The sequence below is a fragment of the Triticum urartu genome, chromosome 5A (genome assembly GCF_056163025.1).
Source record: "Triticum urartu cultivar PI428250 chromosome 5A, HENAU_Tu73, whole genome shotgun sequence".
Classification (NCBI taxonomy): domain Eukaryota; kingdom Viridiplantae; phylum Streptophyta; class Magnoliopsida; order Poales; family Poaceae; genus Triticum; species Triticum urartu.
The window spans coordinates 307,670,122-307,742,210 of NC_141877.1; the positions used below are offsets into that span (position 1 = coordinate 307,670,122).

The 72,089-nt window shown below is 46.0% G+C and overlaps 1 protein-coding gene and 1 long non-coding RNA gene across 2 annotated transcripts; both read left to right on the forward strand.

The window, feature by feature from the left end:
• The first annotated feature begins 28,596 nt into the window (after positions 1-28,596).
• On the forward strand, positions 28,597-31,091 carry LOC125508674 (cytochrome b5). The gene is made up of 3 exons (XM_048673440.2): positions 28,597-28,946; positions 30,472-30,538; positions 30,629-31,091. The coding sequence occupies exons 1-3, from the start codon at positions 28,866-28,868 to the stop codon at positions 30,883-30,885; spliced, it is 405 nt and encodes a 134-aa protein (XP_048529397.1). The 5' UTR covers positions 28,597-28,865; the 3' UTR covers positions 30,886-31,091.
• Positions 31,092-31,672: 581 nt separating this feature from the next.
• Positions 31,673-35,621, forward strand: LOC147971170 (uncharacterized). The gene is made up of 2 exons (XR_015604568.1): positions 31,673-31,946; positions 32,025-35,621. It is a non-coding gene; the product is annotated as an uncharacterized LOC147971170 (long non-coding RNA).
• The last annotated feature ends 36,468 nt before the right edge of the window (positions 35,622-72,089 follow it).

A 72,089-nucleotide genomic window follows, 5' to 3' on the forward strand; every position in this document is an offset into this window, starting at 1 on the left:
GGTTTGCTAGGACAAGGTGGGTTAGAGGTTTGACATGGCAATATGGGAGGCATGATATAGCAAGTGGTAGGTATCACGGCATAGGCATAGAAATAGAGCGAGCAACTAGCAAGCAAAGATAGAAGTGATTTTGAGGGTATGGTCATCTTGCCTGCAAAGTTCTCCGAGTTGACGTAAGCTTGATCCTCGTAAGCATACTCAACGGGTTCCTCGATCACGTACTCGTATCCCAGCTCTACCCAAAGCAAGAACACAAGCAAGGGAAACACAATCAACCACGGTGCAATGCACAAGCAACATGATGCAAAACATGGCATGATATGCGGGATGTAAAATGCAATGCATATGCGTGCTCCGGAACGAAAAGACTGAACCAGGCCTCAACTTGGCAAACCAAGTGCGCCGCTGGAAATATGAGTTGATTTCGGTCGAAATCGATATAAAGATCACCGGAATCGGATGCACGATTTGCAAATGGCAAGCAAAACAATAATGGCACGATTCTGCGATTAACAGCACGATGCCATCTAAAATGCAACAAGAAACTAAGCTACTGCACTCTAACATAGCAACAAAGCACGTGGAAGTGATCCACTCAAGATGCTTGACAAAATATGAACACTGAGCTACGGCTAAATCACACAATAGCAGGTTCAAACAAGCATGGCAAATGTGCAAAAGATATCAGGTTCACAGACTTAGTGAAAATAACATGTCAGGATTTAACATCAGGAAGCAATGTTTAGAGCAAGATAACAACATGCTACATGAACATATCATGGCAAAGCAAGGCATGGAATGAAACTACTCAGAGCATATAATAAAAGTCCCTTACTGACCATAAGCCAAAAAGGGTCAGAAGATATGATGGCACCCATGTAAACATAGCAAGATTCGTTAACAGATTCTGACTTAGCAGAAAACTGGACATGGCATAAACAGAGTTACGTAGGCATGTTTGCGAGCTCGATGCACTCACCACAAGGCATTTCATGATAAACTAAGAATAAACCCAGCAAGAAGACATGTTCAAGAAGCTAACCATGGCAAGAACCAACTCATAGCATGCATGGATCAACTACAACAACCTTGGCAAAATTGATTAACATGTAAACAATCTGCCAGGAATATTTTATAGCAAAAGTAGAGCAAGATTGAGTCATGCTAGGGTACTCCATAATTGCAAACAAAGACATGGATGGATAGAACATAACAATATCTCAAAATCATCCTTACTAAACATGCTCAAAAGAGGCATGGAACACTCTGTAGCAACATGAATACATGGCATAAAAATAACATCAGGGAAATGACTTAGAAGAATTCTAAGTCCCTGAAATCAGCTACTTTGCATGCTTGTGCTATTCACCACATTGATCACAAAAATACATGGCATACACCCCTGTAAAGATGGCATAGCATAGCCCAAAACACATATAGGTCTCAAGTTCATAGGAGGCACACAATAATCATGGAAAAAAATGACAAATGCTCATAATCTGATAAGAAACAGAAACTAACATTTTATAGCACTCTTGCAACAGCATTTTAGGCATCAAGATGGACTCAAACAAGCATGGTGCAATGGAACAAAATGAAGAGCACATCCTAACGAACATTTCGGTATATCACACGTGCAAAACGGAGCTACGATGATGAGATATGGCATGGTGAAATGTGCTAGAAAATAATGCAGACTTAGGTAAAAAAACGAGGTCAACCCCTAGGTTTCTTCTCAGATCCAGATCCAGCGCGCACGGTTCCTGAGGTTGACCGGGGTCTCACCGGAGACGATGGGGATGGCGGCCGGAGGGGTCGAGGACGGCGGGGCCGGTTCGGCGGAGGGCGGATCCGGCCACGGCGCGGCAGGGCAGCGAGGTTTGGCCGGCGATGACCGGCGGCGGGCGGCGCGGCGGAGTGGCGCCCGCGGGAGGCGGCGGCGGTAACCGGCGAGTTGGGCGGCGGAGCGGCGACCGCAGGACGCGGCGATGGAGCTTGCAGGCGCGCGGGGGCCGAGCGGGCGGGCGGTGGAGGCGACGGGCCTCGGGGGCCCGCCTCGGGCCTGGCGGGCCGGTGCGGGAGGGCGGCGAAGTGGGCGCGGGCGGAGCGACGTGGCGGAGCGGGGCGGGCGGCGGTGCGGACACGTCCGGCTGTCTCTGACGTGTCCGGCGGCGGGGGGGAGAATTCTAGGGTTTGGACCCGGAATTTTTGGAGGGGGGCATATATTTATAGGTTCTGAGAGCTAGGAGAGTCCAAATGAGGTGCGGTTTTCGGCCACGCGGTCGTGATCGAACGGCCGAGAGGATGGAGGGGGTTTAGATGGGTTTTGGGCCACTTTGGAGGGGTGTTGGGCTGCAACACACACGAGGCCTTTACGGTTCCCCGGTTAACCGTTGGGGTATCAAACGAACTCCAAATGACACTAAACTTGACAGGCGGTCTACCGGTAGTACACCAAGGCCGCTTGGCAAATCTCGGTCCAATCTGAGAACGTTTAACACCCGCACACGAAAAGAGGCAAAAGGAGATGCCAGAGGACATAGGAGTGCCGGAATGCAAAACGGACAAAGGGGAAAATGCTCGGATGCATGAGACGAACACGTATGCAAATGCGATGCATATGATGACATGATATGAGATGCATGACATGGACAAAATGCAAAATGAAGACAAAACCCAACCACGAGGGAATATCATAACTTAGTGCCGAAAATGGCAAGAGTTGGAATACAAATATGGCAAGTTGCATATGGGGCGTTACAACACTCCACCACTACGAAAGGATCTCGTCCCGAGATCTAGGACTGGAAAAACTCCGGATATTCGGAACGGAGGTGGTCCTCGCGTTCCCAGGTGGCTTCACGGTCAGAATGATGTGACCACTTCACTTTCAGGAATTTGATAGACTTGTTGCGAGTCTTGCGCTCGGTTTCCTCAAGAATAGGAACGGGATGCTCATGATAAGACAGGTCTTCTTGGAGATCAATCTCTTCGAAGTTGATGGTGCGGTCAGGAGTCTTGAAACACTTGCAAAGCTGAGACACGTGAAACACGTCATGAACGTTTGCAAAGTTGGATGGAAGCTCAAGTTGATAGGCGAGATCGCCTCTTTTGCCAATGATCTTGAAAGGACCCACGTATCTAGGGGCAAGCTTCCCTTTGATACCGAAGTGACGAGTACCTTTCATTGGAGAGACGCGGAGATAGACATGGTCTCCGATCTCGAAAGCCAACTCACGATGCTTGCTATCATAGTAACCCTTTTGGCGCGATTGCACGGCTTTGAGATTTTCACGAATGACTTTGCACATTTCTTCAGCCTCTGTGATCAAGTCATTGCCAAGAAGTTGGCATTCACCAGTCTCTGACCAATTAAGAGGAGTACGGCACTTTCTGCCATAGAGAATCTCGAATGGGGCCTTGCCCGAACTCGCTTGGAAGTTGTTGTTGTAGGAGAACTCGGCATATGGAATACAATCTTCCCACTTCATACCGAAAGAAATGACACATGCCCTGAGCATATCTTCAAGAATTTGATTTACTCGCTCGACTTGTCCACTGGTTTGAGGATGAAAGGCTGTGCTGAAGCGAATGCTGGTGCCCATGGCCTTCTGAAAAGAATCCCAGAACTTAGAGGTAAAGATGCTTCCACGATCTGAAGATATCAACTCCGGAATGCCGTGCAAAGATACAACCCTGGAGGTATATAGCTCTGCCAACTGAGCTGTTGTGATAGATTCTTTGATAGGAATAAAATGAGCCACTTTAGTGAGCTTGTCGATGACAACGAAGATAGCATCATTGCCACGCTTGGACTTGGGAAATCCAGTCACGAAGTCCATCTCAATATGATCAAACTTCCATTCTTGAATGGCAAGAGGTTGGAGGAGACTAGCTGGCCGTTGGTGTTCTGCTTTCACTCTTCTGCAGACATCACATTCATTCACGAACTGAGCAATCTCGCGCTTCATTTGAGTCCACCAATACGACTGTTTGAGGTCATGGTACATCTTTGTACTTCCAGGATGAATAGAAAGGAGAGAATTGTGAGCCTCGTTCATAATGACTTTACGAAGGTCACCCTTAGGAACAACAATGCGATCCTCGAAGAATGGAGTATCTTTGTCATCAAGACGATAGCACTTGTACTTGGGTTGGCTCTTGGCAATTCCAATCTTCACCTTCTTCACCATAGCATCAAGAAGTTGAGCCTCACGAATCTGATCTTCCAAAGTAGGAGAGACTTGGAGGTTGGCAAGGAATCCTTGAGGAACAACTTGGAGATTAAGTTTGCGGAAAGCTTCACAAAGATCCGGTTGGAAGGGCTTAAGAATCAAACTGTTGCAGTAAGCCTTCATGCTCAAGGTGTCAGCAATGACATTGGCCTTGCCTGGAGTATATTCAATACTCGGATTATACTCTTGAATCATTTCGACCCAACGAGTCTGCCTGAGGTTGAGGTTGGGCTGAGTGAAGATGTACTTGAGACTCTTATGATCAGTGAAGATGTCCACTTTTCTTCCCAACAAGAGATGTCTCCATGTTAAAAGAGCATGGACAACTGCCGCTAACTCGAGGTCATGAGTGGGGTAGTTCTTTTCGTTGGGCTTCAACTGGCGAGAGGTATAGGCCACAACTTTCTTCTCTTGCATTAACACAGCACCGAGACCTTGCAGGGAAGCATCACAAAAAACCTCGAATGGTTTGGATTCATCATGAGGAGTCACAACTGGAGCTGTGACTAACTTCTCTTTGAGGGTGTTGAAAGCCACGTCACATTCAGGCGTCCAGACATACTTCACATGCTTCTGGAGGAGGTTGGAAAGAGGCTTCGTGATCTTAGAGAAATTCTCAACGAATCTTCGACAATAGCTTGCGAGCCCAAGGAAGCTGCGGAGCTGCTTCACATTCTGAGGCGGTTCCCAATTCACAATTGTAGACAGCTTCTCGGGATTAATAGCTATGCCCTTGGCGGAGATGATATGCCCAAGGTAGAGAACCTCATCGAGCCAAAACTCGCACTTTGAGAACTTCGCATAGAACTGATGTTCTCCAAGTTTCTCAGGCACCAATCTCAAATGCTTGGCATGATCCTCCTTGTTCTTGGAAAAGACCAAAATGTCATCGAGATAGACCAAGACGAATTCATTTGTGTAGGTGTTGAAGATGAAGTTCATCATGTGAGAGAACGTTGGAGGAGCGTTGACAAGGCCGAAAGACATGACAGTGTATTCATAGGAACCATAGCTTGTTCTGAATGTTGTCTTGAGGATATCTTGTTCACGAATGCGAATCTGATGATAGCCCATACGGAGGTCAAGATTGGAGAATACTTGAGCACCCTTGAGTTGTTCGAATAGCTCATTGATGTTGGGAAGTGGGTACTTGTTCTTTATGGTCTTCTTGTTCAATGGACGGTAGTCGACACAAAGTCGGTCCATGCCATCCTTCTTCTTGACGAAAAGAACACCACAACCCCAAGGAGAAGAAATCGGTCGGATGAGACCCATACGCTCTTGTTCATCGAGTTGTTTCTTCAGCTCCTTCAACTCTTTCGGTCCAAGCTTGTAAGGATGTTTGCAAACAGGTTCCGTGCCAGGCTCAAGATCAATGACGAATTCAACTGGCCAGTGAGGAGGCATTCCTGGAAGCTCTTCTGGAAAGACGTCTTGATATTCACAAACGACTGGAATCTGAGAGATGGCATCCAACTCGCCCTTCTCATTGAGAGAAAATAGTCGAATGGTATCATCACGAGCGGCAAAGACGATCACATCCTCAGACGAGTGTGTCAATTGAATCTGCCTGGCAGCACAATCAAGCTGAGCCTTGTGCTTAGAAAGCCAGTCCATGCCGAGAATTAGATCAATATCCGAGTCACCAAGAACAATAGGAGAAGCTAGAAATTTGTAGTCGCCCATCTCGATAGAAACATCTGGGACGCAGATATTAGCTGACATTTGCTTGCCCAGGGACATAATTGATAAAGTTCTTGGCAAATGTTGATAATCACACTCATACTTTGATGCAAAAGGTTTAGAAATGAAACAATGCGAGGCACCAGTATCAAAAAGAACTTTTGCTGGAATAGAGTTAACTGGAAGGTTACCCATGATCACTTCTAATGAGTCCTCTGCCTGAGCTGCGTTCATCATGTTAACCTTGACATGCTTGGGATTATGCTTGACCACTGCATTGCTGGCAGATCTCACAGGAGGAGGAGGCGGAAGACGCCTCTCGTTGAAGCATTTGTTTGCATAGTGACCCTTCTGCTGACACTTGTTGCACGTAACCTCTGAGAGCGGCCAGTGATACGGAGCACTTGACCTTGGAGCATGAGATGAAGCTTTGTTCTGAAAGCCTGGGTTGGGTGGGTGGGAAGATCCATTGCCACCTTTGCTCTTCTGATGATAAGGACGGAACGGAGGAGGAGGAGGCAACCAATACTTTTGCTGCTTAGCTGCCACTTGAGTTGAAGAAGAAGGATTTGCATCCCTGACTCTCTTCTTAGAAGCATCGCACTTGAGCTGAGCGGCCTCTTGCTTTAATGCCATGTTGTAGAACTTATCATACTTTTTCGGCTCAAAAAGCACAAGAGCTAGTTGTAGATCTTCTCTGAGGCCACCTCTAAACTGATAAATCATGCTCTTCTCGTCAGGGATGTCTTGCTTGGCGAAGCGATCAAGCCTCTGGAACAGGATGTTGTATTGGTAAACAGACAAGCTGCCTTGCTTCAGATTGCGGAACTCCTCACGCTTACTCTCAACAACACTCTGAGGAATGTGGTGAGCTTTGAAGTCTTGGCGGAAATCATCCTAGGTAATCACACGACCTCCTCTGGAATCTTTGTGTTGTTGATACCACTCAGCAGCTTGGTCTTTGAGTTGGAACGAAGCAAACTTGACAAAGTCCTCAGGCCTGACGTTGGTACACTCAAAATGTTTGCAGATATCCACGAGCCAATCGTCAGCGTCTGTGTCCTTGACACAGTTACTGAAAGACTTCGGCTGGTTTGCGAGGAACTGGTTGAGGGTAGCAAACTGAGTTTGATTGTTGCCATTGCCTTGATTTCCTTGGTTGCGCTCTTGCAAGAATTGCATAATCAACTGTGTGTTGGCGTTGGTAGCGGCCATCACAGCTTGCCATGCCTCCGGAGGTGGAGGTGGTGGCGGTGGTTCCAGATTCTGACGTGTTGGAGGAGCCATCCTGAAGAGGGTGACATCCGTTAGCATCTTGACAGACATATATTCAAGCTAAATCAAATGGATCGAAATTGCAACATATAGCCTTAACATTCGAACAAGAATGAACGAATGAATTCCAAATTAAATGATCACACTACCATAAATTGAGAAGCCACTTAGATAGAGATAGATGAATAAAACAACAAGGTACAGATATGAACAAATAATTGGTAAGGATTACCCAATCACAAACCAACTATCTGCGAAAAGAAATACTAGAGCTACATGAATTCCCACCTATGAAACTCCCGAAACTTTCTGGTTATGCAATCAGGTGTTGGGGATACAGGGGAAGCATAATATCTCACCCAAAACTAGCAAATCCTACATCCAACCGTATCCATCCTTCAACACATAACCAAGAAACCTTCGGAAATCATTTACCTCAACCTTCGAAAAGCATCCGTTATACGAGTTATGGCAATACTCCCGAACTCCCGCCCCAATACTGGGTGGCGTTGAGGTTATCTCACCAACAACTGCATAAAAGAGATTTTCAATGTCGGTGAAACTCAGGTATTCCAAAACTGCAACGATAAAATTGTGACGACAACACCTCGGGGCTCAACTCCCCGAGACACGGCCACAACCCCTAAATGTCAGGAGACACCAAGAACAATGTTCTCGTCACAAAACCATCAGAACGATTCCAAGATACCCGCGTGATCATAAATTTTTTTTAGTGAAATTTGAGAAGAGAAGAGTCAAAACTCTACGTCAGGATGCCTCACCAGAGCGACGAAGGGACTGAGCAGTAAAAAGAATCCTACTCTCCGATATATATAATCCTAAAAGACTCAAAACATTTTTCTAGACTCAACAACGCCAGCGATTCGATCAAGCAGGGGGCTCCTAAGTCGGGGAAGGCTCTCATTACCAACTTGTAACACCCACGATGCGGCTATATCTCCCATGTGTCAGAGCACGACTTAGAGGCATAACCGCATTGTAGGCATGTCGCAAGAGGGGTAATCTTTACACATCCCATGTACTGAATAAAAAAGAGGTATAGAGTTGGCTTACACTCGCCACTTCACATAATACATGAATATAGCATTACATCATCCAGATACAATCAAGGTCCGATTATGGAACCAAAATAAAGACAACCCCAAATGCATAAGATCCCCGATCGCCCCAACTGGGCTCCACTACTCATCGTCTGGAAAAGAAACGTAGTAACGTCCTGAGTCCTCATCGAACTCCCACTTGAGTTCAGTCGCATCCCCTGGAATGACATCATCGGCACCTGCATCTGGTTTTGGAAGTGATCTGTGAGTCACGGGGACTCAGCAATCTCACACCCTCGCGATCAAGACTATTTAAGATTATGGGTAGGCAAAGGTAGTGAGGTGGAGCTGCAGCAAGCACTAGCATATATGGTGGCTAACTTACGCAAATGAGAGTGAGAAGAGAAGGCAAAGCACGTTCGAGAATTTATGATCAAGAAGTGATCCTAGAACTACTTACGTTCAAGCATAACACGAGACCGTGTTCTCTTCCCAGACTCCGCCGAAAAGAGACCATCACGGCTACACACACTGTTGATTCATTTTAAATAAGTTAAGTGTCAAGTTCTCTACAACCGGATATTAACAAATTCCCATCTGCCCATAACCACGGGCACGGCTTTCGAAAGTTCAAATCCCTGCAGGGGTGTCCCAACTTAGCCCATCACCAGCTCTCATGGTCAACGAAGGATATTCCTTCTCCCAGGACGGCCCGATCAGACTCGGAATCCCGGTTACAAGACATCTCAACAATGGCAAAACAAGACCAGCAAAGCTACCCGAATGTGCCGACAAATACCGATAGGAGCTGCACATATCTCGTTCTCAGGGCACACCGGATGAGCGCTCCGTAGAACTAAAACCAAACCTCGAGTTTCCCCGAGGGGGCGCTGCAAAGGACTCTAGTTTGGACCAACACTCAGAGGAGCACTGACCCGGGGGTTTAAAATAAAGATGACCCTTGAGTCCGCGGAACCCAAGGGAAAAAGGCTTAGGTGGCAAATGGTAAAACCAAGGTTGGCCCTTGCTGGAGGAGTTTTATTCAAGGCGAACTGTCAAGGGGTTCCCATTATAACCCAACCGCGTAAGGAACGCAAAATCAAGGAACATAACACCGATATGACGTAAACTAGGGCGGCAAGAGTGGAACAAAACACCAGGCATAAGGCCGAGCCTTCCACCCTTTACCAAGTATATAGGTGCATTAAAGTAAACAAGATATAATAATGCTATCCCAACAATAACCATGTTTCAATAAGGAACAAACTCCAATCTTCACCTGCAGCTAGCAACGCTATAAGAGGGGCTGAGCAAAGCGGTAACATAGCCAAACAACGTTTTGTTAGGACAAGGTGGGTTAGAGGTTTGACATGGCAATATGGGAGGCATGATATAGCAAGTGGTAGGTATCGCGGCATAGGCATAGCAATAGAGCGAGCAACTAGCAAGCAAAGATAGAAGTGATTTCGAGGGTATGGTCTTCTTGCCTGCAAAGTTCTCCGAGTTGACGTAAGCTTGATCCTCGTAAGCGTACTCAACGGGTTCCTCGATCACATACTCGTCTCCCAGCTCTACCCAAAGCAAGAACACAAGCAAGGGAAACACAATCAACCATGGTGCAATGCACAAGCAACATGATGCAAAACATGGCATGATATGCGGGATGTAAAATGCAATGCATATGCGTGCTCCGGAAGGAAAAGATTGAACCAGGCCTCAACTTGGAAAAACAAGTGCGCCGATGGAAATATGAGTTGATTTCGGTCGAAATCGATATAAAGATCACCGGAATCGGATGCACGATTTGCAAATGGCAAGCAAAACAATAATGGCATGATTCTGCGATTAACAGCACGATGCCATCTAAAATGCAACAAGAAACTAAGCTACTGAACTCTAACATAGCAACAAAGCACATGGCAGTGATCCACTCAAGATGCTTGACAAAAGATGAACACTGAGCTACGGCTAAATCACACAATAGCAGGTTCAAACAAGCATGACAAAAGTGCAAAAGATATGAGGTTCACAGACTTAGTGAAAACAACATGTCAGGATTTAACATCACGAAGCAATGTTTAGAGCAAGATAACAACATGCTACATGAACATATCATGGCAAAGCAAGGCATGTCATGAAACTAATAAAAGCATATAACAAAAGTCCCTCACTGACCATAAGCGAAAAAGGATCAGAAGATATGATGGCACCCATGTAAACATAGCAAGATTCGTTAACAGGTTCAGACTTAGCAGAAAACTAGACATGGCATAAACAGAGTTACGTAGGCATGTTTGCGAGCTCGATGCACTCACCACAAGGCATTGCATGACAAACTAAGCATACACCCAGCAAGAAGACATGTTCAAGAAGCTAACCATGGCAAGAACCAACTCATAGCATGCATGGATCAACTACAACAACCTTGGCAAAATTGATTAACACGTAAACAATCTGCCGGGAATATTTTATAGCAAAAGTAGAGCAAGATTGTGTCATGCTAGGGTACTCCATAATTGCAAACAAAGACATGGATGGATAGAACCTAACAATATCTCAAAATCATCCTTACTAACATGCTCAAAAGAGGCATGGAACACTCTGTAGCAACATGAATACATGGCATAAAAATAACATCAGGGAAATGACTTAGAAGAATTCTAAGTCCCTGAAATCAGCAACATCACGAGAGCTACTTTGCATGCTTGTGCTATTCACCACATTAATCACAAAAATACATGGCATACACCCCTATAAAAATGGCATAGCATAGCCCAAAACACATGTAGGGCTCAAGTTCATAGGAGGCACACAATAATCATGGCAAAAATGACAAATGCTCATAATCTGATAAGAAACAGAAACTAACATTTTATAGCACTCTTGCAACAGAATTTTAGGCATCAAGATGGACTCAAACAAGCATGGTGCAATGGAACAAAATGAAGAGCACATCCTAACGAACATTTCGGTATATCACACGTGCAAAACGGAGCTACGATGATGAGATATGGCATGGTGAAATGTGCTAGAAAATAATGCAGACTTAGGTAAAAAAACGAGGTCAACCCCTAGGTTTCTTCTCAGATCCAGATCCAGCATGCACGGTTCCTGAGGTTGACCGGGTTCTCGCTGGAGACGATGGGGACGGCGGCCGGAGGGGTCGAGGACGGTGGGGCCGGGTCGGCGGAGGGTGGATCCGGCCACAGCGCGGCGAGGTTTGGCCGGTGGCGACCGGCGCCGGGCCGCGCGGCGGAGTGGAGCTTGCGGGAGGCGGCGGCGGTGACTGGCGAGTTGGGCAGAGGAGCGGCGACCGCGGGAGGAGGCGATGGACCTTGCAGGCGCGTGGGGGCCGAGCGGGCGGCCGTGGAGGCGACGGGCCTTGGGGGCCTGCCTCGGGCCTGGCGTGCCGGTGCGGGAGGGCGCGAAGTGGGCGCAGGCGGAGCGACATGGCGTTGCGGGGTTGGTCGGGCGGCGGTGCAGACACGTCCGGCCGTCTCGGACGTGTCCGGCGGCGGCGGGGAAAGAATTCTAGGGTTTGGAACTGGAATTTTTGGAGGGGGGCATATATTTATAGGTTCTGAGAGCTAGGAGAGTCCAAATGAGGTGCGGTTTTCGGCCACGTGATCGTGATCGAACGGACAAGAGGATGGAGGGGGTTTAGATGGGTTTTGGGCCACTTTGGAGGGGTGTTGGGCTGCAACACACACGAAGCCTTTACGGTTCCCCGGCTAACCGTTGGGGTATCAAACGAACTCCAAATGACACGAAACTTGACAGGCGGTCTACCGGTAGTACACCAAGGCCGCTTGGCAAATCTCGGTACAATCCGAGAACGTTTAACACCCGCACATGAAAAGAGGCAAAAGGAGACGCCGGAGGACATAGGAGTGCCGGAATGCAAAACGGACAACGGGGAAAATGCTCGGATGCATGAGACGAACACGTATGCAAATGCGATGCATAAGATGACATGATATGAGATGCATGACATGGAAAAAATGCAAAACGAAACAAAACCCAACCACGAGGGAATATCATAACTTAGTGCCGAAAATGGCAAGAGTTGGAATACAAATATGGCAAGTTACATACGGGCGTTACAAGTAATGAGCTCACATAGAAAGATTATGATGAACAAAAGTTGTTGAGAGTTAACAAACATAGTTCTGGTCATCGTTGCAATTAATAGGAAGTAATAAAGAAAGAGAGGTCTTCACATATAAATACACTATCTTGGACATCTTTTATGATTGTGAGCACTCATTAAAATATGACATGCTAAAGAGTTGACGTTGGACAAGGAAGACAACGTAATGGGTTATGTTTTATTACATCTGAGATAAATTATATTGTCATGTATCATCCAACATGTTTGAGCTTGCCTTTCCCCCTCATGCTAGCCAAATTCTTTGCACTAAGTAGAGATACTACTTGTTCTTCCAAACACCCTTAAACCAGTTTTGCCATGAGAGTCCACCATACCTGCCTATGGATTGAATAAGATCCTCCAAGTAAGTTGTCATCAGTGCAAGCAATAAAAATTGCCCCCTAAATATGTATGAATTATTAGTGTGGGAGAAAATAAGCTTTATACGATCGTGTGATATGGAAGAAATAAAAGCGACGGACTGCATAATAAAGGTCCATATCACAAGTGGCAATATAAAGTGACATTCTTTCGCATTAAGATTTTGTGCATCCAACCATAAAAGCGTATGACAACCTCTGCTTCCCTCTGCGAAGGGCCTATCTTTTACCTTTACCTCCTACCTTACATAAGAGTCATGGTGATCTTCACCCTTCCTTTTTACATTTTATCTTTTGGCAAGCACAACATGTTGGAAAGATCCTGGTATATATGGTTAATTGGATGTGAGTTTTCATGAACTATTATTGTTGACATCACCCTTGGGGTAAAACGTTGGGAGGCAAAATTATAAGCCCCTATCTTTCTCTGTGTCCGATTAAAACTCCATACCCATAAGTATTGCATGAGTGTTAGCAATTGTGAAAGACTATATGATAGTTGAGTATGTGGACATGCTGAAAAGCTCTTATATATTGACTCTTTCCTATGTTACGATAAATTGCAATTGCTCCAATGACTGAGATTATAGTTTGTTAGTTTTCAATGAAGTTTATGATTCATACTTGAAATTGTGATTTAATTGTTACTCTAGCATAAGAGATCATATGACAAGAATTATATAAGTTGCTGTTCTAAGAATGATCATGATGCCCTCATGTCCGTATTTTATTTTTATCGACACCTCTATCTCTAAACATGTGGACATATTTTTCGATTTCGGCTTTTGCTTGAGGACAAGCGAGGTCTAAGCTTGGGGGAGTTGATATGTCCATTTTGCGTCATGCTTTTATATCTATATTTATTGCATTATGGGCTATTATTACACATTATGTCACAATACTTATGCCTATTCTCTCTTATTTTACAAGGTTTACATAAAGAGGGAGAATGCCGGCAACTGGGATTCTGGGCTGGAAAAGGAGCAAATATTAGAGACCTATTCTGCACAGCTCCAAAAGTCCTGAGACTTCACAGAAGTCATTTTCAGAATATATATAAAATACTGAGCGCAAGAAGTTCACCAAGGGGGCCACACCCTGCCCACGAGGGTGGGGGCGCGCCCTACCCCCCTGGGTGCACCCCCCTACCTCGTGGGCCCCCTGGTGGCCCTCCGATGTCCATCTTCTGCTATATGGAGTCTTTCGATGAGGAAAAAAATCATAATCGATCTTTCCGGACAAGACTCCGGCGCCACGAGGCGGAACCTTGGCGGAACCAATCTAGGGCTCCGGCGGAGCTGTTCTGCCGGGAACACTTCCCTCCGGGAGGGGGAAATCATCGCCATCGTCATCACCAACGATCCTCTCATCGGGAGAGGGCAATCTCCATCAACATCTTCACCAGCACCATCTCCTCTCAAAGCCCTAGTTCATCTCTTGTATCCAATTCTTGTCTCCAAGTCCGGGATTGGTACCTGTAGGTTGCTAGTAGTGTTGATTACTCCTTGTAGTTGATGCTAGTTGGTTTATTTGGTGGAAGATCATATGTTCAGATCCTTTATGCATACTAATACCCCTCTGATTATGAACATGAATATGCTTTGTGAGTAGTTACGTTTATTCCTGAGGACATGGGAGAAGTCTTGCTATTAGTAGTCATGTGAATTTGGTATTCGTTCGATATTTTGATGAGATGTATGTTGTCTTTCCTCTAGTGGTGTTATGTGAACTTCGACTACATGCCACTTCACCATTATTTGGGCCTAGAGGAAGGCATTGGGAAGTAATAAGTAGATGATGGGTTGCTAGAGTGACAGAAGCTTAAACCCTAGTTTATGTGTTGCTTCGTAAGGGGCTGATTTGGATCCATATGTTTCATGCTATGGTTAGGTTTACCTTAATACTTTTGTTGTAGTTGTGGATGCTTGAAATAGAGGTTAATCATAAGTGGGATGCTTGTCCAAGTAAGGACAGTACCCAAGCACCGGTCCACCCACATACCAAATTATCAAAGTACCGAACGTGAATCATATGAACGTGATGAAAAATAGCTTGACGATATTCCCATGTGTCCTCGGGAGCGCTTTACATCATATAAGAGTTTGTCCAGGCTTGTCCTTTGCTACAAAAAGGATTGGGCCACCTTGCTGCACCTTATTTACTTTTGTTACTTGTTTCTCGTTACAAATTATCTTATCGCAAAACTATTTGTTACCTATAATTTCAGTGCTTGCAGAGAATACCTTGCTGAAAACCGCTCATCATTTCCTTCCGCTCCTTGTTGGGTTCGACACTCTTACTTATTGAAAGGACTACGATAGATCCCCTATACTTGTGGGTCATCAATAAGCTCGTTGGGAGATTGAAAGTGCAACTATCCCTGGGTGGTTTTGGTAATTCCTAACAACATATAGCTCATTGAGCTAATGCTATTTTAAGATAAATATTTCAGGAAAGCTCAATGATTGGCATGGCATGGATTAGAAAGTGGACCCCTCAAAATTCTAAGGACAAAAGATTGGCTCAAGCTCAAAGCGCAAGACTCCACATTTTACTTGTAGTGATCCAAGATCACATTGAGTCCATAGGAAAAGCCAATACTATTAAAAGGGGGTGAGGTGTTGCTTAATGAGTTACTTGCTCAAAATGCTTAGTGATATGCTCCAAAAAACCCTCAACTACTTTCACATATCCACATATGTCCCAAACCAAAAGTCAAACTCGGCCCCACCAAAATCTTCTATCCGGCGCCACCGAGTTCACTTGACATAGCCACTACCACAAACCCTAGTCACTTCGGTCTCACCGATAGGGATCTCGGTCTCACCGAGATGGGATTGCAACCTCTCCGTTTCCCTTCGTAACGTTTCGGTCCAGCCGAGATGAGCGATCGGTCCCACCGAGATTGCAATGCAAACTCTCTGTTTCCCCTTCGTAACATTTCGGTCTAACCGAGATGAGCGAATCGGTCCCACCGAGTTTGCCTGACCAACTCTTTGTTTGTCTGTTACCAAAATCAGTCCCACCGAGTTTGTGTAATCGGTCTCACCGAGATTACGTTATTCCCTAGCCCTAATGGAATCGGTCCCACTGAGTTGACATGTCGGTCCCACCGAAAATCCTAACGTTCAAATTTTGAACTAAATCGGTCTGACCGAGTTTTATTATTCGGTCCCACCGAGTTTGGAGATTTGTGTGTGATGGTTAGATTTTGTGTGGAGGCTATATATACCCCTCCACCCACTCTTCATTCATGGAGAGAGCCATCATAATATGCCTACACTTCCAACATACATTTTCTGAGAGAGAGAACCACCTACACTTGTGTTGAGGTCAAGATATTCCATTCCAACCACATAAATCTTGATCTCTAGCCTTCCCCAAGTTGCTTTCCACTCAAATCATCTTTCTACCAAATCCAATCCCATGAGAGAGAGTTGAGTGTTGGGGAGACTATCATTTGAAGCACAAGAGCAAGGAGTTCATCATCAACACACCATCTATTACCTTTTGGAGAGTGGTGTCTCCTAGATTGGTTAGGTGTCACTTGGGAGCCTCCGTCAAGATTGTGGAGTTGAACCAAGGAGTTTGTACGGACAAGGAGATCTCCTACTTCGTGAAGATCTACCCTAGTGAGGCAAGTCCTTCGTGGGCAATGGCCATGGTGGGATAGACAAGGTTGCTTCTTTGTGGACCCTTCATGGGTGGAGCCCTCCGTGGACTCGCGCAACCGTTACCCTTCGTGGGTTAAAGTCTCCATCAACGTGGATGCACGATAGCACCACCTATCGGAACCACGCCAAAAATCTCCGTGTCTACATTGCGTTTGCTCCCTCCAAACTCCTCCCTTTACCTTCATATGCAATTGTTTTACACTCCGCTGCTATACTCTTAGAATTGCATGTGTAGGTTGATTACTTGAATTGTGCTAAGTTGCTAAAATCTACCAAGAATTAAAATTGGGAAAAGGCTAGATTTTTATTTGGTCAAGTAGTCTAATCACCCCCCCTCTAGACATACTTTCGATCCTACAATATCTTAAAGAAGAGTTGTATATGATGCAACCAGAAGGTTTTGTCGATCCAAAAATGTGCTAACAAAGTGTGCAAGCTCTAGCGATCCATTTATGGACTGGTGCAAGCCTCTCAGAGTTGGAATATACGCTTTGATTGTGTGATCAAAGCATATGGTTTTATATAGACTTTTGGAGAAGCCTGTATTTACAAGAAAGTGAGTGGGAGCTCTATAGCATTTCTGATATTATATGTAGATGACATATTGTTGATCGGAAATGATACTGAATTTCTGAATAGCATAAAAGGATACTTGAATAAGAATTTTTCAATGAAAGACCTCAGTGAAGTTGCTTATATATTGGGCATCAAGATCTATAGAGATAGATCAAGACGCTTAATTGACTTTCACAAAGCACATACCTTGATAAAATTTTGAAGAAGTTCAAAATGGATCAAGCAAAGAAAGGGTTCTTGCCTGTGTTACAAGGTGTGAAGTTGAGTCAGACCCAATGCCCGACCACTGCAGAAGATAGAGAGAAAATGAAAGTGGTTCCCTATGCTTCAGCCATAGGCTCTATCATGTATGTAATGCTGTGTACCAGACCTGATGTGTACCTTGCTATCAGTTTAGCAGGGAGGTACCAAAGTAACCCAGGAGTGGATCACTGGACAACGGTCAAGAACATCCTGAAATACCTGAAAAGGACTAAGGATATGTTTCTCGTATATGGAGGTGACAAAGAGCTCATCGTAAACGGTTACGTTGATGCAAGCTTTGACACTGATCCAGATGACTCTAAGTCACAAACCGAATACGTGTTTTTATTAAATGGTGGAGCTATTAGTTGGTGCAGTTCCAAGCGGAGCGTCATGGCAGGATCTACGTGTGAAGCGGAATACATAGCTGCTTTGGAAGCAGCAAATGAAGGAGTCTGGATGATGGAGTTCATATCCGATCTAGGTGTCATACCTAGTGCATCGGGCCTAATGAAAATCTTTTGTGACAGTACTGGTGCAATTGCCTTTGCAAAGGAATCCAGATTTCACAAGAGAACTAAGCACATCAAGAGACACTTCAATTCCGTCCGCGAAAAAGTCAAGGAGGGAGACATAGAGATTTGCAAGATACATACAGATCTGAATGTTGTAGACCCATTGACTAAGCCTCTCTCACGAGCAAAACATGATCAGCACCAAGACTCCATGGGTGTTAGAATCATTACAATGTAATCTAGATTATTGACTCTAGTGCAAGTGGGAGACTAAAGGAAATATGCCCTAGAGGCAATAACAAAGTTGTTATTTATATTTCCTTATATCATGATAAATATTTATTATTCATGCTAGAACTGTATTAACCAGAAACTTAGTACATGTGTGAATACATAGACAAACAGAATGTCACTAGTATGCCTCTACTTGACTAGCTCGTTGAATCAATGATGGTTATGTTTCCTAACCATAGACATGAGTTGTCATTTGATTAACAGGATCACATCATTAGAGAATGATGTGATTGACTTGACCCATCCGTTAGCTTAGCATGATGATCGTTTAGTTTGTTGCTATTGCTTTCTCCATAACTTATACGTGTTCCTATGACTTTGAGATCATGCAACTCCCGAATACCGGAGGAACACTTCGTTTGCTACCAAATGTCACAACGCAACTGGGTGATTATAAAGGTGCTCTACAGGTGTCTCCGATGGTGTTTGTTGAGTTGGCATAGATCGAGATTAGGATTTGTCACTCCGAGTATCGGAGAGGTATCTCTAGGCCCTCTTGGTAATGCACATCACTATAAGACTTGCAAGCAATATAACTAATGAGTTAGTTATGGGATGTAGCATTATGGAACGAGTAAAGAGACTTGCCAGTAACGATATTGAACTAGGTATTGAGATACCGACGATCGAATCTCGAGCAAGTAACATACCGATGACAAAGGGAACAACGTATATCGTTATGCGTTTGACCAATAAAGATCTTCGTAGAATATGTGGGAGCCAATATGAACATCCAGGTTACGCTATTGGTTATTGACCGGAGACGTGTCTCGGTCATGTCTACATAGTTCTCAAACCCGTAGGGTCCGCACGCTTAGCGTTCGGTGACGATCAGTATTATGAGTTTATGTGTTTTGATGTACCAAAGGTAGTTCGGAGTCCTGGATATGATCACGGACATGACAAGGAGTCTCGAAATGGCCGAGACATAAAGATTGATATATTGGACGGCTATATTCGGACATCGGAAGTGTTCCGGGTGATTTCGGAGAAAACCGGAGTGCCGGAGGGTTACCGGAACCCCCCAGGGAAAGTTGGTCCTTCATGGGCCATAGGGAAGAGGGGAGACAGACCACAAGGGGTAGCCGCGCCCCCTCCCTATAGGGAGTCCGAATTGGACTAGGGAGGGGGCCCCCCCTTTCCTTCTCCTCTTCCTCTCCCTTCCTTCCTTCCACTTCTCCTCCTAGTAGGACTAGGAAAGGAGGAATCCTACTCCTACTAGGAGGAGGATTCCTCCTCCCTTGGTGCGCCACTAGGGCCGGCGGCCTCCCCCTTGCTCCTTTATATACGGGGCAGGGCGCACCCTAGAACACACAAGTTGATTGTTTCCAGCCGTGTGTGGTGCCCCCTCCACCATAATCCACCTCGATCATATCGTAGCGGTTCTTAGGCGAAGACCTGTTCTGATAGCATCATCATAACCGTCATCACGTCGTCGTGCTGACGAAGCTCTCCCTCGACACTCTGCTAGATCGTGAGTTCGTGGGACGTCATCGAGCCGAACATGTGCAGATCACGGAGGTGCCGTACTTTTGGTACTAGGATCAGTCGATCGTGAAGACGTACGGCTACATCAACCGCGTTGTCATAACGCTTCCGCTTACGGTCTACGAGGGTATGTAGACAACACTCTTCCCTCTTGTTGCTATGCATCACCATGATCTTGCGTGTGCGTAGGAATTTTTTTGAAATTACTGCATTCCCCAATAGTTCAATCTCGTTACCAGCAAGTCTCTTTACTCATTTCCATAATAGAAGATCCTGTGACTAAACTCATTAGTCACATGCTTGCAAGCTTCTTGTGATGTTATATTACCGAGACGGCCCAAAGATATCTCTCTATCATACGGAATGACAAAACCCAGTCTTGATCCATGCAACCCAACAAACACCTTTGGAAATACCTGCAGAGCACATTTATGATCACCCTGTTATGAAGTGACCTTTAATAGCACACAAAGTATTCCTCTAGTATCCAGGAGTGGCATGATCTCATCGTCTAATGAACAAATACTTGACATTGCAAAAGCTGTAGCAAATAACTAAGTGATACAGTCTTATGCTAAGCTTACGATTGGGTCTGTCCATCACATCATTCTCCTAATGATGTGATCCCCTTACCAAATGACAACTCATGTCTATGGTTAGGAAACCTTAACCATCAATGACAACTCATGTCTATGGTTAGGAAACCTTAACCATCTTTGATCAACGAGCTAGTCTAGTAGAGTCTTACTAGGGACACGGTGTTGTCTATGTATTCACACATGTATTTAAGTTTCCGGTCTATACAATTCTAGCATGCATAATAAACATTTATCATGAACAAGAAATATGATAATAACCATTTTATTATTGCCTCTAGGGCATATTTCCAACATGCACGAGGTAGGAGGGTCAATATACCATCATTGAAGGGCACAAGTAAACACGTGTAAAGGAAAAGATTCACCTTTGTATGTATGAACTAGACGTCACACGTGTCACTTGGCAAATGGACTCTTGACATGGTGATGTCTGTAGGATGCTCTGCATCATGTTGTCCATGTTATAGTTTTGGCAACATGAGAATGATTGGAACGAAAGATGACTTGAAATATCATTTGGTGCAGAGGGGTTTTATTTATGTTTATACACACTGGATATCGCACGATGAGGATACAGAAGACGGTGATGATATGAAAGATAACAGTGGCACATATTATGTTGAGGATGAGAGAGATTATGATGACACACATGTAATGGGTGAAGAGGAAGATGAATGAAATTCAAAAGATACCGATGAGGAAAGGGAAGATAGTGAGAATATGAGTGAGATGTTGGGTGACTTGCATGATCAAGTGGTGCAAGACGATAATGCAAAGGAGGCAGAAAAGTTTGAGCAATTATTGGTGGACTCACAAACCCCTCTGTATCACGGAAGCAAAGAAAAGCACACACTCCTTATGGTCACACTAAAAATTCTAAAGATGAGGGCACCCCATAATTGAGACAACAAAAGCATTTCCATGTTGAAATACCTTGCAAAGGAGCATCTTCTACTTGCTAAGCTTCACTCCAAAGCTAGCTACCCCGAGCCCACGCGTCCGCCGTGCGTCACTCTGACGCCGGCGTCCACCTTCTCGCCACCGGCCACTCCGGCAGCGGCGGCCACCGCTTCGTCCCCTACCTACTTCGTTCCCCCTCCCCCTTGTGCCATGGCGGCGAGCCCGTGCTCCATGACCTCGACCTTCCATGGGGAGAGGACGGTGGTCTCTGGGCTTGGCCTCTCGTCGGCCTCGGAGGGCTCTGCTGCGGCAGCGCCGGTGCCTGCCCCTGCGTGGTGGAGGGTGTGGTGGGGCCTAGCAGGTGCATCTCGCCATGGCAGGAGGCCCCTGCCTCTAAGAAGATCCTGTGGCGGCGTCGGCTGGAGGAGCGACCGGCGCCCCGCCGTCTGTCGCCTTCGTGCAAGGGGGTCTCGCCGGAGATGCGGGATAAGTGTTTCCGCTGTCTGAGCAAAGGTCACTTTCTGAAGGACTGCACCAACGACGTTGTTTGCCTCCAGTGTGGCCTCCCTGGCCATGTCGCGATGCAGTGCAAGAGGCCGTGCAGTCCGTCGCCGGTTGAGGATCGCAGGAGGGAGGCTGCGGCAAAGGTTGAGCGGCGGTCTTCATCGGGAGCGGCGCCGGTGGTCTCTGGTTTGCTGGGCGCTGCTTCCGGGCGCAGGCTCCCCCCACCCCCTCCCGCACTGTTGCAGCCGGCGGCGCCGGTGTGGCTGCGCCTCGCCCCGCCGCTTCTGATGGTGGAGTCAGATCTTGAGATTGGTCCTGGGAAGCTGTGCGTTGTCAGGAGGACGCATGCTATGGAGCATCTCGAGGGCAGATTGCAGCACGCCATGTTAGTTTATGCAGGTGGAGATACGTCGGCGGTCTCACCGGAGTTTGTGCTGACTGCACTTCAGAAGAGGATGGGCATCTCACCGGAGTTTGTATTGGTGCACGGGTTCAGGCCAGAGGACTTCCTGGTTGTGTTTTCTAGAAAGGAAGATCACACCAGGATGGGGCTGCGGCCGGTGTTGGAGTTCAGAGGCCAGCGGCTTTCTTTTAGGCAATGGATCCAGCAACCTCAGGCTGTGTTCACGGCCATGAAGTTCAAGGTGGGGCTGGAAATTGAAGGAATCCCTCCCCACGCCCGGGAGCTGGATGTGGTGGAGAGTTTGCTTAGGGGATCGTGCATCATTGAGGCCGTTGCTCCGGAGACCTCGTCGAGGGCTGATTTGTCGTCGTTCAAGTTGACGGCATGGACGACGGAGCCAGACCAGATTCCATCTCGTCGGTGGCTGGCGGTGCCGGAGCCGGAGGAGCAGCGTGGCTTGTTTGAGCCGAAGATGATGCAGTACAGAGTTCTGGTTCGTTTGGATTCAGTGAAGACTTTCGAAGACGGTGATGAGCCGTGGTTCTTGGGGGACTCGTCCGGCAGTGGGCAGAGTGGTCTTCCTGACCCGGAGTTGGATAGGTGTGGGGGACCGAACACACAGTGTCCTGCCTGGCAGTTTGGGGTGCGAGATCGTCGTGGCGATTCTGCGGACGCCAATGGCGGCACGGTGGCCGGCAGATGCCACGCCGTCAGGATGGATGGAGGCTCCACTACGGCAGGCTGGCAGATCCCACCTATGGCCCCCATGCAGCGTGTCACCAATCGGGGCCCAGGCGTGGGGGTCCAGGACAGACTAACATTGAGGCGCTCGGCTTTTGACCGGATGGATGACGATGCGGGTTGGGTGCGCGGGACGGAGCGGGGGCCGGTTCAAATTTTGTACTCGCAACGGTCTGGCTCCACCAATGCTTGGCCTCAGTCCGCATGCCAGGATGAGGACAGGGTGGATCCTCCTCGGGGCGCGTCTCAGCTAGGGGCCACACTGATCTCCTCCCAGGCGGCGCGGGCTCCACCCCAGGAGGCCGCCTCGCGACTGGCCTGTCGGATTATGGCACCAGAGGTGGGGGACAAGGTTGGGCCCAAGGAGCATGGGGATTGCGGCACCGCGTCACGCGGAGTGGATGGTCATATCATGGAGGAGGGTCGGATTGAGCCGCAGGGCAGACAACTTGTGGAAGGCAGCGATGACAGTGGGGACACGCCTGTTTCAGATGCGACTCGCGGGGCCACGGGCAGAGATGGAGTTGGGATCGTTTGCGCTGTCTCGGCTGGGGAGCCACCTCTGCTGCTGTGGGGGGGGGCCTAGCCACAGGGTTTCCACTCTGGTCCCTCCCGCATCGGATCCTGCGGTGGGGGCGTTTCAGCGAGATTGGAGGATTTTGTAGCGGGGCCCCGGATGGGTCTGTTCCGCAGTCCGTGCCGGATCTGGAGCCACCAATGATTTCTGAGATTCTGCCTCTAGGTGGTGATCCTTGCGATCTTGGACAAGTGGCGAGCGTGGAGGTGGGCTCTGGAGTTTGGGATGTTTCGCACGTTAAGTTGGCCATGCAAAGGGAGTTTCAGGCATGCACGAGCGGTATGAAACCCCATGAGGCAGCGGCGATTGGGAAGCTTAAGTGGTTTTGCAACACACTTGTGCGTAAGCTAGCGGCCCCACTCCTCTTGGAGGTTCAATCCACGTTGAGGCCGGAGGCGGAGCCTTTCACTCCACGGCGTACGATGAGGGGCTCCAAGCGCGCTCCAGCGAGCAAACCGTCCAAGGCAACCCAGGCAGAAAATGTGCTAATGAGAGCACTTGGGATTGTTCCGGAGGATTTGGAGGGTAATGAGGATAACATCGCGGAGCTGGCTGAGATCTTTGATTCGCCATTAAGGGAGCAACATATAAGGGTCATAGTTGCCCTGTTTGGCAAGGAAGTGCCACCAGAGTGCGAGATGACCACCGGGATGACGGTGGTGGTTGCTTGATCATCCTGTTTGGATGCGGTTGTGGGCGGTTCCTTTGGTTATGGATAGGAACCCACAAATTCTGTGTTGGAACGTGAGGGGGTTAAACAACCCTGCCAAAAGAAGCGCGGTTAGGGAGTTCGTTGTGTCGGCGAAGGTGAACCTTGTGTGCTTGCAAGAGACCAAGATTGATGTGTTTGATCCGTTTAATGTAATGTAATGCATTGGGCCATCTTTTGATGGCTTTGACTATGTCCCGGCGATTGATACGCGTGGTGGGATCCTTTTGGGGTGGGATACGACGGTCTTGGAGGTAGACAATATCATTAGGGATACCAATTCGCTCACCGGGCTGGTTCACAATAAGGATGGGTCGGAGTGGTGGATTACTGTGGTCTATGGTCCGCAAGGTGACGAAGCCAAGATGCAATTTATTCTGGATTTGCACAACACGAGGGCGGCGTGCCCGGGACCATGGGTGCTTCTTGGTGATTTCAACATGATCTTGCATGCTGATGAGAAGAGCAATAACAACCTCAACCGAAGGATCATGAGGAAGTTCAGGAAGTTTGTGGATAATTGTGAGCTCAAAGATGTCTACATGCATGGGAGGTGTTTCACGTGGACTAACGAGAGGGAACAACTGGTTCTAACCAAGATTGACAGAGTGCTCGTTTCAGTTGATTGGGAACTGAGTTTCCCGGATGTCCTTTTACAAGCCCTCTCCTCCATTATTTCTGATCATGCCCCCCTACATCTCACCATGTTGGCCCCGTTCTGCTCTAAGAAAAGATTTCGCTTTGAGATGTACTAGACGAGACTAGAGGGCTTCGAGGAGGCAGTTAGGGAGGCTTGGGTGTGTGAGGATAGTATTGTTGACCCCTATAAGAGGCTGGACTCCCTCCTTCGCAACACCGCCGCAGCTCTACAAGCTTGGGTGCAAAGGAAGACAGGGCACATCAAGACCCAGATGGCGGTGGCTAATTACATCATCTTGAGGCTAGATCGGGCATGGAAGATAGGGTGCTCACGCCCAAGGAACGATGGCTAAGGGGAACTCTAAAGCATGCGTTGTTAGGACTGTCCTCCTTGCAACGCACCATTGACCGACAGCGATCGAGACTACGCTGGATCCGAAAAGGAGACACCAACACCAAGCTTTTTCAAGCGGTGGCTAATGGACGAAGATCAAAAAACTTTATCCCTCACATTAGACATAACAACGAGCTGATCACGGATCAACAAAGGAAGGAGGAGGTGTTTACGGATGCTTTCCAACAACTTCTGGGTTGCGCTTCCACCAAAGAGGCTGACCTAAACCTGGACTTCCTAGAGCTTGACAGACACGACCTTTCCGAACTGGACGAAATTTTTACGGAGGAGGAAGTGTGGGATACGATAAAGGAGCTGCTGCCTAATCGTGCGCCCGGGCCTGATGGGTTTATTGCTGCCTTTTATCAGAGGGCTTGGCCCATTATCAAGAACGACCTGATGGCAGTGTTCATGAAGCTATATGTGGAGGATGGTAGGGGTTTTGGCAAGTTGAATCGTGCTCATATCGTCCTGATCCCGAAAAAACCAGATGCGGAGGTCGTGGGGGACTTCCGCCCTATAAGCTTGACCCACGGTGCTGCAAAATTATTTGCGAAGATGCTGGCGAATCGAGTTAGGCGCAGGATGCCAGAGACCGTGGCTGTAAATCAATCTGCCTTCATAAGTGGCCGACACCTGCATGATAACTTTCTTCTGGTTCGGCAAGTTGCAAGGAAACTTCATGCTCGCAAGGAAGCTGCTGTCTTTCTGAAACTTGATATCTCAAAAGCTTTCGACTCGATCGCTTGGCCTTTCCTCTTTGAGGTGATGAAGCAGAAAGGTTTTGGGACCAAATGGTTGTCCTGGATCTCCATCTTGTTAAGGACGGCATCTACTAAAGTGATTGTCAACGGGATCCCGGGAAAAAGCTTCTAGCACTTGAAAGGGCTACGGCAAGGAGACCCGGTCTCCCCCTCCTTTTTGTCATTGCTATGGACGTCCTCTCTAAGATCATGAGTAAAGCTGCTGATTTGGGTGTGTCTAGTAGGATTGCTGGGGTCTTTGCTACCTAGACGATCTCGATTTATGTGAACGATGTGGCTATGTTTGTCAAGCCTTCTGAGGTGGATCTGAGATTTGTTAAAGAAGCTCTCAAGATGTTCGATGATGCGTCGGGCCTTCGAGTGAACTATCTCAAGTCATCTGCAGTGATGATCCATGGTGATGCTTCTGACAGGGATAGGGTGGCTGCTTTGCTGCAATGCAATATGGGAACTTTTCCTTGCAAGTATCTAGGTTTGCAGCTCGCAATTCACCAACTTAGCCGTGCGGACTGGCAACCGATGGTAGATCAAGCTAAGCGTTGCGCCCCGGCCTGGCAACGTGGGCTGCTCCAGAGATCAGGCCGTCTTGTGCTCGTTAAGTCTGTGGTGGCCGCTAAACCCATACATCATTTCATGATTGCTGAGGCGCCAGCCTGGGTGTTGGAGGAAATCGACCAATGGATGCGTGCGTTTTTCTGGGCTGGGAAGGACAAGGTGAACGGTGGGCAGTGCTTGGTGGCCTGGAACACGATCTGTAGGCCCATGTTCCTTGGGGGTCTGGGAGTCAGAAATCTGGAGCTGCAGGGGATCGCACTAAGAGTCAGATGGGAGTGGCTGAAACGGACGGATCCGCAAAGACCATGGCAAGGCTTAGCTATGACTGAGGACAGACAAGCCCGCACAGTGTTTGATAGCCTAGTCAAGATTGAGGTTGGAGATGGCACCAAGGTGTTGTTCTGGAGAGACAGATGGATTCACGGTTTTGCGGCCGCGGACATTGCTCCGCTTATCCATGCCATGGTGGCTACTCGCACGAGGAACAGACGCACAGTCAGTGAGGGTCTGGACAATGGCAGATGGTTGCAGGATGTGACTGGTGATCTCACATTCGTTGGGCATATGCAGCTTGTGCACCTCAACTTGGCTATTAGCACGATCAAGCGTGATCCGAACAGACCGGACTGCTTCTCTTGGCCGCCAGACCCCTCGGGTAGTTACACTGCGAGATCCACATATCATCGCCTTTGCCTCGAAACCCGGAGGGTGCCTTTCGCTTCTTGCATCTGGAAGAGTTGGGCACTTCTTAAGTGCAAGATTTTTGCTTGGCTGGCCGTGCAACATCGCATTTGGACCTCGGATCGACGTGCTAAGCATGGGCTTCAGGATAGACCCTTAGCTTGTTACACGTGCCTGCAGGAAGAGGACAACACTGAGCATATTTTGATCCAGTGTGTGTACGCTAGGGAAGTTTGGCATGAGGGTCTCCAAGCCCTCAACTTGCAGGTCACGAGGCCGACTGAGAATGATAATATGCTGGATTGGTGGCTATTAGCAAGGAAGGGGAGTGTCAAGGCTAACAAACGGGCTTTTGACACATTTGTGATTGTGGTGGCTTGGGCCCTCTGGAAACAAAGGAATAATCGCGTATTCAATAGAAGAAGTTAACAGAGTTCCTTGATTGAATTGATAGACGCGATTCTTCGTGAGCTGCACGAGTGGATTAAGGCCGGAGTTGGAGGTGTTGGGTTGTCACGTTTCGTGAGAGAGTAGGCTTAGGATCTTGGGTGTGGTTTGTTTCCGGGTGTTGCCTGAGAATGGATGTGTGCATCCATTCGTAAGGCATCTCTTGTAAATCTTATTCTCTCTTCTATAAAAATATGTTACGCTATTGGCGTACTCTCAAAAAAAACCTTGCAAAGGTTTTGCCAAAGGACAATGAATTGCCTAAGACTACTTACGAAGCCAAGAAGGTTGTCTGTCCTCTTGCATTAGACATGGTGAAATACCATGCATGCCTTAATGACTATTTGGGGCACGTGATTGATTCAAGGGTTCAATGACGACGCCTGCGACTTTGGGGCACTGTTCCTTGGGGGCACTTGCATGGAGACTTCTCGGCTATTATCAACAAGGGCAAGCCGACTCTGATAGGTACATGGCAACATCGACGCCTCGGCGACTCGTTCAGGGCGGTAATGTTCGTTCGTGGCACAAGGTCCTTAATGTAATTTTTTTATTATGTCTATGGTGCTTTGTATTTCTTATAAACCTTTATAATATACAATAAATCTAGTTTTTTTACGAAAAAAGTCTACTCCTCCCTCACTTCGACTAGACAGGTAGGTCCCACACAAATAGTTTGGTTCGGCTAGATAGGTGCAAACTTGGCCAGATGGGCTGACACGATACGCGTCGACCTGGGTTATATGGGTTAGGCACGCTAACTACACAGACCATGCCGGACCGGCAGGCGTGTTGCACTCCGTGGCCCAAGCACGTCATAGCAAGGAAACGGGTCGGCCCACCAGCACATTTAGCCCACCGGGGCGTCTGATTTTGGGTTGTTTGGGCCTATTGTGCTGATTTGAGGCTAATGTACAAAAAAAGTCTGAAAAAAATAAAAAAAGTAAACAGGCCGTGTTGTACCGGCACACACATGCCCAGCCTCACGGCCCTAGTGGGCCACGTGCCGTGCCAGGCCGACCATGGGCCGGGCACGCGGGCTAACGTGCCGGCCTGCCTGGCCCAGCCCAGATGGCCACTTTGGGTAGGTGGAGTCGGAACGGGACGCCAAGAACAACGCGAGGAAGAAACGCAATTCGGGTGGAGTTGGACTTGTGGTTGTTGCCGAGCGCTTCCTCCCGTCTCCTCGCGATTTTTTATAAAAAGGAGAGAAGCGCAATCGTATCCCCAGCCAGATTCACATCGTATCGCATCGCCACCCACCTTTCCCTGCCGGATTCTTCTCAGGTAGCAGCAGCAGCTTGAGTTCTTGCGGATCTGCGGCTGCGAATCCCAGTCTCGTATCAACTCGACCAGGCGGAGGAGAAGCAGGGGGAAGATGTCCAAGGCGGCGCTGACACTGGAGGAGGTGTCCAAGCACAACACCAAGGACGACTGCTGGCTCATCATCGCCGGCAAGGTATACGCACGCATCTTCTCCCCGCTGCCCCTCCTGATTGTTTCCTTGCGATTATTGTTACGCCAAGATTCAGTCTTTCTTTCTTTCTCTCGGAGGGTCGTGATACTGGTAGCTTGCAGCACAACATGCCCTAATCGATTTGCCAAAGCAATTGATACGTGTTACGTGCTGGCCTGGTACGATTAGAGTTATCCGCCGGCAGATCTGCACAGTACCGTCGGACTATTACTTGAGTTATTGGTTATGTTGAAGAAGAATCAGTTTGGTTTAGTACATGTCGAGCGATTCCTGGGGTAAATAGTTGGTACCTCTTTGAATTGTGAATTGGCCTGAGAGATTACACACTCTGGTTTACTTCCAGAATTTTCACCTGTCGGAACCGATAAATTACTGAGTACCCCGCTATATACAAGGTCCGAACACTTTTAGCGAGTGTGTATAATTTTCTGATGGTGGTCAGAAGAAACTAGGCTCTCACCCCGCTTTTATATACATAAAGCCAGAGTACCGATACAACCACGGTCCAGACCAGCAGACAAGGTCGGAACCGATGAATTGCGTTTATATTGCCGTGCAACCTTCTTCTAGTTGATCCTGCTCGACCTGGTTTGCAAAAAGGTTTGCCCTTTTGGTTACCGTAGATTCACTAGTTAATTACCTTTTGCTATGTAAAAATAGTTGCATGTTTGGTTCTTGAGTGTTATGTTGCCCTTTCTAGGAAAAAACAAGAGGTTACTTACCGGTGATTAGATGATATTTTGACCCATGTTTGTTGCTCAAGCTTGTTCCATAGTTGCCACGAGAACATAACTACATGACCAACTATAAAGTTGTCCACAATTTCAGTCTTTCAGACGAGAACTAAACTCTCAGGTCCCAGACCAATTGAGATTCATTCTCCATCCTCTAGACTATATTTTACCCCCGTAAGAATCACATTTGTTAACCTTTTCCAATTCTCCATCTGAGTTCTGGACATAACTCTGAATCTTTTGTCATAGTTTATTTTTCATGTTTTATGCATCCAAAAAATCTGCCTTACAGTAACAACACTTAGGTCTTGGCTTAAGATAAAGATTTTAAATTATATTCATCAGTACCCTTTATCCCATGTGTACCAATGAAAAGCAAGTCTTTAACATTTATTTTAGCCCAAAAAAACTCATTTTATTTTTGTTTAAGCCTTGCAAAGTGGCGTAGTTTAAGGTGAATTTTTCATATTTTGTACAAACCTTGCAGAGTAGTTATGTTTATCTTTCTTCGGAACCTGAAAGTTCTCTATAAGCAGGCTTATATTGCATAAAGACAGATTTGATTAGCCTTTATTCACGTTGAAAGGGCTGCTTTCTTCTTGTACTTGTTTTATATGGCAGGAGCAATGTGGCAATGCTCTTTAATTAACACCGTTACTTTTATGTCAGTAGTGAGGCTTAGAATTGTTATAAATTTAGTTTAGAGGAGAATGGTTATAAATTTTGTTCCTTCTTGAGAAAAACAATCACTGACACTGTGTTCTAATGTTCAGGTATATGATGTGACCAAGTTTTTGGAGGATCACCCTGGAGGTGATGATGTACTGTTGTCCTCGACTGGTAACGCCTTCTTGCCATGCCATGCTTGCAGAAGTTGTGAACTTGTGATTTAGCCTAATAACTTGCATTAACACATGGGCCCTTTTACAGCCAAGGACGCAACTGATGACTTTGAGGATGTCGGGCACAGCACCACCGCCCGTGCGATGCTGGACGAGTACTATGTCGGCGACGTGGATACGGCTACGATACCTGCCCGGACAAAGTACACTCCGCCGAAGCAACCACACTACAACCAAGACAAGACCCCTGAGTTCATCATCAAGATCCTCCAGTTCCTGGTCCCCTTGGCCATACTTGGTCTGGCTGTCGCCATTAGGATGTACACCAAGTCGGAATCGGCTTAACCGGTGGCGGCATTGTTCTCTGGGTTATGGGGAAAAAATAGCTTTAAGGTGTTGGAATAAGTTGGTAGTTTGTCGCGTGATGTATCCATTCCAATGTACCGTGTGGTGAGTTGTTTGAATGTTGCAACGGTTTTGTCGTGAAACTGAAATTGATGGGACCAAGTTTTGTTGTGCAACTTAAATTGATGGGACTGAAATTGCTCTTTGGTGTTGGTGCATTGGTATGCATTCTCCTCGATGCCTGTGAAAATTAAGCACCGGTTCTATTTTCAACAAAAGTAGAAGAACAGTCACGATGTTTTGGAAGAAAACATGTCTGGTGCTACAAGGCGAGGCATGTAGATGGGTGAGAAGAGGCAAACACAGCCTGGCGCGCCGCCACCCTCAGCCTCCGCCGACCTTGACAATTTTTTTGGTGAGGATATTGTAAATATTTGATATCTTCAGTTGTAAATATCAGTGTTTTGGATATCACATCTTGCTCGCAAGTATGTCTGATCTTTCCAACATCAGCATCATTGAAAGCGGAGTATAAACACATGGTACACTGAAGATAGCAAGGCTGTGGGATTTTATTGTTTGAAAACTCTGGTGCCTTCTGGATATATATTTACAGTTTTACTAAAAAACAGTCGTCTGTTTTCATTTTGGCTTCAAGTCGAATTTTCAGTCGTTCGATTCAGTTCTGAGATCTGCGCTGGTGTGGCTGAACTTTTCGGGCCCGCTTTGTCTTAGTGGGTCTTAGTGGATCCTTTTGGGTCATTTTCGCGCCCGCTTTTTTCCAGTGTCGCGTGGAGGATCTAGTCTGTCCTCCTCAATCCTTATCCATGGCGACGACGGTGGGTTCGAGGCGACGACGGAGAGGTCAAACTTCAGATATTATCTTCTCTGTGGCATATCGCCTCCCTTTCTTCTCTTCATTTGTTGCCCCTCTCCTCCAGCATGCCCTTCCCTACCATGGCGCCTTCTCTCTCTCCTTCCCCTCCCATGGTGCCCATCCCTCCATTCCCCTCCCCTTCCCTTCTTCATATGGCGCCTCATTACCCTCTATTCTGGTGTCTGTGAGTCTGTCCCTCTCTCTTCTTGAACCCTAGAACACAAGCAGATCTCAAATCCTAACTCTCTCTGTTATTGTATAGGTTGATCCGGGTTCAGTTTTGCAGATCTGTAGCAATCAAGTCCTAATCCCTTTCTGCTGCTTCAGGTTATTGGAATTCAGTTTTGCAATTCTCTACAACAGCCAATTAAAACTAAGGCAACACCAATGCTTTTGTGATGATCTCGTTGTGTCTAGATGGAACTGAAATGCTACCATGTGCTCAATTTTATTTAATGTGAAAGTCATGCTATCTTGTAAAGATAATATACTACATATATTAGTTACTAGGTGTTTGTTTTGACTCATGGTGTCCATGAATGTTGTAGTCTTGTTTTACATTATGCACATATGAAAATCTGCAGCAATTTGGTACAAGCAGTACCCTGAATCACATATCTGAGGTGTTCCATCTTATTTTATTGTCTCTATATATTTCCCATGTTTTTTGTTATCACGCAAGTCCCTGTTTCTCGGTCATCAAGCTTGTTGCTTCCCTCGACCTTTTTTTGTTGCTTCCTCGACCATTTTTTTTCAGAAGTCAGAAGGTTTCATTGCAGCTTTATATAGCTTAAATTGTAGTCTTATGCACCCCATCTTTTTCTTTGTTCACTAGTGTTTTGCTAAACATATACATTCCCCCTTAACCAATTCATACACGCATTTTTTCTGTGAATGTATTGATACTTATGCAATAGCGGTAGTCCGGCCGAATTTTCTTCAATGAGTAGTCTCAACTGCTTGAGGTGGTCAAGTTTCCCCTTTTTGGGGGGTTCCTAGTCAGTTGAGCTCTGGCCCATTCTCATATGCTAATCTTGTGTAGGAAGATTGCCAGTGTTGCACGAGCATGGAATTGTGGACGTCGTTGTGCACTATTCTAAGGTGTCGGCTAGCTGGCTAGAGGCGTGTGTGGTCACGGCCTAGTGACTTTTGTTCATTTTCTTCACTCTAGTGTATTTTGTCCATTTCTCTCTAAGTCTCTTGCTCTGGTCTCTTATGTTGTTGTCAATCATTTTGTCTATGTATTCATTCTAAGGTGAACAACTGACTTCTTACTATTCTTCAACTGTATTCATTATTTTTGTTCCTCAGTTTGTAAGATTGCCTTCTCAGTCTTATATTAGTTTTTGTAATAGTATCAGTCCTCATTTTATCATATTTAGTTATCATTTGCATCTTTCTTCAGTCCTATCTCTCACGAGTCTTGTCTTTTAGTAGATGATTATTTCTGTTTTGAACCTCATGTTCATGTAAGTCCTAAGTTTTAAGTTTTCTGTTTTCTGTTTTTTGCACTGTTTTTTTGCTAGATTATTTTCACTTTTTAGTCATCAGTACTCCTAAGTATCAGTTTTTAAATGTGACACCGTAACATTTTGCCAAATACATGTATTACATTTTATTAATGACATAAAGATTTCAGAAAATTATACGACAATTTCTTACAATTGTTTTTTTTAAATCAGGTTGGAAAATTTGTTCCCATGTTTAAAAATATATATGTTTCAAACGGTGTTCCCTTTTTCAAAATTGGTTGTTTTTAAATAAATGTTCATATTTTAAAAAAGTTATTCAGAAATTTCTAAAATTGTTCCCACTTAAGAAACGGATATTTCAAAGATTGTTCGGGCCTGCACGTTTTCAATATTTGTTTGCCCTTCAAAAAATGATTTAAATCTCGGCGCTGCTCTATGTGGTTTAAATGTTCGGGCCTCGCATCATAACATCAACGTTAGATGCGTGTAGTGGCTAGTGGGAGCAATTCAGCAGCGTTAGGTTGTGTGAGTACGAATCCTAGTTTTCTCTTTTTTATGTGTTTTTTACTATGCGTGTTTTACAAAAAGTGTTTTTTACTATGCGTGTTTTACAAAAAAGAAAAAAATCGCCTCGTGTCTATTCGCCCAGACCAGTTGCGACCGCACCCTTTCAATATTTTTACTTTGCGTTTTACGAAAAAATAAATCCCCCCAAAAAACGAAAAAACAAACAAAATCTTGTAGTATATGTAAAAAGAAACATAAAAACCAAAGTATCAGTTTTAGTTCTCTTCAACTATATGTTAAGTGATTAGTTATTTTGTCAGTGTTTGTTCATTATCTTAAGTGTCTCATTTTAGTTCTATTCAGTTATTTGGTCAGTGTTTGTTCTTGTCTATCAGTTTTAAGTTAAGTCATTTATTATTCTAACTAGTTTAGTTTCCATTCAGCTTATTATTTTTAGTTTATTTTGTTATTCCTGTATTTTCAGCATTCATTTTAAATTTGTTAGACTTGATATGTGTTAATAATTCTTGTAGTTTAAATTAGTTATCTGGTGAGTCTCTGTTCTTAGTTTTTCAGTCATCTTTTTGATTAGTCTTCATTTTTCAGTGCAGTTATTTCATTAATTATTATTCATTTTTTTTAGTTTTTCTAGGAAGAGTTTGTCTATGTGTTTATCATTTTCTCGTTCAATCATGTTAGGTATCATTTTATCTGTCATTCTAGTGTCTGAACCCGTAGGTGTCAAATTCAGTTTATAGTTTTTGGTTGAGTGTTAGGTGTCATTTTTAGTATCGTCAGTTAATGTTCTTCAGCTTTGTGTTGTATTCAGTTTTGTCATCTCAGAAGTGTCATAAAATTCTTAGCCATATATCAGTTTGTAGTTTTCAGTTTCAGTCATCTTCATTGCAGGTTAGTTCATGGTTATGTTCATTGTCAATTTCAGTCTTATTCAGGTTTCAGTCATCTTTAGCTTTTTCATGCTACTCATTTCTTTAGTGTTAGGTTTGTTAGCTAGTTTAGCAAATTTGTTCATACAGTTTTCCGTCTATCTATATTTTCTTTCTCAGTTTCAGTGTTGTGTGCATTTTTTTAGTATTTTTCATTGTTTTACATGTTTTTGAATCATCAGTCATCTATATTTTTCAGTTATCCCTCATTATTCTAGTTAGTCCATGATAATTTCGGCGAGGAAGCTGATTCCCCTGCTGCTTTTTTATTTTACTCATCGCAAGCAGCATCACACGCAGTTGCATCCATGTCTTCTCTCCCCACCACCCGCCAGCTAACGTCACGCCTCCACAGATTTCTTTTCTTTGTTACAAGCCTGCGTCCTCTTCCAGGTGTGAGTCCTCTACCTCGAGACCTCGTTGGGTTACACCACGGCGGGCACGGTACGTATCAATGTTGATACTACTATTTTCGCGAATAATCGCTGCTTGGGAGTGGGTGTTTTTTATCTGTGATCACCATGGATGTTGTGTGCTGGCATGCAATGAACGTTTTGAAGGCGTAACATCACCTGAACTTGCTGAAGTAGTGGCCTGGCCATTAGGCGTGTTCACATTTTCCAGAGATCATGGTCACATGTTTGTGCTTCTTAATTCTGATTGTCTCTCTCTGACTTTCAGTGCATTCATTCTGATGCTCAGGATCTATCTTTGTTGGGCTCGGTGATAGCTGATATAAAGTCTCTGGTGGCTGCTGTATCTTCAAGCATGTTCATCGCGACTTGAATGTAGCGGCACATCTATTAGCTCGCAATAGTGAACATTCAGTTTGTAATATTTCTGTTGATGTAATCCCCTGGTGTATCTGGGAAGTACTTTAGAATGATGTTACTTAATCAATAAAGTGCCTGACAGTCTCTCTCTCTCAAAAAAGACTTCTTTTCTTTGTTTAGTTATTATACTTGGAGAGGAAGAAGGTGATCAGGTAGAGGGGAGGTAAGTGACGGGAAAGGGAGGGCTTTTTGACCTAGGGTACTAGTGGCGGTCGGGGCTATAGCCCAGCCCACTATCAGGGGAAGCTTTTTTCTATGCGTGTGGTTAGGCGGCCCGTTAGGTGTACAGGACGGGGCGCTACACATTCGAGGACCAGAAAGGCTGAGGCACATTTTTCCGACCTGAAACGAGTAAGGATTCAGACGCTTTTTTTAAACTGAAGTTTAGACTGAGTACTTAGTACAGACAGCTGTCAACCTATGACTGGAACAAAAAAGCAACCTGAAGCTAATTTAAAAACAGACATCTGTTGTTTAGTCACTCGTAAGGGCGGTACAAATGTGCATGAGTTTAGGGAGTTTGCGCGTTTCAAAAGATTCTCGATAAAATCATAGATGCGCACCAAATCAAAACTCGTTCAACTTCCTGCACAGGTGGTTTCAGCTAAGTCGAACAAGTTTTCAGTTTTGTGCCAAATTGGCAATGCATTGGAATGACAGCCTATGTTGCTTAGATAAGCATCCTACACGTCAACACCATTATTGCTAACACTGAAACGTCTAAGTACTGAAATTACAACATTTTGGAGCAGACATGATTAAAGTGTACTCAATATTCAGGTTGTTCAGTGAGTGTCCAGCTGAGTGTGGCCGAATATCTTGCTTTTGTATCCAGCTTGTATCAAGTTCTTGCACTGCATCAACCATTATGTGGTTAGCCGTGTAGATTAATTTTGTGGGGATGTTTCATGTATTTGTAGAAAAAATGTGAGGTGTAGATATCCACGGTTGCTTGCATATTTGCTCCTTTTTGTAGCTGTTGTTTTCTATCTAGCCCATACGGTACCTGAATGCCAGTGGTGGTAATGATATTGGCTTCTGTTGTTCTGATTTGTTGGTTCCACCATTGCGATCCTCTTTCGTTGTTTCTTTGTATATGTGTAGGATCTATTAGCCTAGAGATATATTTGTATTAGTAGTACTTGATGGAACCTAGTTCTTGTATAAGCACAAAAGAGTAAGTAATATAAGGCATGTCTGCTGGCATTGCGAAATTGACCCTTCTGTACTAGAACCGCCCCTTTCTTATTTCAAGAACAGTATTAGCTCATACTCCCTCCATCTCGAATTACTTGTCACAGAAATGGATAAAAATAGATGTATCTAGCACTAAAATACGTCAGATACATTCATTTCTGCAACAAGTAATTCCGGAGGGGGGAGTACATGACATCTTATCTTTTTTAGTCAGATTTGATATGGATAATAGCTTCCACAAGTATTGCCTTATCTCTAAAGTAGTCACGCAGTGGCCTTGATTCCAATTGTATTTCTAGTCCTTCTAGCACTATATGGGTTGGACATGGCAGATTTTGCTGATTGAACACATATATTGACGGGCATAAGCATCAGGTGTGTAAACTACTCCCTCCGTCCCAAAATAAATGTCCCAAGCTTAGTACAATTTTGTATTAAAATTAATACAAAGTTGAGACGCTTATTTTGGGACGGAGGGAGTAATAATTTAGTCTGCGTTCATGCTAAATCGAGCAAGAGCTTCCAAATTTATTAGAAAAAACGTTGCTAGGCTACAAGTCAAAAATTGTACATATAAACGGTATTTTATTTTACATCGTCAACAACAACAACAAAGCCTTTAGTCCCAAACAAGTTGGGGTACGCTATATTTTATTTTGTTTTTCATCGCCTTATAAATTTGTTTGCATATGCATGTCATTGTTTTTTACCTATCACTGAAAGTACCTTGCTGAAATTGACGTTTTAAATAGTTAGGTGGAAAGCTTGATTATGAAATCTTGGAAAGTATAGAACATCGTTCTTGCATGTTCAGAACTTACACGCAAACTCACACCAGGTGCCAGGTAAACTGATTCAATTTCACTTTGTTTATTGTTAAATATTTACTTTTCACCAACTCATGGCTATTACTAGGACATATTCAGTAGTACTAAAATCTACTTGAGCTCACAATTATGTTATGTGTTAAGTAAAAAATCAATATTGATGACATAATATTGACATCACTTATCAATTATCATCCTATTTTTGAGTTGAACAAAATTTATTAATCTGCTTATGTAATGGAGCCAATAATTATTGACCAGGTGTATGACACCGTATGGGTTAACTAGCGCCGACGTGGGAAGCCTCGTTTATATTTCGAATAAATACTTCAATTTTTATTTTTATTCCATGCACATCTTTTTTCATTTTTTTGCGGGTGTAGATTTGTTTTGGCAAGGTCCATTTGTGCAATAAAGTTATCTATAACATGTTTACATCCGTCATAGTTGCTCTTTTTGTCCTTGCGTGCAGAGATGCTTGACTTGTTTTTTATATAGAGCGACAAAAACTGTTGCCGGTGGCGTTCATTTCATGTTTTTATAGAACATAAGTGTTTTAAGGATCACGCGGTTGAAGTTTTGAACGTACCGTGAATTATTTATAACAAAGAGTTAAATAGTACAGGTGTGGTACATAACAAATCATTCTAAATACAATGCAACAAATTGAAAATCTTTTTTTAGTCTGCCTGTGGGTAAATCATTAGTGTTTTGCCTTTTTTGTCCTTGTGGAATTTCTTCAGCATGTGAGGCATGGCGACATTCAATAAGAGAAGCAGAATCAGTGCTATATGTTTCTTAACTGTATTGTTTCTTATCTCGGTGGCAGGGACTTCTTCTTCCATGATCTCAGTGTATTATTTTTGTATCTGGCCTGCCATGTCTTCATAGCAGTGTTTGGGAGTTTTAGTAGGCAAACAATGTTAGAATCACTGAATCAGTAGCATCAAAGGCGTTTTTTGTAGGTGCGAGTACTGCCAATAGAGTGAGATTTTCTTATCTTGCATGGTGAGGGAAGGATGGTGGGGTTAGCGATGACCATAATGGTTTTAGAGCTTTAATAGATTGTAACTCAAGAGTAGGTAATACAAAAAAAAAAAACAATCCTTAATCGTTCTTATAAAAAACTCAGGTTTTTCTTTCTTTATTTTCCTCCGATTATTGTTCACGCGGGCGCACTGTGTTGGTACTACTCTGGTTTACATTTTAGGTATTGTTTGTACAAAGTTTATTCTTTGTTTTTTTGGATATGGGTATATTTCAGTTTATTCGGTGGGCATGGAAACACTGGTCACATGCACGGTTGCATACAAAGTTAATGTTCTCTTAAAAGTAGATTTCACATAAACCGTTGGAGGAAAAAAGAATCATGGGGCAACAGTCCATAAGAACGAATCTAAGGAAAATAACATGAGGAATACCCTTTTAAACAATTTAAAAAAGGCTGGCACTGAAGATGCTATCTTTTCCTTGGATTTTGGCTTGGTAGTAAAATTGCAGTAAGAGGACGATCATTTTATTATCGCTAAGAGCAATGTCAGTAGGTAAAATTAATTATTACATAATGTGACTATAAATCATATCAAACTAAGTTGGTATTTATTAGGCCCATTTTTTATACTAAGAGCAATGCTAATATGTAATCCTTGCGTGTAGAGATGCTTGACTTGTTTTTTGTATAGAACGACAAAGAACATTGCCGGTGGCGTCCATTTCATGTTTGTATAGAACAGAAGTCTTTTAAGGATCATGTGGTTGAAGTTTTGAATGAACCGTGAATTATTTAAGGCAAAGAGTTAAATGTTGGGGAACGTAGCAGAAATTCAAAAAATTTCTACCCATCACCAAGATCAATCTATGGAGTAATCTAGCAACGAGAGAAGGAGAGTGCATCTACATACCCTTGTAGATCGCTAAGCGGAAGCGTTCAAGTGAACGGGGTTGATGGAGTCGTACTCGTTGTGATCCAAATCACCGATGATCCTAGTGCCGAACGAACGGCACCTCCGTGTTCAACACACGTACAGCCCGGTGACGTCTCCTACGCCTTGATCCAGCAAGGGGAGAAGGAGAGGTTGGGGAAGACTCCATCCAGCAGCAGCACGACGGCGTGGTGGTGGTGGAGGAGCGTGGTACTCCAGCAGGGCTTCGCCAAGCACCGCAAGAGACGAGGAGGGAGAGGGGTAGGGCTGCGCCAAGAAGGAGATTGAATCGTGTGTATGGCAGCCCAAAACCTCAAGTATATATAGGGGGAGGGGAGGGGCTGTGCCCCCACCTAGGTTTCCACCCCTAGGGGTGGCGGCCAGCCCTAGATCCCATCTAGGGGGGCGGCCAAGGGGGGAGAGAGGGGGCGCACCACTAGGTGGGCCTTAGGCCCATCTGAGCCTAGGGTTTGCCCCCTTCCACTCTCCCTTGCGCCTTGGGCCTTGGTGGGGGGGCGCACCAGCCCACCTGGGGCTGGTCCCCTCCCACACTTGGCCCATGCAGCCCTCCGGGGCTGGTGGACCCACTTGGTGGACCACCGGGACCCTTCCGGTGGTCCCGGTACATTACCGATAAAACCCGAAACTTTTCCGGCGACCAAAACAGGACTTCCCATATATAAATCTTTACCTCCGGACCATTCCGGAACTCCTCGTGACGTCCGGGATCTCATCCGAGACTCCGAACAACATTCGGTAACCATGTATATCTATTCCCTATAACCCTAGCGTCATCGAACCTTAAGTGTGTAGACCCTACGGGTTCGGGAACCATGCAGACATGACCGAGATAACTCTCCGGTCAATAACCAACAGCGGGATCTGGATACCCATGTTAGCTCCCACATGTTCCACGATGATCTCATCGGATGAACCACGATGTCGAGGATTCAATCAATCCCGTATGCAATTCCCTTTGTCTAGCGGTACAATACTTGCCCGAGATTCGATCGTCGGTATCCCGATACCTTGTTCAATCTCGTTACCGGCAAGTCTCTTTACTTGTTCCGTAACACATCATCCCGTGATCAACTCCTTGATCACATTGTGCACATTATGATGATGTCCTACCGAGTGGGCCCAGAGATACCTCTCTGTCACACGGAGTGACAAATCCCAGTCTCGATTCGTGCCAACCCAACAGACACTTTCGGAGATACCTGTAGTGTACCTTTATAGCCACCCAGTTACATTGTGACGTTTGGCACACCCAAAGCATTCCTACGGTATCCGGGAGTTGCACAATCTCATGGTCTAAGGAAATGATACTTGACATTAGAAAAGCTTTAGCATACGAACTACACGATCTTGTGCTAGGCTTAGGATTGGGTCTTGTCCATCACATCATTCTCCTAATGATGTGATCCCGTTATCAACGACATCCAATGTCCATGGTCAGGAAACCGTAACCATCTATTGATCAACGAGCTAGTCAACTAGAGGCTTACTAGGGACATGGTGTTGTCTATGTATCCACACATGTATCTGAGTTTCCTATCAATACAATTCTAGCATGGATAATAAACGATTATCATGAACAAGGAAATATAATAATAACCAATTTATTATTGCCTCTAGGGCATATTTCCAACAGTCCCCCACTTGCACTAGAGTCAATAATCCAGTTCACATCGATATGTGATTAACACTCAAGGTCACATCCCCATGTGACTAACACCCAAGAGTTCTGGGTTTGATCATGTTATGCTTGTGAGAGAGGTTTCAGTCAATGGGTCTGCAGCATTCATATCCGTATGTACTTCGCAAATTTCTATGTCATCTTGTAGATGCAACTACTACGCTACATTTGGAGCCATTTCAAATAACTGTTCTACTTGGAGCTATTCTAAATTGTTGCTCCATTATATGTATCCGGTATCTCTACTCAGAGCTATCCGGATAGGTGTTAAGCTTGCATCGATGTAACTCTTTACGTCGAACTCTTTATCACCTCCATAACCGAGAAACATATCCTTATTCCTCTAAGGACAATTTAGACCGCTATCTGGTGATCTACTCCTAGATCACCTTTGTACCCTCTTGCCAAATATGTGGCAAGGCACACATCAGGTGTGGTACTCAGCATGGCATACCGTATGGAGCCTATGACAAAAGCATAGGGGACGACCTTCGTCCTTCCTCTTTCTTCTGCCGTGGTCGAGCTTTAAGTCTTAACTTCATACCTTACAACTCAGGCAAGAACTCCTTCTTTGACTGATCCATCTTGAACACCTTTAAGATCATGTCAAGGTATGTGCTCATTTGAAAGTACCATTAAGCGTTTTGATCTATCCATATAGATCTTGATGCTCAATGTTCAAGTAGCTTTAATCCAGGCTTTCCATTGAAAAACACTTTCCAAATAACCCTATATGCTTTCCAGAAATTCTACGTCATTTCTGATCAACAATATGTCAACAACATATACTCATCAGAAATTCTATAGTGCTCCCACTCACTTCTTTGGAAATACAAGTTTCTCATAAACTTTGCATACACCCAAAAACTTTGATCATCTCATCAAAGCATACATTCCAACTCCGAGATGCTTACTCCAGTCCTTAGAAGGATTGCTGGAGCTTTGCATACTTGTTAGCATCTTTCAGGATTGACAAAACCTTCCGGTTGTATCACATACAACCTTTCCTCAAGAAAATCATCGAGGAAACAATGTTTTGACATCCTATCTGCAAGATTTCATAAATAATGCTAATATAATTCCAACAGACTCTTAGTATCGCTACGAGTGAGAAAGTCTCATCGTAGTCAACTCCTTGAACTTGTCGGAAAACATCTTAACGACAAGTCGAGCTTTCTTAATGGTGATACTTACCATCATTGTCCGTCTTCCTTTTAAAATCCATATGTACCTAACAGCCTTACGACCATCAAGTAGTTCTTCCAAAGTCTACACTTTGTTTTCATATATGGATCCTCTCTCGGATTATATGGCCTTGAGCCATTTTGGAATTCAGGCCCACCATCGCTTCTCCATAGCTCGTAGGTTCATTGTTGTCTAGCAACATGACTTCCAAGACAGGATTACGTACCACTCTGAAGTAGTACACATCCTTGTCATCCCACGAGGTTTGGTAGTGACTTGATCTGAAGTTTCATGATCACTATCATAAGCTTCCACTTCAATTGGTGTAGGTGCCATAGGAACAACTCCCTGTGCCCTGCCACACACTAGTTGAAGAGACGGTTCAATAACCTCATCAAGTCTCCACCATCCTCCCACTCAATTCTTTCGAGAGAAACTTTTCCTCGAGGAAGGACCCAATTCTAGAAACAATCCCTTATTGCTTTCGGATCTGAGACAGGAGGTATACCCAACTGTTTTGGGTGTCCTATGAAGATGCATTTATCTGCTTTGGGTTCGAGCTTATCAGCCTGAAACTTTTTCACATAAGCGTTGCAGCCCTAAAATTTTAAGAAATGACAGCTTAGGTTTCTCTAAACCATAGTTCATACGGTGTCATCTCATCGGAATTACGTGGTGCCCCTTTTAAAGTGAATGTGGTTGTCTCTAATGCCTAACCCATAAACTATTATGGTAATTCGATAAGAGACATCATGGTATGCATCATATCCAATAGGGTGCAGTTATGATGTTCGGACACACCATCACACTATGGTGTTCCAGGCTGTATTAGTTGTGAAACAATTTCCACAATGTCTTAATTCTGTGCCAAACTCGTAATTCAGATATTCATCTCTATGATCATATCATAGATATTTTATCCTCTTGTCACGGCGATCTTTCAACTTCACCCTGAAATTACTTGAACCTTTCAATAATTCAGACTCGTGATTCATCAAGTAAATATACTCAACATCTACTCAAATCATCTGTGAAGTAAGAACATAACGATATCCACTACACGCCTCAGCACTCATTGGACTGCACACATCAAAATCTATTACTTCCAATAAGTTGCTTTCTAGTTCCATTTTACTGAAAACGAGGCTTTCAGTCATCTTGACCATGTTGTATGATTTGCATGTCTCAAGTGATTCAAAATCAAGTGAGTCCAAACGGTCCATTTGCATGGAGTTTCTTCATGCATATACACCAATAAACATGGTTCGCATGTCTCAAACCTTTTAAAAATGAGTGAGTCCAAAAATCCATCAACATGGAGCTTCTTCATGCGTTTTATACCGATATGACTTACGTGGCAGTGCCACAAGTAGGTGGTACTATCATTACTATCTCATATCTTTTGGCATGAACATGTGTATCACTACGATCGAGATTCAATAAACCATTCATTTTAGGTGCAAGACCATTGAAGGTATTATTCAAATAAACAGAGTAACCATTATTCTCCTTAAATGAATAACCGTATTGCGATAGACATAATCCAATCATGTCTATGCTCAACGCAAACACCAATCTCGATGGTAGAGGGAGCGTGCGATGCTTGATCACATCAAGCTTGGGAAAAACTTCCAACACCTATCACCAGCTCACCTTTAGCTAGTCTCCGTTTACTCCGCAGCCTTTTATTTCGAGTTTACTAACACTTAGCAACCGAACCGGTATCTAATACCATGGTGCTACTAGGAGTACTAGTAAAGTACACATTAACACAATGTATATCCAATATACTTCTATCGACCTTGCCAGCCTTCTCATCTACCAAGTATCTAGGGTAATTCTGCTCCAGTGGTTGTTCCCCTTATTACAGAAGCACTTAGTCTCGGGTTTGGGTTCAACCTTGGGTTTCTTCACTAGAGTAGCAGCTGATTTGCCATTTCATGAAGTATCCCTTCTTGCCCTTGCCCTTCTTGAAACTAGTGGTTTCACCAACCATCAACAATTGATGCTCCTTCTTGATTTCTACTTTTGTGGTTTCAAACATCGCGAATATCTCAAGGATCATCATATATGTCCCTGATATATTATAGTTCATCGCGAAGCTCTAGCAGCTTGGTGGTAATGAGTTCGGAGAAACATCACTATCTCATCTGAAAGATCAACTCCCACTCGATTCAAATGATTGTTGTACTCAGACAATCTGAGCACAAGCTCAACAATTGAGCTTTTCTCCCTTAGTTTGCAGGCTAAGAAAATCGTCGGAGGTCTTATACCTCTTGACGTGGGCACGAGCCTAAAATCCCAATTTCAGCCCTCGAAACATCTCATATGTTTCGCGACATTTCAAAACGTCTTCGATGCCTCAACTCTAAACCGTTTAACTGAACTATCACGTAGTTATCAAAATGTGTATGTCAGATGTTCGCAACATCCACAGACAACGTTCGAGGTTCAGCACACTGAGCGGTGCATTAAGGACATAAGCCTTGTATGAAGCAATGAGGACAATCCTCAGTTTACGGACCTAGTCCGCATAAATGCTACTATCAACTTTCAACTAAATTTTCTCCAGGAACATATCTAAACAGTAGAACTTAAGCGCGAGCCACGACATAATTTGCGAAGACCTTTTTACTATGTTTAGGATAATTAAGTTCATCTTATGAACTCCCACTCAGATAGACATCCCTCTAGTCATCTAAGTGATTACATGATCCGAGTCAACTAGGCCATGTCCGATCATCACGTGAGACGGACTAGTCAACATCGGTGAACATCTTCATGTTGATCGTATCTTCTATACGACTCATGTTCGACCTTTCGGTCTTTTGTGTTCCGAGGCCATGTCTGTACATGCTAGGCTCGTCAAGTCAACCTAAGTGTTTGCATGTGTAAATCTGTCTTACACCCGTTGTATGTGAACGTTGGAATCTATCACACCCGATCATCACGTGGTGCTTCGAAACAACAAACTGTCGCAACGGTGCACAGTTAGGGGGAACACTTTCTTGAAATTATTATGAGGGATCATCTTGTTTACTACCGTCGTTCTAAGTAAACAAGATGCAAAAACATGATAAACATCACATGCAATCAAATAATAGTGACATGATATGGCCAATATCATATAGCTCCTTTGATCTCCATCTTGGGGCTCCATGATCATCTTGTCACCAGCATGACACCATGATCTCCATCATGGTGTCTCCATGAAGTTGCTCGCCAACTATTACTTCTACTACTATGGCTAACACGTTTAGCAATAAAGTAAAGTAATTTACATGGCGTTTCTCAATGACACGCAGGTCATACAAAAAAATAAAGACAACTCCTATGGCTCCTGCCGGTTGTCATACTCATCGACATGCAAGTCGTTATTCCTATTACAAGAACATGATCTCATACATCACATATATATCATTCATCACATCCTTTGGCCATATCACATCACAAAACACTTGCTGCAAAAACAAGTTAGACATCCTCTAATTGTTGTTGCAAGTTTTTTTTACGTGGCTGCTATAGGTTTCTAGCAAGAACGTTTCTTACCTACGCAAAACCCACAACGTGATATGCCAATTTCTATTTACCCTTCATAAGGACCCTTTTCATCGAATCCGATCCGACTAAAGTGGGAGAGACAGACACCCGCTAGCCACCTTATGCAACTAGTGCATGTCAGTCGGTGGAACCAGTCTCACGTAAGAGTACGTGTAAGGTCGGTCCGGGCCGCTTCATCCCACGATGCCGCCGAATCAAGATAAGACTAGTAACAGCAAGATAATTGACAATATCGACGCCCACAACTACTTTGTGTTCTACTGGTGCATAGTAACTACGCATAGACCTAGCTCATGATGCCACTGTTGGGGAACGTAGCAGAAATTCAAAAAAATTCTACGCATCACCAAGATCAATCTATGGATTAATCTAGCAGTGAGGGAAGGAGAGTGCATCTACATACCCTTGTAGATCGCTAAGCGTAAGCGTTCAAGTGAACGGGGTTGATGGAGTCGTACTCGTCGTGATCCAAATCACCGATGATCCTAGTGCCGAACGGACGGCACCTCCGTGTTCAACACACGTACAGCCCGGTGACGTCTCCTACGCCTTGATCCAGCAAGGGGAGAAGGAGAGGTTGGGGAAGACTCCATCCAGCAGCAGCACGACGGCGTGGTGGTGGTGGAGGAGCGTGGTACTCCAGCAGGGCTTCGCCAAGCACCGCAAGAGACGAGGAGGGAGAGGGGTAGGGCTGCGCCAAGGAGATTGAATCGTGTGTATGGCAGCCCAAAACCTCAAGTATATATAGGGGGAGGGGAGGGGCTGCGCCCCCACCTAGGTTTCCACCCCTAGGGGTGGCGGCCAGCCCTAGATCCCATCTAGGGGGGCGGCCAAGGGGGGAGAGAGGGGGCGCACCACTAGGTGGGCCTTAGGCCCATCTGAGCCTAGGGTTTGCCCCCTTCCACTCTCCCTTGCGCCTTGGGCCTTGGTGGGGGGGCGCACCAGCCCACCTGGGGCTGGTCCCCTTCCACACTTGGCCCATGCAGCCCTCCGGGGCTGGTGGCCCCACTTGGTGGACCACCGGGACCCTCCCGGTGGTCCCGGTACATTACCGATAAAACCCGAAACTTTTCCGGCGACCAAAGCATGACTTCTCATATATAAATCTTTACCTCCGGACCATTCCGGAACTCCTCGTGACGTCTGGGATCTCATCCGGGACTCCGAACAACATTTGGTAACCACGTATATCTATTCCCTATAACCCTAGCGTCATCGAACCTTAAGTGTGTAGACCCTACGGGTTCGGGAACCATGCAGACATGACCGAGATAACTCTCCGGTCAATAACCAACAGCGGGATCTGGATACCCATGTTGGCTCCTGATGAAGCTATGTACCTAGGGTAGGGGCATGGACCTGTCCTAAGTACCCTACCCAAGGACATCGCTAGAAGAAGTCACCTTTCAATCGACTTGGAGGTGTTCCACTCGACAGACTCAAAGACATTCGACCAAGAAGCAATTACTCGACCAAGATCCAACCACTCGACGGCCAGGAGACCTAAAGTCACTCCGCACGCTAACGGTCGGTCATTAAGTAGCTTTTATGGTCATCATAGCACTTTATTACTAGCGTTATCAATAACGCCCTACCTTAATGTACATTGAACCCTTCGTAACGTGGGCTGGCCGGGGTCCTGGCACACTCTATATAAGCCACCCCCCTCCTCCGAGACAAGGGTTCGCACCTCTGTAACTCATACACACATAATCCAGTCGACCGCCTCCGGGCTCCGAGACGTAGGGCTTTTACTTCTTCCGAGAAGGGCCTGAACTCGTAAACCTTGCGTCCTTACAACCTCTCCATAGCTAAGACCTCGCCTCTCCATACTTACCCTCCTACATCACTGTCAGAGTTAGAACCACGAAAGTTGGCGCCCACCGTGGGTCTAGGAGTCTTAGCGCCTAGTTTGAGAAGTTGCGATTTTTTCCGATCTCCTTGATCATGGTTTCGGGCGGAGCTTTGGTGGAAGGCCGCGAGATCCGTCTCGGCGCGCTCACGTTCATCGCCGACGACTCCGCTTGGCTTCAGGAGGCTCCACTCGACGTCGACGCGCTCCCCGTCCGCGGGGCGACGCACTTTCGCGCATGCGTCCGTGGTGTCCTCCTGCTGCAGCCGTCGACCCAGTATCGGTCGGCTCCCGTGGCATCTCCCTGCCCTGTTTCTCGCCGGCGCAAGCGCTTCGGTCGGTCAAGGCTTCAGAGGTGGGTGAGGCATGCGGTGGCCCGCCAGTCGGCCACCCCACAAGTTGCTGCAATCGAGCCTGACGAATCCCTCTACGGCCTGTTCAACCTGTCGACTGGCTCCGCAGAGACCGCATCCAAATGCGACATCAGTGACCCAGCTGCAGAGGCTCTGGTGATCGATGGGCCACACAGTCCTCTCGGTTTCCCCCGCGCTGATGGAGGCGCGGATGGGGGCGACCCGTTGCGTCCTCACAAGGAGTATCTCCCCAAGCCTCTCACGTCGTTGCAGCGGGAGGAACTTCACCGCCGGAACATGGATGCACTCCACACTCCTATCGTTGGAGAAACCCCCGAGGCCCGAGCCTTGGAGGACGCGTGCTTGGCTAACTTGGCTGAGCGCACTCGACTGGAGAATCTCCAGCGAATACTCAACGAGCGAGCGCGTCAACAGGCTCCAGAATCCAGTCGACGTCAAATCTTTCCGCCCCCGTAGGTATATCGTACTCCGATTCAGAATTTGGCGGCTACGGCCCGTATAGCAGAGTCGATTCAGCCCTCCCAGTCAGAGGCTGGCAGAGGCTTGTTGCAAATCAGAGCGTTGCTCCGGGCAGCGGGAGACCAGAATTCCGCTGTTTCTCAGTCGCGGAACAGGATCCACAGTCGATCCGTTGCAACGGATACAGTCCAGTCGGCTCACAGCCCAAGATCACCTCCGAGGCATGAGGGACGTGGAGACCGGCGTGATCAGTACAGAAGGAATGAGCAGTATGATCACTGATTCGATCGTGATGATCAACGTCGAGTGCCAACCCCTCCCCCGAAGAGTGGATCATATGTGCCTCGACAGCAGGTGGACAGACGCCATCATAGTGTTGGGCGGAGAATTCCAGTCGACCCCAGGGAACCAGGCTTTGATGCAAGATCCATTCTCGTTCAAGGTTTGGTCGACAGGAATAGAGCTCACCGAGAAGGCCACGACAGAGATGCGTCTACCAGTAGCAGAGTACATGTTTCAGGGCCGGAGTGTTTCAGTCGAGCCATCAGAGCCGCTGTAATTCCTCCCAACTTTAGGTTGGCGACCGGAGTTAGTAAGTTCACCGGTGAGTCCAAGCCCGATACTTGGCTCGAAGATTACCGAGTGGCTGTCCAGATTGGCGGTGGGAACGATGGGTAGCCATGAAGCACCTGCCTCTCATGTTAGAAGGCTCAGCCAGAGCATGGCTGAATCAGTTAGCACCCAGCAGCATTTACACTTGGGAGGATCTCTCCCGAGTGTTTGTCACCACATTTGAAGGAACATGCAAGCGACCTGCAGGCCTTACGGAATTGCGGTCTTGTGTGCAGAAACCGAATGAAACTCTGAGGGATTACATCCAGAGGTGGATCACATTGCATCACACAGTTGAAAATGTACCAGATCATCAAGCAGTTTGTGCCTTTAAAGAAGGCGTTAAGTACAGAGAATTGAATCTGAAGTTCGGTCGAACCGGAGAGATGTCTCTGAATCGGATGATGGAGATTGCCACCAAATACGCTAATGGTGAAGATGAGGATCGACTCCGGAGTGGCAAGCATAAAGCAGTCGCCCAGGAAACCGGAGGAAATTCCAGTCGGAAACAGAAGCGGAAAGCCGAGCCAGCCGCTCCTGGGGAGGCCCTGGCCGTAACCCAGGGAAAATTTAAGGGAAAACCCAAAGGACCTTGGAACCCCAAGAAAGTTAAAGACCAAGATGGAAATGATGCTTTGGATCTACCGTGTCACATCCACACCAAGAAAGATGAAGAGGGTAAACTCATTTACCCAAAGCATACCACTCGACAGTGTCGGCTTCTGATCCAGCAGTTTCAGGGCAAGCAGTCCAAAGATAAGGAAAAGGAGTCAGACAAAGTTGAGGACAAGGAAGATAGTGACGATGGGTACCCCGAGGTCAATTCCACCCTGATGATTTTTGCTGATGTTGAGAGCAAAAGTCGAATGAAGGTTATTAACCGTGAGGTAAATATGGTTGCTCCGACAACACCCAATTATCTAAAGTGGTCCCAGACTGCCATCACATTCGACCAGTCTGATCACCCTACGCACATTGCCACCCCTGGGAGGCAAGCTCTGGTGGTCGACCCAGTTGTCGAAGGCACTCGACTGACCAAAGTCCTGATGGATGGAGGCAGCGGTTTGAACATACTGTATGCAGAAACATTGAAAGGGATGGGCATTCTGATGTCCAGGCTCAGCACCAGTAACATGAGTTTCCATGGAGTCATTCCTGGGAAGAAAGCCGAGTCACTCGGCCAAATTGCTCTTGATGTGGTTTTAGGTGATTCCAAGAATTACCGCAAGGAAAAGTTGACATTCGAAGTTGTGGATTTCCAAAGTGCTTATCACGCTATTTTGGGCAGGCCAGCTTATGCACGCTTCATGGCTCGACCATGTTATGTGTATCTCAAATTGAAGATGCCTGGTCCCAAAGGTGTGATCACTGTTACAGGCAATCGGAAGAAAGCAGAAGAGTGTTTTCAGAAAGGCTCAAAGATTGCTGACGCTCAGATGGTGGTGGTCGATCTGCAAGAGTATCAGAAGACTGCAGATCCGAGTGAGTTGCTACGAGCTAAGAAGCCTGCTTCAGAATCAGCTTTTCAGTCGACTGGTGAAACAAAGGCAGTTCACATTCACCCGACCGATCCAAACGCTGCTCCGACTCACATCTCAACGACGGTCGACTCCAAATAGGAAGAAGCGCTCATCCAGTTCCTCCGTGAGAACTGGGACATCTTCACATGGAAGCCTGCTGACATGCCTGGAGTTCCCAGGGGGCTGGCTGAGCACCGTCTACGAGTCGACCCAAAATTTAAACCTGTGAAAGAACATCTTCGACGGTCCGCCGTCCAGAAGAGGAAGGCCATTGGCGAGGAGGTGGCTCGGCTCTTAGCAGCGGAGTTCATCCGAGAAATTTACCACTCCGAGTGGCTCGCCAATGTTGTCATGGTCCCCAAGAAGGACAAGTCACTTCGCATGTGCATTGATTTCAAGCATATCAATCGGGCCTGCCCGAAAGATCATTTTCCTCTCCCCCGCATCGACCAGATAGTCGACTCGACTGCGGGATGTGAGCGTTTGTCTTTCCTAGACGCCTATTCCGGGTACCATCAGATCCGTCTGTACGGGCCCGACGAGATCAAAATAGCTTTCATCACTCCATTCGGGTGCTTCTGTTATGTCACCATGCCGTTCGGCCTCAAGAATGCCAGAGCCACGTTCATGAGGATGATTCAGAAGTGTTTGCTCACTCAAATCAGTCGGAATGTGGAGGCATACATGGATGATATTATGGTCAAGTCACGGAAGGGTTCCGACCTGCTGACTGACCTTGCTGAAACCTTTGCCAACCTAAGGAGGTATGATATCAAGCTCAATCCGTCAAAGTGCACGTTCGGAGTTCCAGGTGGGAAGTTACTCAGTTTTCTCGTTTCCGAACGGGGAATCGACGCCAATCCTGAAAAAATTGGTACTATACTCCGGATGAAACGTCCTGTGCGTGTGCATGACGTCCAGAAGCTTACAGGATGCTTGGCCGCTTTAAGTCGATTCATCTCTCGCCTTGGTGAAAAGTCATTGCCTCTTTACCGACTGATGAAGAAGTCCGACAAGCTCGAGTGGACTCCAGAAGCTGATGCAGCGTTTACAGAGCTCAAATCTCTGCTCTCCACCCAGCCGGTGCTTGCTGCCCCAATCAGCAAGGAGCCTTTGCTGATTTACATTGCAACCACAGGACAAGTTGTCAGTACAGTACTTACGGTCGAGCGGGAATAAGAAGGAAAGGCCTTCAAAGTTCAGCGCCCAGTATATTATGTTTATGAAGTTTTGACTCCTTCAAAGCAAATATATCCTCATTACCAGAAGCTTGTATATGGGATTTATATGACCACGAAGAAGGTTGCACATTACTTCTTTGATCATTCCATTAAAATCGTCAGCGACGCTCCACTATCAGAGATTTTGCACAACAGAGATGCAACTGGTCGAGTGGCCAAATGGGCGATTGAACTTCTTCCCCTAGACATCAAGTTTGAGGCAAAGAAAGCTATCAAGTCCCAAGCAATTGCAGATTTCGTCGCCGAGTGGATCGAACAGCAACTTCCGACTCAAGTTCACTCGGAGCACTGGACCATGTTCTTCGATGGATCTAAGATGCTGAATGGTTCCGGTACTGGGGTAGTATTGGTTCCCCCCCGAGGAGATAAGCTCAGATATGTTCTCCAGATTCACTTCGATTCCTCCAATAACGAAGCAGAATATGAAGCACTTTTGTATGGGTTGCGCATGGCCATTTCACTCGGCGTCCGTCGCCTCATGGTCTATGGCGACTCAGATTTGGTGGTTAATCAGGTGATGAAAGAATGGGACGTCAGAAGTCCAGCTATGACTGGTTATTGCAATGCAGTGAGAAAGTTAGAGAAGAAATTCGAGGGGTTAGAGCTTCATCACATCCCCCGACTGAAAAATCAAGCGGCTGATGATTTGGCAAAGATAGGCTCCAAGAGAGAAGCCATCCCCAGCAATGTGTTTTTGGAACACATCCACTCGCCATCAGTCCAAGAAGATCCTTTTACAGATGAAGCCCCGCAGCCAAAGAGTGCCACAGATCCGACTGAAGTTGAAATTCCGGCAGTGGTCGACCTAATCATGGAAGTTTTGGCAATCACCCCTGACTGGACGATACCGTACATCGCGTATATCCTAAGAAAGGAACTCCCGGAGGACGAAGAAGAGGCTCGACAGATCGTCCGTCGATCCAAGGCCTTTACAGTCATAAAGGGACAGTTGTATAGAGAAAGCGCGACTGGAGTCGGTCAGAAGTGTATAACACCAGAAGAAGGTCAGATAATCCTTGATGATATCCACTCGGGGACCTGTGGTCATCATGCGTCCTCTCGGACCATTGTGGCTAAAGCATACCGAGCGGGATTTTACTGGCCAAGAGCGAATGAAATGGCAAAAGAGATAGTCGACAAGTGTGAAGGGTGCCAGTTCTACTCCAACATGTCGCACAAGCCTGCATCAGCCCTAAAGACCATTCCACTCGTCTGGCCCTTCGCTGTTTGGGGACTGGACATGGTTGGCCCATTGAGAACAGGCAGGAGCGGTTTCACACATGTGCTTGTGGCAGTCGACAAGTTTACCAAATGGATTGAAGCTAAGCCTATCAAGAATCTTGATGCTTGCACTGCTATCAGTTTCGTCAGAGAGTTAACATTCAGATATGGAGTCCCACATAGCATCATCACCGACAATGGGTCAAACTTTGATCCAGACAAGTTCAGAGCTTTTTGCGCCTCTCAAGGCACACGAGTCGACTACGCATCGGTCGCCCACCCCTAGTCGAATGGACAAGCAGAAAGGGCAAATGGTCTGATTCTCAAAGGACTAAAGCCTCGGCTGATGCGTGATCTCAAGCACGCAGCAGGCGCTTGGGTCGACGAGCTTCCGTCGGTTCTGTGGGGATTGAGGACTACCCCGAATCGGTCGACTGGAAGAACTCCGTTCTTTCTGGTTTACGGAGTAGAAGCAGTCCTGCCGAGTGATCTACTTCACAATGCACCCCGAGTCGAGCTTTATACCGAAGATGAAGCAGAACAAGCCTGGCAAGACGCAGTCGACCTCCTGGAAGAAGAAAGAGAAATGGCTATGATCCGATCGACCATTTATCAGCAAGACTTGCGTCGATTCCATGCCAGAAATGTGAAGAGTCGAGCCTTCCAAGAAGGAGATTTGGTCCTCCGAGTGGATCAACAGAAACCACACAAGCTCGCTCCTACTTGGGAAGGTCCCTTCATCATCACCAGAGTCCTCCACAATGGAGCGTATCACCTTTACAATGTCGATCGCCAGATCGATGAGCCACGAGCTTGGAACGCAGAACTGCTCCGCCCCTTTCACACTTGAATTCTCACTCGGATGAAATGTAATAAGAAAAACTTCTGTAGCCTATTTATCAAAGACAAGAGTGTTACAAATTTTCCTATAATTGTTGTTGCTTTTGTTTGTGTGTGAAATCCCCCAGTGGGTGGCTTAGCTGCGAATCCGTTTCGCCTAAGTTTGTAAAAATCCTACCGAGTGGAGAGCAGACCTCCCACTCAGGGGCTTAGCTGCAGCTCAGTGCTCGCCTAAGTGTTTAAAAATCCTACCGAGTGGCGAGCCAGACTCCCACTCGGAGGCTTAGCTGCAGCCCAGTGCTCGCCTAAGTGTTTAAAAATCCTACCGAGTGGCGAGCCAGGCTCCCACTCGGAGGCTTAGCTGCAGCCCAGTGCTTGCCTAAGTGTTTAAAATTCCTACCGAGTGGTGAGCCAGACTCCCACTCGGAGGCTTAGCTGCAGCCCAGTGCTCGCCTAAGTGTTTAAAAATCCTACCGAGTGGTGAGCCAGACTCCTACTCGGAGGATTAGCTGCAGCCCAGTGCTCGCCTAAGTGTTTAAAAATCCTACCGAGTGGAGAGCAAACCTCCCACTCGGAGGCTTAGCTGCAGCTCAGTGCTCGCCTAAGTGTTTAAAAATCCTACCAAGTGGTGAGCCAGACTCCCACTCGGAGGCTTAGCTGCAGCCCAGTGCTCGCCTAAGTGTTTAAAAATCCTACCGAGTAGAGAGCAAACCTCCCACTCGGAGGCTTAGCTGCAGCCCGGTGCTCGCCTAAGTGTTTAAAAATCCTACCGAGTGGTGAGCCAGACTCCCACTCAGAGGCTTAGCTGCAGCTCAGTGCTCACCTAAGTGTTTGAAATTCCTACCGAGTGGTGAGCCAGAATCCCACTCGGAGGCTTAGCTGCAGCCCAGTGCTCGCCTAAGCGTTTAAAAATCCTACCGAGTGGTGAGCAAACCTCCCACTCGGAGGCTTAGCGGCAGCCCAATGCTCGCCTAAGTGTTTAAAATTCCTACCGAGTGGTGAGCCAGACTCCCACTCGGAGGCTTAGCTGCAGCCCAGTGCTCGCCTAAGTGTTTAAAAATCCTACCGAGTGATGAGCCAGACTCCCACTCAGAGGCTTAGCTGCAGCCTAGTGCTCGCCTAAGTATTTAAAAATCCTACCAAGTGGTGAGCAGACCTCCCACTCGGGGGCTTAGCTGCAGTCCAGTACTCGCCTAAGTTTGAAAAAATCCTACCGAGTGGAGAGCAGACCTCCCACTCGGGGGCTTAGCTGCAGTCCAGTACTCGCCTAAGTTTGAAAAAATCCTACCGAGTGGAGAGCAGACCTCCCACTCGGGGGCTTAGCTGCAGTCCAGTACTCGCCTAAGTTTGAAAAAATCCTACCGAGTGGAGAGCAGACCTCCCACTCGGGGGCTTAGCTGCAGTCCAGTACTCGCCTAAGTTTGAAAAAATCCTACCGAGTGGAGAGCAGACCTCCCACTTGGGGGCTTAGCTGCAGTCCAGTACTCGCCTAAGTTTTTAAAATCCTATCGAGTGGAGAGCAGACCTTCCACTCGGAGGCTTAGCTGCAGCCCAGTGCTCGCCTAAGTACGGAACACATCCCAATCCGCAAGGACGACGAGGTGCAAATCGACTACTACCTTCTCCTTCGGAGTTGCACCACAAATACAAAGTTATTTCGAGTGAAGAACAAGTTCCACTCGACAGATAATTCATGAAGATATTCAACGATAAATCAAGTTCAGATAAGATCCAAAGGTTCTAGACCGCAGATCAAAGTACTCGAGCCTCCAGCTTGACAGAGTTTAATGGTTACAAAATCCACTCGGCATTCCGAGGCAAATTTAAAGTGAAGCATAAAAGTTTTTATTCCTCATGCGGAGGACTGGAAGGGGCGACGAACTCATCCAAGTCGATCCCGTCTGCAATGCGAGTGGCAGCAACAATGAAAGTCTCCATGAAGTCTTGAAAGTTGTGCTTCCTGGTATTGGCAACTTGGATGGCGGCCAACTTTTCTTCTCGCGCCTCCTTGCAGTGGACGCGGACCAGAGACAGAGCGACGTCAGCGCCACATCTAGCAGAAGATTTCTTCCATTCCGCCACTTGACCTGGGACTTCATTCAGTCGAGTCATCAGGGACTCGAGGTCATTCTGAAGCGTCATCCTAGGCCAGAGCGATGTGTCGATCCATGACATCGCAACCTTCAACCGAGCAAGATAGTCAACAACGTCGGCAACACGAGATTCCAGTCGGAGCACGTTCATAGCAGCCTCGTCCTTCACTGGAGAATTGATGGGGTCCAAGTCTGTCTCCACTCGACTAGTCTCCTCTTCGAAGTTCTGGTAGAATTTTGTAAACACAATTCAAGGATAAGTCAGTGGCTCCACGCAGATTTGGTAACTGCAAGTCAGTCGGGCCGGAGTAATTACCCTCGAGCATGACGAACAGCTTCTTGGCGAGTCCACCGAGATAAGCCTCCAGATCGTTCCTCTTCCTCGCCAGTTCACTTGCCTTGTCATTCAGAGCTATATTGGCATTCTTCAGACAGCTGGCCTCTCGATTAGCCGCGTCGAGAGCAGTTTTTAGCCTGGAGTTTTCCTTTTCAAGAGTACCGACTGAAGCCAGTTTTTCTTCAGCAAGCTTCGTTTTGTTCAGGGCCTCCTTCTGCGCTTTGGCAAGGTATTGATCCTTCTTCTTCAGAGCCTCCTCCATTTTGTCTGTGAAACAGCAAGTGAGATCAACATCGAGGACGGCCAGAAAGAAAGGGCAGTCGACAAAAGCTCACCAGCCATACCTTTTGCTTTGTCCCTCGCCTTCTGCAAGTTCTCCCGAGCAAGTTTCAAGGCAAGGTTCAGCTGGATCTGTTTGTTCTCCAACTCAGTGTAGCGAGCCACAAGTTTGCAGGATTTCTACAAAAAATCAGTCGACAGACATCCAAGATAAGTTGCTTCCGAGTAACCAAGAGACAATGATGGCGTTTCTAAGACTACAGCCGAATCAAAAACATTCGACAGTAGTCTCGGGGACTACACCCAGTGGGTGCACTCAGCGTGCCCCCACTGGTTCGACCAAAAAAAATCGACTGCCCGCAGCCGACCATGTATAGTTCCATTCGACATGGCCTGACCAGACCGAGTGAAGAAGTTCAGCTAAAGCAACACAATATAAAGACTACAGTAGACTGCCAGCAGTCCATCGTAGTCTCAGGGACTACACCCAGTGGGTGCACTTAGCGTGCCCCCACTTGTCAAAAACATTAATAGACTCACCCAGTGGGCGTACAGATATAAAGATCTTCGGAAAACAGATTCTTCAGATAGCATATCCTAACAGAACAAGCGGTGAATCGACTGACCTGGACGTTGCTCTGAAGAGCTGAGCTCGCGTCATAAGCTGCTTGGCTGGCTTCCCGAACCACCTTCACTTGCTCCATCATGATCCCCGCCTGGCGTATAGCCTCTTTAGCGGCACCCACTTGGTCCTCAGGGACGTGGTGTGTGGCAAAAAGCGAAGGCGGATTTGCAGTCGACGTTGAAGGCCGGACACTCGTCAGAGGTTCAGCGAAGGTCACAGAAACCCGAGTGGTATCACCACCCTCCCGGACTGCGGCCTCAGGCGCCGGAGTAGTTTGTGGGGTCTTGCCAGCCGGCGCCCTCCTGTTCCTTTGCGCCATCAGCGGCGCTTCGTCGTCATCATCAGGGAGGTCAATGACATGAGGAGGAGCTACAAGAAAAATCCAATCGACCGGAATTATAAGAAATCGTCAGTCGACTAAAAGCAGAGCATTAGTAATCATACCGGGGTTGGAGGTAACAGCGTCTTCCATCTCTTGATCATCGTCCTTGGCGGAGATCTCCGAGGTGGCAGCACTGCAAATTTCGAAAGTCAGTCAGCTTATTCAATGAGTCGACCAAGAGTCCGTCACGTTCGACAAAGGAAAACAAATTCTACTATTACCCAGAAATGGTGGGGACAGTCATCCTCATCTTGGGCAGAGCCTTGGGCGGCTTGGACGGTGTCGCGCGTGGGTGCTTGGGAGCTTTTTCTGTCGGTGCTGGAAATGAGGTCCGAGGGCGCTTCGACGACTGCCCAACAGGGACAGTCGCCTTACCATGTTCCCGCGCAGGGTCGTGTGTAAGCTTGGATCGCCGTTCCGAGCGGGGAGGTTCGACTTCTTCCTCCTCCTCTTCACTGGAGTCGTCGTCGTCATCCCCCTCTCCTTCGCCGTCAGATTCCCACTCTTCTCCCTTGTCTCCACTTTCGCCTCCACTCGCCTCTCCTTCCTCGGCCTGCTCCTGTGCTCCATTGGGTGTCGAGTACATCTCAGTAGTGGCCTAGAGGACAACAAACGAGACAAAAGTCAATTGACTGATCCAAAAAGAACAAATAAAGAAAGCAAAGATCACAGTCGGAAACGCAAGGTCAGACCTTGTCCACTTCGTATGTTTGGTCGAGTGGAGGAATCCTCCTGGCTCCTTGGGGGTTGTCCTTGTTCCCTGTGATACTCGACAGCCACCCTTCCAGCATCTTGTTAGTGACCTCCTCTGGGTGAATCCGAGTGGTGTCTTTGAGACCCGAGTACAGCCACATCGGGTGGTCACGAGTCTGAAGCGGTTGGATGCGCCTCTGAAGGAAGAATTCCAACAAGTCCATGCCAGTCACACCCTCGCGGACAAGCTGAACCACTCGACCGACCAACACCTTGACTTGCGCCTTTTCCTCCGGCGTCACTTTCAGAGAGGCAGGTTTTTGTGCTCGATTCAGAGAAAAAGGGGGAAGCCCAGTCGACTGTCCTGGGGTCACCTGGTCTTTACAGTAAAACCAAGTCGACTGCCACCCACGGACTGACTCGGGAAAAGTGATAGACGGAAAGGAACTTTTTCCCCTCATCTGGATCGCCAGACCCCCGCACAGCTGGATCACCTGCGTCCGTTCGTCACTCGACTTGGCTTTCTTGACCGACTGAGAGCGGCAAGTGAAGATGTGCTTGAAGAGTCACCAATGGGGGTGGCAACCCAAGAAGTTTTCACACAAGGAAACGAAAGCAGCAAGATACACAATAGAATTGGGAGTAAAGTGATGGAGCTGTGCTCCGAAGAAGTTCAAGAAGCTCCGGAAAAAGGATGAGGAGGCAAAGAGAATCCACGATCGATATGGGTGGCGAGGAGGACGCACTCACCATCAAGAGGCTGGGGTTCGACTTCTTTCCCCGGGAGGCGCGCAGATTCGTGGGGAATGAATCCCTCCTCGACCAGATCATCGAGATCATCCTGCCGAATCACCGACGGCATCCAGTCGCCCTGGATCCAATCCTTGGGCAGAGCAGTCCTCGAGGAAGATCCGCCCCGAGCGGACTTCTTCCCCTTCCCCTGTGCCGCCGCCTTCTTCGCGCGCTCCAGAGCCAACGTCTTCTCCTTCACCATCGTCATTGGCGAAGCTCGAATAGACCTACGACACCAAGATGGGAGCGGAGGTGGCGGAGGATCTTGTAAAGGAAGGGGGAAAAGTGAAGGCGCACTGTTCGGGGGTCCCGAGCTGGCAGCTTATAGGAGGTCGCTTCCGAGTGGCTGACTGGTAGGCCCAGGCAATCCCGTCAAATCCCGCAACGGGCGCGCGCGCGGTACATGGTGAAAAAGGTGGTGCGGAGATCGAGGAGCTTCCGTCCTATCCCATCCGATTACTGTGGCCGCCCCCGTCCCGCGCGCTTCCCGAAATTCAAATCCCGCAAAATCCGCGGGCCGCAGAACAACTCGTCAAACAGAAGATCCCTTTCACACCGTCACTCGGAACTTCACAAGTAAAGAAATTCACTCGACAAGAGGCCAGGAATGGATCAAGGCGACTGAAAGAAGTTGACGACATCATCCGTGACAATTGATCCAAAACAAGACGTTCATATAACATGAAGAACCAGTCGGAAAGATCCCCAACTCCTTCCCCACTCGAACCTCGATCCATTCGGGGGCTAATGATGAAGCTATGTACCTAGGGTAGGGGCATGGACATGTCCTAAGTACCCTACCCAAGGACATCCCTAGAAGAAGTCACCTTTCAATCGACTTGGAGGTGTTCCACTCGACAGACTTGAAGACATTCGACCAAGAAGCAATTACTCGACCAAGATCCAACCACTCGACGGCTAGGAGACCTAAAGTCACTCCGCACGCTAACGGTCGGTCATTAAGTAGCTTTTATGGTCATCATAGCACTTTATTACTAGCGTTATCAGTAACGCCCTACCTTAATGTACATTGAACCCTTCGTAACGTGGGCTGGCCGGGGTCCTGACGCACTCTATATAAGCCACCCCCCTCCTCTGAGACAAGGGTTCGCACCTCTGTAACTCATACACACATAATCCAGTCGACCGCCTCCGGGCTCCGAGACGTAGGGCTTTTACTTCTTTCGAGAAGGGCCTGAACTCGTAAACCTTGCGTCCTTACAACCTCTCCATAGCTAAGACCTCGCCTCTCCATACTTACCCCCCTACATCACTGTCAGAGTTAGAACCACGACAGCTCCCACATGTTCCACGATGATCTCATCGGATGAACCACGATGTCGAGGATTCAATCAATCCCGTATGCAATTCCCTTTGTCTAGCGGTACGATACTTGCCCGAGATTCGATCGTCGGTATCCCGATACCTTGTTCAATCTCGTTACCGGCAAGTCTCTTTACTCGTTCCGTAACACATCATCCCGTGATCAACTCCTTGATCACATTGTGCACATTATGATGATGTCCTACTGAGTGGGCCCAGAGATACCTCTCCGTCACATGGAGTGACAAATCCCAGTCTCGATTCGTGCCAACCCAACAGACACTTTCGGAGATACCTGTAGTGTACCTTTATAGCCACCCAGTTACATTGTGACGTTTGGCACACCCAAAGCATTCCTACGGTATCCGGGAGTTGCACAATCTCATGGTCTAAGGAAATGATACTTGACATTAGAAAAGCTTTAGCATACGAACTACACGATCTTGTGCTAGGCTTAGGATTGGGTCTTGTCCATCACATCATTCTCCTAATGATGTGATCCCGTTATCAACGACATCCAATGTCCATGGTCAGGAAACCGTAACCATCTATTGATCAACGAGCTAGTCAACTAGAGGCTTACTAGGGACATGGTGTTGTCTATGTATCCACACATGTATCTGAGTTTCCTATCAATACAATTCTAGCATGGATAATAAACGATTATCATGAACAAGGAAATATAGTAATAACCAATTTATTATTGCCTCTAGGGCATATTTCCAACATTAAATAGTACAGGTGTGATACAGAACTAAATACGGTGCAGCAAATTGAAAATCTTTTTTTAGTCTGCACGTGGGTAAATCATTAGTGTTTTGCCTTTTGTGTCCTTATGGAATTTCTTCAGCATGTGAGGCATGGAAGCATTCAATAAGAGAAGAAGAACGCAGAGTTTCTGTACCCGAGCTCAAATAAGCTCGGGTGAACAGTAAAATCAAAACAAAATAAAAAAAATCCAAATATTTTTGGGGAGAAACATTGACAAAAGTTTTAAGTTCTTACAAAACTTCATCATGAAATCATATTTCTAGAAGGCGTGGCAAAAAAAAAATTAGTACTCTGAAAATGCTACTTTCAAAAGCATTTTGGAGCACTGAATTTGTTTTTTTTTTGCCACGCCTTACAGGAATGTGATTTCATGACGATTTTTTGCAAGCACTTTGAACTTTTGTCAATGTTTCTCCCAAAAACTTTTTGGAATTTTTTTCGATTTTACTGTTCACCAAGCTCAAATGAGCTCGGAAGCAGAAAAGCACTTTCGGTAGAATCAGTGCTATAGTGTTTCTTAACTGTACTGTTTCTTATCTCGGTGGCATGGGCTTCTTCTTCCATGATCTCTGTGTATTCTTTTTGTATCTGGCCTGTCATGACTTCATTGCACTGATATGGGAGTTTTAGTAGACAAACAATGTTAGAATCAGTAGCATCAAAGGTGTTTTTTGTAGGTGCGAGTACTGTCGATAGAGTGAAAGTTTTCTTATCTTGCATGGTGAGCGAAGGATGGTGGGCTTAGCGACAACCATAATGGTTGCAGAGCTTCAATAGATCATAACTCAACAATAGGTAATACAAAAAAAGAGGAAAACAATCCTTAATTGTTTTTATAAAAAAACTCAGCCTTTTCTTTTTGTATTTTGCTCCGATTATTGTCAGGCAGACGCACTGTATTGGTACTATTCCGGTTTACATTTCATGTATTGTTTGTACAAAGTATTTTCTTTTGGTGGATATGGGTATATTCCAGTTTATTCGGTGGGCATGGAAACACTGGTCACATGAAGCACCGTTGCATACAAAGTTACAGTTTTGAAAACAATGTTTCGGCTTATTCTGGTTAGTTGTTCCGATTTATTAGGTTTACTGTTCTCTTAAAATCAATTTCACTCAAACTGTTAGAAAAATAAAAATCATGGGGCAACAGTCCATAAGAACGAATCTAAGGAAAATAACATGAGCAATACCCTTTTAAACAATTAAAAAAAGGTTGTCACCGAAGATGCGATGTTTTCCTTGGATTTTGGCTTGGTAATAAAATTGCAGTGAAAGGACGATCACTTTATTATCACTAAGAGCAATAATAATAGGTAAAATTAATTATTACATAATATGAGTATAGATCATATCAAACTAAGTTGGTACTTATTAGGCTCATTCTTTTAACACTAAGAGCAATGCTAATATGTAAAATTAATTATCACCTAATATTAATATAGATCAGATCAAACTAAATTGGTATTTCTTCGCCTTTTTTTACCTATGTGTTTTTAAGTAATCCATTTAATCTGTGTGTTTTTACTTTAGGTAATTATCTCTAAATAAGTCAAAAGCTAGCATGACATAATTGTATTAGAGGATACTCGTAAACAGTTTACAAAGCAGGAAATAATAATAGCAAGTAATAATAATAATAATAATAATAATAATAATAATAATAATAATATCAGAGAACTTGTACGTGTAAGAGGCAATAATAAAACATACATGAAGATCTCCTTTTGGAAATGTAAAACCTATGATGATATACAACACGAAAAAAAGAAGCCATTTTTAATACTATTCATAAATAATACTTTTCATAAAAATCCTTCTGAAAATGTGAAACCCACCAATGTTAGATATTTAGGGTTTACGGTCTACCTCTTATTCTTCTGCGCTTATCTATGGTGCCGCTCACAATTCGTATATCTGAGACTAGAGGGTAGGGACCTTCTTATACTGTCTTTACAAAGAGTCCACCTCTTATACAGATATAAGATTCCTAGTCTTTTCCACTAGTTTCCGAGATAGAGTCCAGATCAAATAACCAACCACGATCATATTTGCCTGTTAACGGATTCTACCCGTTATGTCCCCGGAGCACGCGCTTGTGAGCAACGCGCCATAATAGTGTAAATTCCTCTAATTACGTAGATCAACATTAGGGCCGTAACCTAACTATACGATCTAGCTCCTTCCAATCATCAGTGTATCCGAGTAATCTTTCCAATATAAATAGTATATTGTATTCCACTGATAATCGACCAGCTTCCTTAAGCATATATTACTTAAGTATATTCCAACAAGTGATAATTCCATGATAATCATCTAAAGCAATTCCATGTATAAATACATGTATAATTCCATAATGAGGTATTCCGAACATTAGTAATTTTCTAGTAATTTGAATATAGTTGCAGGACATATAATTCCAACAACCCGATGATGTTTTCTATATGTAAAGAAGGTCATTTTTTTTCTCGAAGGGTAAGAAGGTCCTTTTTTCTTCTAAAACGCTGTTCACAACCGGGGCACTGTTCACACATGATTACTCTTTATCGTTACTATTCACTGTTGGACACTTAAATGAACAGTAAAAGATTTAAAAAGTCAAAAAAGAAAAGAGAAATCTCCCGTCTTTGGTATATGTAATTATGTATACTTATTCTCCACACCGTCTGCACGGCATTCCGTCGTTGTCACGCACTGTGACGTGACGAGCTATGATTAGCTACTTAATCCCAATGTGTCCTTCTTTAATCCATAGCTGTATATATGCAGGTGTCCAGCGAGGGACGAACAAAACAACTAGTACTATTAAAATGGCTCGGCTGCATGGAGGTCTACACACTTTGCATGGCCACGTGCCTGTGCGTGTCTTTACATCTAGCCCCTTGTGTTACTGAGCATCTATAGCTCTTACCACTATTTACATTTAGGGACGATTCCTTAAAGAATCACAGTCAGGCTTCCTATACAAGGTGGACGACCCAATAAGTGACTGGTCACTCCCCTTGACTCAACCTAACTCCTCAAACTACAGCCAGGCTGACCAGCATCCCTCATATCCATCTCAAATATGAGATGGATATGAGGGCTCTGTCCCCACAAAAACCAAACCAAGACCAACCCCAGCTCACTCTCTGCTCCGCTATCCGTCCTTTCCCCTAGATGGTGTCCTGGACTAGGGGGGGGGGGGGGTACTAACCACGTCGGCTCCCAGCCACGTGGGCCGGGCCACCCTCCATGAAGATAAATCCATGGCCTTGTTCGTTGGGCCTAGGAGAGCGAAGATGGAAGATCCCGAAGACTTGGCGTGTACTCCAAATATTTAGAGGTAGTCTTCGGCATGGTTGCCCTTAGATGCAATCGACCTGTGTAAACCCTAGGCACCCTCGATATCTATATAAAATGATGGTGAGGATCGTAGACGACAGCAGATACCCACACGATCTTGTAGTAGATTACCTATCCTCTGTGCTCCCCTCGAATCAATACAATCAAAGCAGGACGTATGGTATTACCTCTTCTAGAGGGCTCGAACCTGGGTAAACTCCCGTGTCCTTGTTACCATCGTGCCAAGACTACCAGCTCGGGACCCCTACCCGAGATCTGCTCGATTTGACTCCATCATTGGTGGCCCATACAGGTCCCTATGTGTAGTCAAAACAGTACAATAGCATTCCTGATCGACGACAGAGCCGACTCCGGCGTGACTTTCTGGCCTCCCTGCCCTTGGTTTTCTCGCCTTCCATGTTGATTCGGCTGGCCACCTCGGCCAAATCAAAACCTTCATCCCAGGTCGGGTTGTCAGATTCAGAAACCTGAAATATGTCATTGATTCTCATGGCGATCTTATGTTCTCGAGCTGGATATCAAACCAGGTCGAGGAACTTGATGGCACATCGACCTAGACCTTGGAGTCAGTCCAGACGTCGGGCGATGTCGAAGCGCTCACCTCAGATCCAATGTTGGGACAGAATCCAAGAAACACTCTGGAACACCAGATGCTTATCCTGGTTACCAAGGAAAGACCTAAGTCCATGTCAGATTGGATCTCAGGGAAGCTTCCTATGAACCCAGCCTTTGAGCGGGCCATGGATGAGAGCGAGAAAACCCTTCTGAACGAGATGTGAGATCAAATTCAAAAGCTCGCAATATCGGACGTTCGAAACTCGGTTTACGATCAGATCTGGGAAAAACTAGGATAGGTTGGAATTTCAACCCACCCAGCACCCACCTAATTGATAACGTCGAGGATTTAACCGATGTTCTAGCTAGCGCCTCCGAGGAGACAAGCGATATGAATGAAGTCGTAGGAGAAACCTCAGATACCTCACCACCAGTCATCAACCACACAGGAAAGTGGGCCACAACCTCTACCTACGACATCTACATGGTGGAGACCCGCAAGGATGGCGGAGGAGGAAACCCAAAGCGCAGGCGCAAAGGTGTCGCAATGGTGGCACCGATAATGGTGATGCTAGTAACGACGCCACCGGTAATGACAGTACCAATGACGGTGGTGCAGATAGTGCTGGTGTCAGTAATGGCAGCCCCAACGACAATGATGGCAATGACAGGGCCAATGGGGACGCCGACAAGGACTCCGAAGATGGAGATTATAACCCTGATCCTGATCAAGATCAAAGCCTCGGCCTCGATCCCCATGAGGGCCCTTAGCTCGATAAACTGCATAAGCAGTTGGCCATTACAACTCAGTGCATAAAAACAGATCTCAATGCCTTCAAGACAATGAGGACTACCTAAACGATAGGTGGACCGAGCTCCTCTGAGCTGAGCAGGCATTCGAGGACAAGCTACAATAGACAAGTTCCAAATGGCCCTACCTTCATAGGAACTTGTTGGATGAGATGGACGTGAAGGCCGAGGATAGCGCTATATCTAAGCGTGAATGGGCTGAAGGCCTCGATCGCCCTACTCCGGGCTAATCTCCTCGGATTGCCGATCATCAAGCCCGAACAAACAAACATGCTCCTGAGGTTCCCACGCGCAGAGGTGGACAAAATCCACCATGCATAGCCTCATGGCCTGACTCTAAGATAGAGGCCTATAAGGCCCGAAGACTCAGCTTGGTCAATTTATCGATCCAAGCAACTTCCGCCTGCTGGACAGGCGGGATATTTGGCTTGGCTAGCCAAGCACCACGAGGTACGCGATTATACCCGTGAACATAATGTAACCGTGTCAGACATACACCACCCCAAGGTAAGAGTCCGAGGAGCCGCTCACCCTCAATGCTTTTACTTACGGATGAGGTCATGCATCATCAGTTCACGGATGGGTTTATACCCACAAATATCGAGCAATACGATGGGACCACAGATAGCTTGGTATGGATCGAGGATTTACTCCTTGTTGTCCACATTGCAGGAGGAGACGACATCCACACAATCAAGTACTTGTCGTTGAAACTGAAGGGTTCGGTCAGGCATTGACTGAACAGTCTCACACCTAATTCGGTTTGTGAGTGGAATAACCTAGAGGACGAATTTATGGCAAATTTCCAAGGCACTTACATAAAGCCTCTGGATGCCGACGACTTAGCCCATATCGCTCAACGCTACTTGTGAGATGCGTTGAGATTTTCCCCAAAGAGGAGTGATACGTCTCCAACGTATCGACAATTTTTTATTGTTCCATGCTATTATAGTATCAATCTTGGATGTTTTATATGCATTTACAAGCAATTATATACATCATTTTTTGGGACTAACCTTTTAACTTGGTGTCCACTGATAGTTGCTGTTTTTTTGCCTCTTTTTGATTTTTGAGAATATCAATACCAAATGAAGTCCAAATTTTTTTTTGCCACTTTTTGGAGATTTTTTTCTGGACATAGGACACCCTGGAAGCTTCGGGAGGGGATGAGAATATGGAGCAATGGCCCACGAGGCACCCTGGTGGCTCATGGGGCCCACCTGGCTTCGTTTGACCTAACTCCGCCTCTATAAATTCTCTAAAATCGGGAAACCAACAAAAAGCTAGCCAAAATACTTTTTGCCGCTGCAAGTTCCTGTTCCCGCGAGATCCCATCTGGAGGCCTTTTCTGACACCGTGTCAGAGGGGGATTCGATCATGGAGGGGCTCCACATCAACCTTGCTGCCCTTCCGATGATGTGTGAGTAGTTTACCAAAGACCTACGGGTCCAATGGGTTCAATCTTGCGGTGCTCTATATCCCAGTGATAAAGTAGGGGACAAGACACATATTTGCATTGTTGCCATTCAGGGGAAAACGACGGGGTTTATTCATATTGGTTGGATTTACTTTCTCTACATCATGTCATCTTGCTTAAGGCGTTACTCCGTTTTTCATGAACTTAATACTCTAGATGCATGCTGGATAGCGGTCGATGGGTGGAGTAATAGTAGTAGTCGCAGTCAGGAGTCGGTCTACTTGTCTCAGATGTGATGCCTATATACATGATCATTGCCTTGAATATCGTCATAACTATGCACTTTTCTATCAATTGCCCAACAGTAATTTGTTTACCCATCGTATGCTTTTTGTTTGAGAAAGAAGCCTCTAGTGAAAACTATGGCCCCGGGTCTACTTTTATCATATATAAAATCCAAGAATACCTTGCTGCAATTTATTTACTGTTATTTTATTTTATCTATCTATCACTACGAGATTTGATCATTGCAAATAACCGCCGAGGGGATTGACAACCCCCTTGATCGCGTTGGGTGCAAGTATTTGCTCTTTTGTGTGTAGGTGATGTTAACGAGGTTTTCACGTGATTCTCCTACTGGATTGATAACCTTGGTTCTTAACTGAGAGAAATATTTATTTCTACCTGATACGTCTCCATCGTATCTACTTTTCCAAACACTTTTGCCCTTGTTTTGGACTCTAACTTGCATGATTTGAATGGAACTAACCTGGACTGACGCTGTTTTCAGCAGAATTACCATGTTGTTATTTATGTGCAGAAACAAACGTTCTCGGAATGACCTGAAACTTCACGGAGCAACTTTTTGGAAAATATAAAAAATACCTGCAAAAGATGAAGGCTAGGGGGGGCCACCACTTGTCCACGAGGGTGGGGGAGCGCCTGCCCCCCTAGGGTGCGCCCCTACCTCGTGGCCCCCCTGGAGCTCCTCTGACTCCAACTCCAACTCTATATATTGTGTTTCGGGGAGAAAAAATCAAAGAGAAGAATTCATCGTGTTTTCCGATACGGAGCCGCCGCCAAGCCCTAAAACCTCTCGGGAGGGCTGATCTGGAGTCCGTTCGGGGCTCCAGAAAGGAGAATCCGTCGCCATCGTCATCATCAACCAGCCTCCATCACCAATTTCATGATGTTCACCGCCGTGCGTGAGTAATTCCATCGTAGGCTTGCTGGACGGTGATGGGTTGGATGAGATCTATCATGTAATCGAGTTAGTTTTGTTAGGGTTTGGTCCCTAGTATCCACTATGTTCTGAGATTGATGTTGCTATGACTTTGCTATACTTAATGCTTGTCACTAGGGCCCGAGTGCCATGATTTCAGATCTGAACCTATTATGTTTTCATCAACATATGAGTGTTCTTGATCCTATCTTGCAAGTCTGTAGTCACCTATCATGTGTTATGATCCGTTAACCCCGAAGTGACAATAATCGAGATACTTACCAATGATGACCGTAGTTTGAGGAGTTCATGTATTCACTATGTGTTAATGCTTTTGTAAGTGCATCTAGTGCCACCCCTAGTTGGTTTTGGAGTATTGACGACAAACCTAGTTGAGGGACTAATGTGTTTGTGATAATTGCAGGATAACACAGGTAGAAGTCCCTCATTGATTCGGTTTTACTACCAGAGATGACCCCTAAAAATGTATGAAGACATTGAGGTCAAAGGTGGTGTATGAAGATATTCACATTGAAGACTATGACAAAAGAAGACACGTTATGAAGCCTATGGAGCTCGAAGACTTAGATCCTTCGTAGTTCTTTTTCTTTTGTGTTGAGTCATAGGAACCACCGTACTGTTAAGTGGGGTCCAGGAGAACCAGTCAGAATGACTGAAGTGATGCCTAAACCAAAAACCTATGTCTTCGAGTGAAGACAATGAGAGCGAATCTTGTCCAGAGCCGGACAAGTCAGCTTTGCTTGTAGCCCAAGTAAATTTGCCATGTGAGTTTGAAATCTGACCGTTGGGACACGTGTCAGTTCCTTAGTGACCCAGGGTCATTTCGGACAAATCAGGTCGGGTTGCCAAGTGGCTATAAATAGCCCACCCCCTACAACCATAAACGGTTGGCTGCTCAGATTGAGAGTACGGCTTTTGTCGTTTGAGAGCAACCCACCTCGAAGCCTTTGAGAGAGAGAATTCCGTGCGAGGATAAAGCCCTAACCACCAGAGCCAGAGAACATTGGGCATCACTTAAGTCTTCTTGTCTGTGTGATCTGAAGACTTATTACACTTGAGGACTGTGCATCTCCAGACGGTTAGGCGTCGCGTTCAGAGCATCCAAGAGACATTGTGGATTGCCAGTGAACGAAGTCTGTGAAGGTTTGGGAGTCTACCTTGAAGACTTACCAGAGTGATTGGGCGAGGACTATGTGACCTTAGCTCAAGGAGAATACGGTGAGGACTTGGTGTCCTGAGCTGCGTGTTCAGGACTGGGTGTCCGGGACTGTGTGTCCTAAGGTTTAAATACCTAGCCGCTCCAACCAGACGTACAGTTGTCACAGCAACTGGAACTGGTCCAACACATCATTGTCTTCAACGAGTCACTGGTTTCATCTTCACTTCCTTTTACTTACTGATCACTCATTGTGAAGTCATTGCGTGTCTGTTCTATCTTTTGTCTTCACAACGTGAGTGTATGATCTGTTTGGCTTCATAGTATCTTCCTACCTGATCCTAATTACACTACAGCTATTTGTCACTGTGCTTTCACTCTGTTGATACTTGACCATGGCTTGCCTAGTGTAGTCTAACTTCCGCTGCATAGTAATAGGCATATCTCTACTGTTTGTCTTCATAACTTCCACGTTTTGAAGACTTTCATAAAAATCGCCTATTCACCCCCCTCTAGTCGATATAACACACTTTCAATTGGTATCAGAGCAAGGTGCTCCCTTGTTCTGTGTGATTCGGTTTAACCACCTGGAGAATACGCTATGTCGACTGCAGGGATAATTAAAGTCTCCGCTGCGTGCCCCGTCTTCGATGGAACTGAATATCCCTACTGGAAGAATAAGATGCGTATGCATCTTGAAGCCATTGACGTCGACCTATGGTATGTCGTCGAGAACGGCGTTCCCAAGGCTGGAGAAGGTGTCGCTGCTGCTGATGTTAAGAAATTCGTTCAACTGGACTCTACTGGCAAGAACATCATCTGTGGACATCTGACCAAAGGACAGTATGGCCGTGTGAGTGCTTTGAAGACATCCAAACTGGTCTGGGACTGACTCTCCAAGGTCAATGAAGGCATCTCAACCCAGAGAGATCAAAGAATCAGTGTCCTGCGCAATCTCTTTAACCGCTTCAAGCGAAATGACAATGAGAACGTCCAGCACACATTTGACCGACTCACTGACATCACAAATGAGCTTCAAGCCCTCGGCACCACTGAGATTACCAAACACGAAGTCGTCAAGACGCTGCTGAGATCACTTGATAGTTCGTTTGACATCCTGGCCCTGATGATCCAAGAACGTCCTGATTTCAAGACACTCGATCCGTCTGACATACTTGAGAGGCTCAATACACATGAGTTTCAGCTTTCGGAGAAAAGAGACATCTACGGTCCAAATTATGGGCGAACTCGTGCCTTGAAGGCAAAAGCTGTCTCCTCATCTGAAGAAGAATCTGATAGCAGTTCTGATGATCCTGAATACATTGGAAGGGAACTTGCTATGCTTGTCAAGAAGTTCCAAAAATTCACGAAGAAGAAAGGTTTCAGAAAGTCTTCCCGAACAAGTTCAAGGAATGATGAAGCTCCTGCTCATGACTACAAGAAGAAAACATGTCACAAGTGCAAGAAACTTGGCCACTTCATCTCTGAGTGTCCACAGTGGGACAATGAGAACAAAAAGAAGAAGAAGAGCAAGGAATATGACTCTGACGACAAGAAGAAGAAGAAGAAATACTCAAAGTCTTCTTCCAAGTCTTCCTCAAAGTCTTCATCACACAAGAAGAGCTCATCTGGCAAGGCACGTGCGTTTGTTGGCAAGGAAATAGATTCAGAGGAGGAGTCCGCTTCTGAGGAGGCAGAGGTGGAGTCTGAGGAGGAGTCTGATTCTGGCATTGCAAGTCTGGCTACAGCATACGTCGCCAAGTCCATCTTCAACACTGAAGACAATGACTTCATCACCGACACCGATGCAAATGACAAGGACTACTCCACTCCTACCTACTGCTTCATGGCACACGGTGCCAAGGTAAACAAACGCACTACTCACTATCAAATATCGAGTGACGATGACTCTGATTGTGATTCAAAACCCAGTTAAAAAACATTTGCTAAAATTGCAACTAAACAACAGAAAGCCATGGAACATATTCAAAAACTGTTAGACAGAAGCGATGATCTGTTGGGTGCTGAAATGACTCGATCTGAATCCTTAATTGAAGACATAAAAAATCTTCACGTTAAGTATCAGGAACTTGAAGATCGTCATGATACTCTCTCAACAACTCATGAAAAGCTTTCCTATGATTATCTTCAAAGGAAGCAAGAACTTGAGAAATTGAGAGCGGCTCATGAAGATCTTCAAAAGGAAAACGAGCCACTTCGCGCCGAACAGATCAGTT

Bases quoted from the DNA above. Each gene is read 5' to 3' on its own strand.
- LOC125508674 (XM_048673440.2), top strand. From the start codon at position 28,866: ATGTCCAAGGCGGCGCTGACACTGGAGGAGGTGTCCAAGCACAACACC. The intron at 28,947-30,471 runs GTATACGCACGC...TCTAATGTTCAG, and splicing joins GGCTCATCATCGCCGGCAAG to GTATATGATGTGACCAAGTT. The intron at 30,539-30,628 runs GTAACGCCTTCT...GCCCTTTTACAG, and splicing joins TGTACTGTTGTCCTCGACTG to CCAAGGACGCAACTGATGAC.